Source organism: Chinchilla lanigera, unplaced genomic scaffold, assembly GCF_000276665.1.
Source record: "Chinchilla lanigera isolate Chin_1 unplaced genomic scaffold, ChiLan1.0 scaffold00064, whole genome shotgun sequence".
NCBI lineage: Eukaryota > Metazoa > Chordata > Mammalia > Rodentia > Chinchillidae > Chinchilla > Chinchilla lanigera.
In genome coordinates this window covers 220,643-292,731 of record NW_004955465.1, presented here as the reverse complement: position 1 = coordinate 292,731, position 72,089 = coordinate 220,643, and the positions used below count along the sequence as shown (strand labels likewise).

Below are 72,089 nucleotides of genomic sequence, written 5' to 3'. Positions count from 1 at the left end.
CAATTAAAAAGTCCTAATACATTGTCCAGACATGAGCCATTTTCAGACCCAGAATGTGTTGATTTCAGAGGTAGCTAGTTCCCAGGAGGAGGGACCCTGCAACACAAGGAAAACATGTACTTCAATGAGGCCTGTGGTCCTTCCCCTCAGAGATGTGTGGCTTTCCTTGGGTGACGGTATGTTAGGGGAAGACTAATATTTGAACTTGTTCTAAACTGACAGAGAATTACTGTTTATATTTATGGGGCACAGGATATCTGCACTTTGGGAGGCTAACTGGGCACAGGATCTGAGTTGACATTTCTGTCCAGAAACCTGAGTCTCATTAGAGTGAAGGTAAGTAGAGTCAGGTAATATACAGAGAGGTAATAAACAGAGTCCTGGCCAAAGTTCAACTTAAAATAAGTCCTTAGGGTCCAAGGACACACCCAATAGTTATTTCCCCAGTTCTCAAATGTATATTGGTATTGGAATATTCTGCAATTGAGATGATCTCACTTTAGATCTGTTGTCAGGAGTAAGATCCAGCATACTGTGGAAGCTTCTGTAACTGTCCTCCCTATACACCCAGTCAAGACAATGAAACCAAAAATAATAACCACTACCACATTTGGGAAGCAGGGGTGACAGATTAGTGTCCCTGTAAAGAGCTAAACATGCAGCGGTGGTGACCCCCAACATAGCTCTATGTAATTCATCTATCGGACTCCGGAAGAATTATTTGGAATGTCCAGCTAAAGTACCAAATGCAAAGACAGAACAGTGTCTTCCAAGATGCAACATATGCCATGATCAGTATGGTGGATTAACTAATGGTCAACTTGTAACACCCAGCTGAACTGAATCAGTGTGGTTTTGGATATGGAAGGCCCACCTGAGGACTGTTGCTAACAGCGTAAAAAGAGAACTGGAGGGGAAGATGGTGTGTGTTAATTCTGCTGGAGAAGCTTGTCACGCTGGCTTTACTGATACGAACTCAGTTGCTCTCATTTTTGGAGGAGCTTGGGTCCTAGCTGTTGCTGAGGATGGCTGTGGTTCTTTTCAGGGAAGCTCTGGTCCTTACCTTGAGCATGGCTTTCTGGCTCCAGTGCAGATCCCTCAGCCTGCCAGCACAGATCCTGCATCCCACTGGCACAGACTTTCTAGCTTCCACCACTGACTACTGGGCCTTCTCAGTGCAGGTCCTTGATATAGACTCGCATGTGATGTTGTAGGTTCTAGGCCTCCAGTGAGACTCCAGGAGAACTTTGCTGTGGGATCCAGGCCGTCAGCTGGATTCTTTGGGTCTCTAATGTATGGACAGCACTCTTTTGCATTTGATTCTTTGGGTGAATATTACAAAATAATCCTATAAATTATGTGTCCCATATTGTAAGCCCTGACTACAGCAATCAGATGCCTCCACATGATGCTCAAAGAAACTGTACCCAACAGCATAAACACACAGATCTGGGAACCAAGGGACGTAACCAGGAGTGGCTCATTTACTATCCCTCCCAATGAACCACTGGGAATCTATGTTCTTCCATCCACAGAATTCTGGGCTTTGCAGGATTAACAGGCCTGGTCCTTAAAGGATTTCTTGGGCCACAGATAGGGCTGCTGCCTAGATACTTTGTACTCCTGCGTTCAGCAACCAGCAGGCAAGGAAAAGTCACCAACTTGATAGTGGTCCTTGAACCCGTTCAGCAAAAGGAGGTGGATCAGCCATTATACAGCGGTGGTGGGGAGGAACACGTGTAGATCTAAGTATGCCTTGGATACCTCCGTCCTTCCTCGCTGTATTGCTTAGTAACAATTGTGGATGAAAAAGTGCAGCAACTCTGGCTTGAGGTAAGTGTGATTACCAGGGGACACTTGGCCCAGACTTGAGAAATTTGGTCAACCGACATCCTCTAGCTTTTCAACTCCATCAGTTACGCTAGCTTTGAGCTGAGGTCATAGTCTTCTCTAGGTAGCATCAGCCAATGATTAAAAGGTTGGTCCTGGGCCTCCTTGTTGAGCTAGCAGAAACTTTGTCAGTACTATATCACATCTCTCCCCCCTGCGCAAGCCTGCTCCCCTCCACAGGCATCATTTCCTAGCAAGTCTTTTGCCCTCCTAATTCCATCTCCACCTCTGCTTCCCAGGACTCAGTCAACACACTGTTGAAACCAGGTGATGCACATGAAGGTTGATTGGACCAATTTTACCAGTTAGGGGTACTTTTGAGCATTTTCATGTTTAAAATTTTTAGAGAAGAAAGACAATTGAAAAGGTGAAGAAGAGCATCTTAAATGTTAAGTATAGATGAGAAGAAATAAAAATATTCAGATAAATCATGCTATAATTTATCACTTCTAATGCTGTGAAAGTCAGAAGCTACAACACCAAAAAATAAATAAGAATAAGTGAGCAGTATTTTTTTTTTTTTTTTTTTTACTGGTAAGCAATAGAGCAGGAGAATAAAAGAAAAAAAAATGTTGTAATCTTAGATGTGTTATTTTATGCCCATCAGCAGAGCATGGGTAACAAAGTGAAGTGGAGATAATTTGAAAGAAATTCTTACAAGATAGAGCAATAAATATGACCTACTCTCACCAAGCTTGGGGAAGAAGAGACACAGAATTGAAATATGTTGATGGAAGCATGCTCTCTATTCTAGAAAAATAAGCCTGTTAGGGTAAGAGATTGGATAGAACGCTCTGTCAGGAAGACAGACATCTCTGAAAAACCAGGGACCTGCAGATGGATGCAGGCTGAAGAGCGATTAGACAAGGAGACAGGAATAGAAGGGATATTGTGGCAGAGCAGGCCAGTATTTCTCAAACCTAGCTAATAAATCAGAATTGCTTAGGAAATCTTTCAAATGCAATTTCTTGAGCCCCTACTAGATTATAAATTCTGGACACTGGATCCTAAAATATATATGTTTACAATTCCCCAGTTGAATCTCTAGTATACAGTACAGGCCAGTGGGCCAGATGAATAAAAAGGGTGGCAGATAACTAGCAAACACATTTTTTTCTTAAATGCCTGTGGGCATGATTTTATAATGCTGGGCAATTTCAACTCTCCAAACATTCACTAGAAGCCACATTTGGCCAAAAGCAGAGGAGCAGAAAACTTTCCTTGTTAAGTTTCTAGTAAGATGGAGCATTTGAATGGAAAAACTACTGTCCTTGCTTAATTGTGACCAACTAGATTAAAGCAATGTTTAACAAAGAGGATGAGAGAGGCTTAGAGAAAAGGTCACTGGGTTCACACAGTTTGAACCAACAGAGGCAAAGACAGCATAATTCAGAGATAAAATCTGAAGGTAAAGAAAACCGTAATTCCAAGGGATGAGGAAGAAAGGGTCATTGTATTCTGCATGTTTCAGAAATCTCTCAGACATTCAAATCTCACCAAGCAGTTACAGGTGAGATCAATGATAAAGAAAAAGAAAATCTAAAACAAATACCAAAACCCAGCAAACAAACACAGAAACAAATAAAACTAATGTGTTCCTCCATTACAGTTCCAACTTTGTTTGTCCACAATGGACCTTTGAAAAAATCATGCAAAGCCTTTCCTCACTCCTCGAAGTTTGTATTCAATTTGTGCAGCAAAGGAAATCAACATAAGCAAGTTTTAAAATCTCCCCAGAAGGCTCTAATATTTCACTGCAAATTACTGTTCTAGAAATTTAGCTTTCAAGGACAGACTGAGAATGACTTAAACCAAAACAATTATTTAAGAAAGTGACCTCAAATTTTATCAAAATGACCTAAAGTAAGCAAAGAACAAAAACCACAAAAACAAAATCAAAATACCCTCCCACTCTGTTTGCCACAAGTTTGGAAGATCAGACAGAATAGGTTCACTGTCAAGAAGCCAAGAAAACTCAGAAAGCTTGAAATGAATCACTCTCTTTCCTATTTCCTAAAATGGGTAGAAAATGGATTCTGCAAACTATGGATGATTGAGCTTGATATGGTGCTTGGAAAAGGTTCCAAAAGGTATCACTAGAACAATGTTATAATAGGTACCCAGAAGACAAAGAGATGATTACAGGACCCAGCATGCGTTCATGAGAACAAGTCTTCTTAGTCCAGCCCACTTCCAGTCCTCAGTGGGGGGCTAGCAGAAAAAGACAGTCTACTCACATCTCCATTCAGAATTCTGGAATTCAGCAACATGATTGGCAATGTGTCTAATGCACTGTTGCAGTGACCATGGAGAACCTTTCGATATCTTAGTAGGTTTCTGTGTAGACATCATATCCAAAGAATACCCGTTAAGAAATTCATGTTAAACCTAGTGAGGGATTCCTAGGTCTTAGTGATCTGCCAGAGATATAGTTCACAGCCCTGTATGTGCCTGAGTGTTTTTTATCAGTGATTTAGGTGGATGCACGCAGGGCTGTTCCTCATTTTCACAGCAGACATAGGTGAGGTGATAGTTGATATTATATGAAAGAATCATACTCTAAAAAGATTTTTCATGGGCTGGCATTTTGCATTCATTTTTTGGGCCCATATTAAAAGTGTAACCTGGAATACATCTTTAGGGAGAGCTACCAGCAGGGTGAGGGAACATACCAGCAAGCTATATGAAAAACATTTGTAAAAAATGGCCTGCTCATTAAGGGAAGACAAAGAAGGAAAAGATGCCTGTCTTCAATAACTGGAAGTCTCTTTGTGGAAAAGGAACTGAACTTATGTGTCCCAAATGGATTAAGTAAAGACTTGTACACTTCGGGGAAGTGAAAATTCTACCTGTGCAAAACCAACTATTAACAATGTGATGCTGAAAACTACAACCTCTTGTTCTTCCTCACTGAGTCCCCCACTGCTGGATACATTCTGGCAGGGGCTGGTCACTCACCACAAGAACGCTGTGTAGGAAAATCAAGCACCTAATAAAATTGGATGACCTTGAAGGACATTCAGACCCTGGTATGTAATAACTCTAAGAACTTGTGTATCCATGAGGAAGGCAGGAGATGGAGGTATAAATAGGGTGGAAGGCAGCAGGAGCTTTAATATCACCTTGATGAGTGATCAGTCACCTATTGATGAGTATTCTTCGCCATTCAAGAATCCAAAATGGGACAATCCATTGCCCACCAGGTGATTTTGGAGTAGAAACTCCCTATTTCCTAATTCTGGAAATTCTTTTCCTAATTCTGGTGTGGCCCACACTAAAGACATCCTGAATCCCAAGGGACCTCTAAGCAGGGAGCGGGGGGGTAGGGGGTGAGGGGCTCTCCCAAAAGGGTCTGCATTAGTCTCCCAGGTTTGGGCCTGAGCAGGGCTAAGGAGTGGTGACTTCTTTAGCTGCTCTCTCCCTTATAACATACAACGCACTCTCAGCCTCCCAGGGAGCCCCTGTGGATTCCTCTTTTTTCACAACATCTGTGTCTTGAGGTCTTCTTCAGGTTGCTCCCCAGTGCCTTTGAACCCTTCCTCCCCACAAACCCCTGCACCTTTAGAGTACCAGATGCCAGGCTCTTCTGAAGATTCTGCTGCCTCAGGTTTTGGCTGGTGGAAATAGAATCTTCCACTGAGACTTCAAGTAGCTGACAGCTCCATGGTGGGAAAAAGTATGGAAAGAAGTAAAAGTGGGTGCTCTTCAAGGGGCATAAGGCAAGGGACAAAGAGCTGGTTTTATCTACAGTTTATTTCTTTCTACTGACTAGGCTCTGGCTATTTTCCTGGAAAGTCTCTGAAGAAAACATACTTTGCCCTGCAAAAATAAAATTCTCTCCCAAAGACCACAAGTTTGAATCTAGGAGTGCATACTTCTCTTACTGACATACCTCAGGCCCCTTGCAGATCTTACGAGGCAGAGCACAGAGATAACTCAACCTACACGCTCCACCCTACACTGCTCCACACCTACCAGCTTGAGAAAATGTAAGAAATTTACTAGCTGTGTTTGGTCATCTAAGGCCTTCCAGGATAATGGCCCTTGCTGTTTCTGATATCCCTGGAGGATCCGGGGGTCCTGACAGAGTTCTTTGCTATTTTCACTAGGATTCAGCTATATGTTTTTCTTAAATGATAGTATTCTCCAGGTATCTTGGTAATAAAACAGGGTTTACTTTGAGGGAAGTTAAATCTCAATTGTCCACAATTTTTTCCCAGATGAAGAATCACCAGGCTACCTGCTACTTGTTAGAGTAATCCCAGAACACAACATAGTAGGGTAAGGACAGGAGTCCATGAAGCTGGCCATTAAATCCTCTGTATCTGTAGACTGGAAAACACTGTGAAATCTAGAAAGGAAATGATGTTGAAGTCACTGGCCAAATAAAGCTTGGGAATTACTAGTAGATTTAATTTATCCAGATTATCCCCAGGGCCCCCACTGTCACATAAAATAGATCTTGCTACACATTTCTTAATATTGAACTTAATGCTTTGTGAAAATTGTTAATCACACATTCACCTGCCCAGTGTTTGTATCAGATGGTTAGACCATTTGAGTTCCATTGGTTGATTCTGAGCCTCAAGAAGAGAGAAGTTATATTTAAGGAATCTTCAAATTGAGACATTACTTTAAACCAAGGTATTTTTAAGGCAAGAAAATAAGCACCAGCTTCTGCATACTAATTGTAGCTTCCATTTACACAGAAAAGAAGAAAGAGTAATAATTACAGATGATGGTCATGGTGGTGACGACAAACACTCATTTGACACTTCCTGTGTGCCTGGCACTGTACTAAGTGCTTCACATATAATAATTTAACCCTCATAACAGCCCAGGGAAGTAGGTACTTTATTCCTATTTTACAGATGAGGACACTGAGGCAGAGAGTGGATACATAGCTTGTCTGAATTTACACAGCTGATAAGTGGCAGACTTGGAGCTGAAGCTCAGGTGGCCTCCCTGCAACACTATTCTTTTGATCCCCACAGGGAGCATTTCTGAGTTTCCTGGAGGTCCGTCCCCAAGCTCTGGAAGGAAAGATGCAGGCTTCACACTAAGGAAGAACTTGACTGTAAGGCAGCTGCATTTGTTTATGACTTTGTTCATTCAGCTCATTTCTTACGTGGACATCTCTGCAGGCTCTAAAAGATGGGCTCTGCAGAGGTCCAAGAGGGACAGATTTCTTAGACTATTGCTCTTTTTTTTTTTGGCAGTCTTGCATTATTTCTTCTTGTAAATCCCTACCAAATCTTTCCACCAAAGAACAGAGGACCATGTTGTCAAGAAAGAGGGCCATGGAATGAAGACGGAGGAGCATTGGACACATCACCTCCTTGGCATCTGCTCCAGGTCTGAAGTCCACTCCCAAGGCACATCCTGGGAGTGTGCCGAGACCTGTCCACAGGGGCTCTGGTTGATCTTGCACATCCTTTCCCAAGTCCAGTTCAGGAAATGGCAAGAGGAGGAGTGTTTACACCATGAAGTCAGCAAATGCTACAACGCAAGATGTACGTGTGTGTGTGATCTTTCAAGTGCCAGCTTGCCAGCCTGTCACTGCACACGCCATGGGCTGCCTCCCTGAGAGACACAGTGACAAGCCTCGTGCCATTCTGCTTCCTCCATAACTGCATTTAGGATAATGCAGAGTACACACTTGTCTTCCCTTATGATTCCCTCCAGAGCCATTATCATCTGTCAAGCAGAACTTTCCTTACGAACATTTTCCCTCCACAGAGGCACTAAGCCACTGAAGTCGACTGACTCATGACTTCCCTCTTCACAGGCCCAGACCCAGCATTTCTTCACATCTGCTGACTCCCTCCCCCAAATTCCCAGCCTGCACTTTTGCTTCTTTCTCCCTCTTAGCTCTGTTGAATCCTTTACTCCTGGCATCAGTTAGTTAGATTAGAGTTAGATTTGCCTTTGAATCCTAGGTTTAGCACTGTGGAATTCCCTTTAAGCTTCAGTTTTATCATCTGTAACATGGGGAATATGGTAGACTCGTGGAATCAATTTGAGAATTCAACTTTTAAAAGTATATAAAGCATAGAGTAGACATCTGGCACAAAAGAAGAGGGTGCTGTGATTCACACTCTGTAAGCAAATGGCTCTGTCATGACACTTTAGCATTTGCCTGATGCCCGCTCCCAGGCAGAGGTAATATAACTATGCATATGTACTAGCCATTGCTCTGTCCCCTTGATGTTGTTCATATAGGTCCCTTATTCTGGTAAGCCTTTCTCTACTTAGTGAAGTCCTACAGGGCCTTGAAAACCCTACTCAGTGGCCATCTTCTATGAAAAATGTTTGCTAAATCTGCCAATTGCAACTGGTTTCTTGCCTCTTTTGGAGGCCACTGGGCTCCTCAAGTGATGGCACTACATTTTCCTTGCCACTATTGTCACTTTGTCTAAAAGATTCACAGAACTCTATGTTCTTGGGCTGCCATATAGAAAAGTATTGTTATGAAAATAAGCGCACTCTGGGCATGTTATGCATTTTTTCACTTTGATGCATTTGCAAATACTCTTCAGCACCAATTAATCCCACAGCATCATGGGATCACAGTGCAGGAAGTTTCCACAGGTCACAGATTGATGTGCGCATTTCTGGATGAAGATTTGAAGACCCAGAGAGCTAATATCACACAGTTGGATGAAGAACCAGGGTGTTGTAACCATCTGCCTCATGTTCTGTCCATCCTAGCAGGCTCCTAGAGAAACAGGACAAAGCCTAGCAGAAAGAGGACAATGGCCTCAAAGGTAGTAGAGAACTTTCCAAAGAAGGATGGGAGGTAGCTAAGAGGTCAGGTCAGCCAGAGGCAGCGTAAGGACATGGGTCTGAGAGAATCAGGCAAAGGGCTCCAAAAGTGTTTCTAGAAGCAAAGTCTTACAGAGAAATGATCTACTTGCTCCATCCTTTTGTCCAGATTGGCAATGTCTCAATCTCTAGCCTTTGCCAAGCCACAAAGAGCCACGTGCAGGAAGGCATTGGCTGGGAGCCCATCTTGCTCTATGATTCAAGATGCAAGCTTTTTACATTTCCTAATGGCTGCCCAGCTTCCTGTCCTTGGAAGATGTCCTGAAGTCTAAAATAACCAACACCAACTCCTCTCTTCTCATCGCCCTTGATCCCTTTATTATGCTGTACTTTCTTCATCTCCATGTGCTTCTCACTACTTGAAATTATATTCATTCATTCATTTCCTTATTTATTACATTCCCTCACATGAGAGGAGAAAATTGAGAGTCAGGGTCTTTGCCTTCTCCTAGAATGTGCTAGTTGTTTAGTAAGTATTGACTGAGTGAATGAATAAAAAAAGCAATAACATTTTATATTATTTTTCATATTTTAATAGATATGTGTTTTTTGCCCCCTACTTCTTGTGACCATACATTCTGCTCTTCTTTTTTGTTTTTCTTTTTCTTTTCTCTTTTTTTTTCTTAAGTTTGATGCTAATGCACTAATTGTGATGCTTCCTGCTTTTCTACTGTAAGCATAAACTAAGTGTAGGTTTAACTATATTCCCAGGTTTTGACTTATAGTAAGTTAAATACCATTCAGTTCCAGTTATTGTAAGTCTCTCATTTGGATGTGTTTTTGTCTTATAGTTTACCTGGAAGCATTGTGCATATGTATGCACGCCTGTCTAACTTCCAAATGAATGGGGGTTTTCCTATGTTTTATTTAATATACTATTTCTAATTTTATTTGTGGATTCAGACCCTGTAAGGTTAAGTCTAATCTTTTGAATGCGGCATTTATGGCTTAGCTTCTAAGTAATCTCCTAGAGCAGAGTGCCATTTTCTAGATAGGCTCAGTTGACCAAGCTGCTAATTGTGCTGCTCAAATTTTCTGTTTCCCTTTCTCTGTACGGTTATTTTTTCTTTTTCCATTTCATTCTTAGCTTCTGCTTGGTTTCAAATTAAATCCTTTGGTCCACATGACTGCTCTTTCTTTTAAAACTACAGGGTTATATATATATATATCTGATTTGGCCCCTCCTATCTTACGTGCTATTGTTTTGTTTTGTTTTGTTTTGTTTTGTTTTGTTTTTTCCTGGTACCGGGAGCCGAACTCACGACCTTGCGCTTGCCAGGCAGGCGCTGTGCCGCTGAGCTAAATCTCCAGCCCCTACGTGCTATTGTTTTGCAATAGCAATCTTCATTTCCTCTAGACATTGTTTTTATTATTTTAAGCAGTTTTTATTTAGACTTACCTGTATCTTTGTTCACCATTCCTATCTTATCTCAGACATTTCATTTGGAATAATTTTCCTTCTGCCTAAAGGAAACTTCCGGGCGTCTCTGTGTAACATTCTTTCTGTGGTAAACATTCTAAGCTGAGCTGAGCTGTCTTTAGTATCTTTATTTTTTCTCATTCTTAAAAGGTAGCTTTGCAGGATAAAGTACTATAAATTAACAAGTTTTCTCTGAGCACATCAAAGCCATTGTTCCTCTGTCTGGTGATTCTACATTTGTTGATAAGAAGCACACATCACTCAAATCTTTGTTTCTTGACAGGTGATCTGTCTTCTCACTGCCTACTTTGTACAAACCTTTTTTTCTTTGGTACTCTGCAGTTTGCCTATGATAACTCAAGATGTATGATTGCTTTTATTTATCTTACTTGGGGTTGCGGTAGCTGCTATGGCTTGGATGTAGTCTGAGTGTGTGCCCTGAGAGTTCATGAGTTAGGGACGTGGTCTCCACTACGGTGGTATTGACAGGTGGTGGAATATTTAAAGGTGGAGCCTAGTGAGAGGTCCTTAGATCACTGTAAGGGCACAGTGGGGGCCACTGAGGGGACTACGGAACTCTAATCTCTCTCTGGCTGTCTGTTGCAAGGTGTAGCCTCTTCCTCCCATATGCACTCTTGCATACATCATCTGCCATGAGGTCCTCACCGGAGCTAAGCTGATGCTGATGCTATGCCCTTGAACCTTCACAACTGTGAGCTAAATAAACCCCTTCCCTTGGTAGCCTGCCTCAGATATTCTTTTATAATAACCAAAAGTGGACAAATATGTGGGCTTCCTATAATAAATGTTAGTTAGAGTCCTGGATTATTATTATTGGTCCAGCCATTATTTCTTTGGATAGCGCCATCTCAGTTATCCTCTCCTGGAACACAAATTAAGCAGCAATGACGTCAAATATGGGAACAACCAGCCACATGTGGGTATTTATCACTGGAGAAAATTCCACTGGGCAGGACTGGCAGAACCTCATTCTCTTCATAGCGTCTCTCATACTTTTCCAACTCTCTCTCACAGAACACAGACTAAATAATTTGTTTAGATCAAACTTCTGGCTTGTCATTTCTTAAATCCATATAATCACTTATTTTTAAAAAATTTCAATTATATATATGTATATGCTTTAGTCATTATACTTGAGATGTGAGCATATATACATATCAAATATACCTCACGGTGATATTAACCCAGGATTTTCCTTAAATTAGTTTCTGTGTGTGTGTGTGTGTGTGTGTGTGAGTGTGTGTGTCTGTCTGCCTGCCTATCTGTGAAGGTTGTTTTACCTCACATAGGGGTATGATTTCCAACTGAAAACTCACCGAAGGGCTGGTTTATGTTCCCAAGTTCTCATGGGAAAGCCTCCTTTTTCTCCACCCAACCCCTAGGGTTGTGACAGACGTGTTCTGTAGCTGTCAGCTTTTCTGTGTGGTAGCATTTATTTCTCATTCATCGAAAAGCGATTGTAGTTCCCCGAGGTCCCAGCTTAATGCATGAGCAGTGAGATGGGTGAGAGATGTTTTTCCAAGGTGTTAGGTTCCTCACCTTGCAGGAACACTAGGTGGCATAGCCTGTCGCACATCCCAGCAAAGCCATCGAAACTCAGGCTCAGTGACTCACATCTTGAAGCCCTAGGGAGAAACCCAACCTTGATATTCTCGATGTCTCTTCTTTTTTTTTTTTTTTTTAAATTCTATAATTTCTAGGAAAACATAAAACAGGACATTCTACAAAATACCTGACCAGTACCCTTCAAAACTATAGAGGTCATAAAGGACAAGGAATACCGGAGAACTGTCACATGTCATGCCAGAGTGTCTGTGTTAGGACAACCCAGTGCACCATGGAGCCCTGCCTAGGTTTTGGAAAAAGACACTAGTGGAGAAGTTAGAGAGCTCTTTAGAGTTTAGCTAATAGTGATATACCAATGTTACTATGGTAGTTTTGACATCTAATTGTAAGAGGCCATCTTAATGTCAGGTGATGACTTTATGGGAAATTGAAGCTGGAATTCTCTTTCTGTATTGCCTTTACAACTTTTCTGGAAATCTAAACTTATTCCAAAATAAAAAGTTTTTTGAAAAATAAAACTGATGATTTCTTACTTTTGTTCCAGTTCACTAGCTCATTAAAAAAGATCTTTCTTCCTTCCTTTGTTTTTTAAATCAATATTTTCATTGTTACTGCATCCAACATACCTACCATGTAACCAAAAAAAAAAAAAAAAACCCTTATTTAGGAGAGAATAAGTAAGAATCATAACCAAACAAAGCTGTTTTAATAAGTGAAATGTTATGGAATCAGAGTAAGAACCAGGACCAAAGTGAAAAGGTTGCTTGAAAAACACAAAAGATAGCAGTTATAGAAGAACAGCATCAGTTTACATCCATCCCTCAACAAGGTAATGGAAGCTACTCAGCCCAGCCCTCTACATGACCATAAAGTTAACAAAAGGCAAGAAACTCAATGCTTGCTTCACTTAGATTTTACTATGTCCTTCCACACGGGTTGATATGTTGAAGTCCTAAGTCTCAGTACGTCAGAATGTGACCTTATTCAAAGAGAGGTTTCTTACAGAAGTAACCAAGTTAAAATGAGGTCAAGGGTGGATTCTAATCCAGAGTGACCGGTGTCCGTAGCAGAAGGAAAAGTTTGGATACAGTCACACACACAGGGAGAACTTCTGTGAAGGCAGAGGTTGATGTGTCTACAAGCCACAAGCACCAATGATTGCCAGAAAACCACCAGGAGCTGTAACAGTGGCTTGGAAAAGGTTCTCCTCCCAGCCCTCAGAAGAAGCAATGACTTCTATCACCTTGATTTCAGACTTCCAGCCTCCTGAACGGTGAGACTGTTACCTTCTACCATTTAACCCACCCAACTTGTAGAACTTTGTCATGGTAGCTCCTGCAGACTAACACAAAGTTTCTCCCTAGAATTCTACATGTCTGAGAAAAAGCCTACTTGTGCGCCATGTGGCGGAAGTTCGGATCTCAGGTACTTTTACTGTCTGAAGTAACCTGGAGGGGACAAGAGGAATCCTATGACCTGAGTTCATTTCCATCCCATGCAGTATTCCCAGAATAGGTCAGTGTTCTCTGCTATTAATATTGCAGTTTCCCAGAGCGGTCCTAGAACACAATCAATTACTCTCCTTCAAAATGCTCTCTACCTGAAAAAGCAGTATTCTTACTGACATTGCACTATTAAAATGTTCTAAAGCACAGCTAAGAGCACCCTGGCTATTCAGATCCGGAAATTGGTCAGCCAATAAGGATATAAAGGCACCAACAGATGCTACTGACTTTGACAAGGTCATGCAGCAATTTGTGCCAGAAACGGGAATAGAAACCAGCACCCTAGTGTAGAACATAGTGAAAGGCCAGGGTGACCTCCAGAAATTGACCTTGTCATTGTCTGAGACATGCAACAGTGGGTACAGCCTTTAGAACAAGGATGTTCCTACTGTAACTCAATATATTGAAAGTGTCATTTTAATATATAATCAATGTTAAAAGTTATTCATGAGACAGCTTTCTTCTTGAAGTCTTCAAAATTTTGGTACTTTATATTTATATCACATTTGATTCAAACTAGCCACATTTCAAAAACCAAATAACCACATAATGGATAATGTTGATTTCCAGTAGTCAAAGAATTTCAAATGATCACTCACAAGTTTAATCTTGGGAAGGAGTAAGATTTTAGAGGACAGACATATTCTTAAACATATTTTATACTCCTAATTAAGCTCATAAAAGAAAATTTTAATCAATTCTTTTTTCCCTATTAATTTCTTATTAAACTTAATTCCCTGCTCTTATATACATGTTCGTTTGCTTGAAAAGACTATCTCACCCCTCTTTTTTCTCTATTTGCCTCACAAGCATCTATTTTCTTTCATCCCATTTAAAAGGCAGTTCTTCAGTGAACCAGAGCTAGACAAGATGGCCTCCCTGAAACCCTACAGAAGACTTGTCCATTCTGCTGCTCTCTTACCTAACATGGTGGTCCTCCTCAAAACATTGCTGTCTGCCCTACAAATGGACTATTTTATAAAGAGGGAATGTTCCTCATGTCTGCTGTGTGTCAGCTTTCTGTTACTATAAAAAATACCCAATACAATCAATTTTTAGGAGGAAAGGTTCATTTTGGCTCATGGTTTCAGAGGTTTTAGTACATGGTCAGTGGTCCTGTACTTTTGAGCCTGTGGCAAGGCAGAGCATCATTTTGGAAGTGTTTGGTAAAAGAAGCTGCTCACCTCATGGCATCCAGGAAGCAAAGAGAAAGAAGATGGGGCTGAGGTTTCAAAATGCCCCTCAAGGACACTTCCTGAATGACCTAACATCCTTTCACTAGACCCCCATTCACTAAAAATTCTACCACTTTCCAATAGAACCATACACTGGAGACCAAATCTTTCATACATGATATTTTGGGGGACTGTCATCCAATTCATAATACCTATATATTTAATACTTAAGCACAGAGACATGCATGACATTACAGTTCAGTTTCCCCAGACAGAATGACCTGGGAAAGAAAGAAAATGAGGAAGAGTAGCCAAAGGAGTCAAGACAAGAGCCACAACATCCTTTATAACCTATAACATTGGAAGTAACGCATGTATTTCCATTTTACTGATCACAAGAACCACTTCTGATCCCATGTAGGAGGGCTCTGCACAAGGTAAGAGCACCAGAAGGTGGAAATCAATAGGGGCTCAATGGACTGAGCAATGGAACACATGACCTCGACAGCATAGTTCACAAATTTAGTCCTCTGTGGTACCTAAGCCTTTGACATTGCCCTTTCCATTCTCTGAACACACGTCATGCTGTCACACTGATATTGCAACTCATATCTTTACCATCAAATCATTTATTCCCAGCTTCACTAAGGCCTCACATGAGTTGAGACCCAAAGTCTGGAAGGTCATCAACTTCTACCAATAATGCAGAAGTGAGTATTGGTATGGATAAATGCAACTCAATTTGCTGTGATGAATGGATTCATCCCTACAAACCTATAACATCTAAGCGTTCTGTAACTGAAAGCACTTAAATACATAACTGTTGTATAGAAACTTAAACATTTGGTTCACAAATTGAAAAAATATTGAAAAGTTATCTGAACATACTTGACAAGATTTAGGTAATAGCAGTATTCATACCATAAGTTTATGGTATGTTGTTCATTTTAAATTTTAATTTTGCATGGATCTAAAAGTCATGGTAAGAAAACATTCTGTGAATCTCCAGCAAGATGAAAGTAAAGGGGTTTTGTCACCCTACTGGTAAATTAAGAGGGAGTAAACAGCATGAAATTCACACAGGAACTCAGTTACAGTGAAACCATCACTGAGATTATTAAATACACTAATGCTGAGGTCTCTTGCCTCTCTTAGGTCTATCTTGCAGGGTGTTCTAGTATGCCTACTGCTACTTATACTCTTCATTCAGTCTTCAAAAAAAAAGTTTGACCATTGATTGGAACATTTATAGATGTATGTAAAACATACATGTAAAAAAAAATTAAGCCTGAAATTAAAATAATAAATAGAAACTCTATTTTTTCTTGCCATTCCAACTTGTGAAGCTCGCTTTGGAGACCATTGCCTTAAACAACATTATCACCTATCTACTCAGATGCATTTACTAGTGGAACATCGCTGGCTAGGGAAATCAGGACAAAGTTGGAGAGTAGGACGCTCCTTGCATTTATTAGCACTTCAGTCCACCCAGGAATTGAGGAACTCCATGAAGGAAAAAGTGGATTGAGCTCTAATCCTCTTTTGATTCTGATACAGAAGAATATCTGATGAATGGGAGTGGTCTCAGAAAGCCTAGATCGAGATCCCCAACCCTCAGGCTACAGCCCAGCGCTGGTCTAAGGCCTCTTAAGAACTAGGTCTCACAGAAGAAGGTAAGAGGCCAATGAACAAGCAAAGCTTTATCAGTATTTATAGCCATTCCCCATTGCTTGCATTACCACCTGAGTTCTGTCTCCTGTTAGACCAGAGGTGTCATTATTCTCATAGGAGTGTGAAAGCTACTGAAGATGGAAGAATCTAAGTTGTGTGTTTCTTATGAGAATCTAATGCCTGATGATCTGATGTGGAGCTTGGGCAGTGATGCTAGTGCTGGGGAGCAGCTGCAAATACAGGTTAGCATTAGCAGACAAGTTTGATGCCACAGAGACCGTGTAAATCAGTTGCTTGCAGACTCATATCAAAACTCTGTCAATGAGTAAAAGGTAACAATTAAGCTACATTTGATAACAGGCTTGAAGTTAGAATCAGACACTTACTTTAGTCCATGTATGGCCTATTTATTTCATTTGCACTGCTTTCACCTGCACTGCTTTCCAGCACTGTGAATTTGTTTCAAGTCACTTTTTGATAATCTCACAAGCTAACCATAGCCAAAATGAGTAAAAATCAAATTTCACTAGATACCATCTTTGAAAAGAGGGAAAGACTCAATGACAATACAACAGAAGACTATAAGACTGTCAGCAACAACAACAACAAAAAAAAAACCTGTATTTAGAAGAATCCTACTTAAAGTATGGGTTCATTGCAACAGGGGATTCATATTCTCCAGTCCCTCTCTGTATAATATGTGGCACTAGGTATGCAATGAAGACATAAACATATCACAACTGTTTCAACACCCTATGCACCCTGCATTAAAATACAACCCTTTGGAACATGAACATGAAACAGAAGCAATTACTGAAGGCCACCACTTCATCAAAAGTGTTTGCACTGAGAGCATCATTCTCAGTGGCTAACCACACTGCTAAAGCTAAGAAGCTCTTTGCTATTGGTTAAGAGTTGACCCTCCCCACTGCTAAGTATATTTGTCATGCACTTTTAGGAGAGGCTGCACTTCAAAGGTGGCACATGTTCCTTTTTTGGCTAACACAGTAACTACATGAATTGATGAAATAGCAGAGTGTATCGAGGCACAATTATTAGACAGGATTAATGATTCAATATATTATAAAATTCAGGTTGATGAGTCTATCAATTTTGATAACAATCAAACAACGGTTGTTTTGTGTGATGTATTTTTCAGGAGGATGAGCATGGGGCTGTATTATGTGAACCTCTGTTGGCAACCACAGCACAGCTGCAAAAATATTCAAGTCTTTGAATGATTCTGTGTCAGGAAAACTGAATTGGTCATTGGTCAGTGTATGCACCAACAGAATGGCTGCCATGGCTGGATGGTTTTCTGGTTTCACTACTCCAGTCAAGGAAGTTGCTTCCTGAATATGAGTCTGCACACTGTGTCATGCATAGCAAAACACTGGCTAGCCAAAAGAATGTCATCCAGACTTATGAATGTGATAAAATTATCAACCCATTCAAGTACATGCCCTTAACTCATGTCTGTTCACGCAGTTCTGTGAGCTGGACAGAGAGCACAAGTATCTTCTGTCATACAGAGAAGTGAGGTGGTAGATCACTGTCCAGAGTTTTTGAATTATAAGAGCTGCTCCAGAGATTTCTTTAGAGAAACAGTCACCACTGGCAGAACATGTCAGTATATTCAGGACTTTAAATCTCTGTACATTCTGGATTAAAGCCCAGGTAAAAGGTGCTGAGATTGCCACATAAGCACTGAGTAGCCTACTTCTATTTTCAACAGTCTATCCTGTGAAGTAGGATTTTCTGCAGTGGCAGCAACCAAAATGGAATTACAAACTAGACTGGACATAAGCAGCATATCTCAGGGGTCACTGTCTCTCCTCATCCTCGGATGGGACTGTCTAGTTCCAAGAAAACAAGACCAGGGTTTCCACTGACTCTTCACTGTGGTGAGTTGTGTAATTATTTCATTATATGTCACAATGTAATTATAATGAAATGAAGTCCACAGTGACTACAGTGCTTGGTTACACACACACACACACACACACACACACACACACACACACACCAGTCTGTGCAATTGTCTTCTACCAGTCCCTGGTACTGAAAAGGTTGGGGACCACTAGCTGAGATGTTTGCAGGTCTATAGCAATGAATCCATTCCTCACGATGAACTGAGATGCATTTATCCACATCAAAGGATAACCAGGAGAGGCTGGTGAGAAAGAAAGCAGAGATGCTCTTGAGAGAACTTTCTGTAAAAGTTGGAAGTGCTATAGGAGGGTAAATGCTGAGGAAGTGTTGTAAGTGCAAGTTGATAAAACCAAATTATGTAGAGTCTTGGAAGTTTTACTATGAACCTCCTGCTAATAGAGTCTATGCCTTTCCATGGATATGTTACTTGGATGGATTAACAAAGATCTGCTAGGGGTGAATGGAGGTTACTGCTCCATAGGAGCACATTCCTGCAGGACTATTAGTGCTTCAAGTGGGAAGTCAAAGTTCTGTTATGCCAGGATACAAAGAAAGTCATAACACAGTAAAACCTGAGAACATTCACTGCCAAACCTCCAGCACCACAGCTTGCCTCTCACCTCTCAGGGGTGACTGAGGTCAGGGCAAGAATAGATGCCCCATGTTCTGTGTTTCTAGGAGATCAGCCTGTTTCTGTGGACGATGGTACCTCCAACAACTCCAGCATTGGGAAGAACATTCTCACTACAGAGTAACACCCTGGTGAAAATTTCTGACTGGAGGCTATTGTGTGGTCCGGGCTTAGCTAGCATTGAAGTCAAAAGCAACCAGGGGTGATTTCTAGACTCATGGAAACATCCTTAGAGAGCCTCAGAAGGCAAAATGTGGAGAAAGAATCCTGGAAGCAGTTCATCATGTTGCAGCCAGCCAAGATATTTTCATAACTATGGTCTCATTTGTGTGAACAGACAAGTGAGATGAGGCTATTCCTGTTACACATCCTTGACTATCCTGCTAAAGTTGCTAGAGGAAGTTTGAGGATGGTGCCATGAAAACAGCAAGAATATCAGGCCATCTTGCCAGATATTCTACACTTGGTAAAATAAATTATATAGCAGCAGTCATTGCAATAGCTTCCATTTTAGAGTATCACAGATACATCTGTAGGAAAAAGAATCCCATGCCTTTGGCAGAAGAGTTGCATCAAGTGTGAAAACCAAATAATCATCTGCCAACTCTGAGGTGTCAGTGCACCTCTTCTCTTTGCCTACAGAAACTTCCATGAAACATAGGTGAGAAACAAAACGTGGCAGAAACACAAAGGTAGAAAGAGACTTAGAGAAGGTACAAAAGCACACAGTTGATATTAACAAGAACTGAGAACTGCCATGAGGTAAATTACAGCTGAGGAGTAGATCAGGGTAAGCTGAAACTTAAAACTGCAGTAGAGGAAGCCACAAAAACAAGCTTTATTCCCCTGAAGGATCCTAAAGAAACCAGGTGTTCAAGTTACAAGTCTTCTCAAAAGGCAAGGCAAACAGAAATGATTGAAATAATTTGAACGTAGCACTTAGACCCCAGTTTCTGTCTCCACTTAATGCCATCAATCGTATGCCACTATCTAAGAACACAGGATGTCGAAGACAGACCCTAGACTCTAAACACCACAGGGCAGAATAGAGTCTGCCTGCAAAAAGGAAATGTAGGTGAATGTCTGCATTCTGGACATGAAACCCCAACTTTCCCCCACCTTGACTGATAGAAGATTAGCAGCCAAGGCAGAGAATTTGAGATGAGCTGTCCAGCATGGTAGCTACTAACCATAAATACTATTTAAACCTAAAATAGTAAATTTAAATAAAATTAAGAATTTACATTCTCATTCTCAGTAGCCACAGTTTAAATGCTTAGTAGCCATAGGTGACTAAGAGCCACTGTACTGGTCAGTGCTGACCTTGAGCTTTTCCATCACCACACAAGGTTCTATTGAACAGCACTGGGTTGAAGAATTCCTCTTTGAGGAAACCAATCACACTAAGAGATAAGATCTAAAGAGACTGACTTTCGTGAAATCATCCATAGTGAAACCCAACATTATGAAGAAAACCCTGATCATGCAAACAGAGCTATTGATCAGGTTATTGGTGGCACATTGTTAAACATAAAAAGGCAAATTTAAATTATCAAACATTTAATGAAAATCTCCAATAAGACAGACAAAGGGGTATAATATAAAGTGTGTCACATGCATGAAAGAAAATATGAGAATATAAAAATATGATAAACAAATTTAAAAATGAGTTAAACAATACTGTCTTTTGGAAAGTCAAACAGAAAAGAATTGAAAATAGGAAAGAAAATGTCCATCCTACCCAAACTGATCTATAGATTCAACACAATCTTCATCAAAATGCCAACGACCTTCTTCACAGAACTAGGAAAAAACTCTTAAAATTCGTAGAGAAGTGCAAAAGACCCTGAATAGCCATTTGTTATAGTAATAATACCCCAAAAACCATAACATAGTTAAGTATTGTTATTCAACCAAAAATTGTGAAAAATGTATGGTGGTTTTAAAACATCACTAGTTCACTGACCCCTATTCCCTCAAAAGGGCCAAATTATTTTCCCATTGGGATTCACTTCCAATGAATAAAAGGTAGGAGAAGGAACAGGGTGTGGCTTTGGAGGTGAAGTCACGGTATGAACTCTGCCTTCCACACTCATGCTTCACTCCTTCATGGGAAGCCACTGTTATGTCCTTAGGATACCCGGGCAACCCCTAGAATGCTCCAAGCAGGGAAAAACAGAAGCCTCTGGCCCATAACCAAGACTGAGATCACTCATGCGTGACCTCGGAGTCAGTTTCATTCAACTGCAGTCAAATCCTCAAATTACTACAACTCCATGAGACTCTGAGCCAGAACCATCAGCTAAAACAACTGTGACACAGTAAATATTTATCTTATGGCACTAACTTCTGCAGTAATTTGTTATGCAGCAACAGATCTGATACATAATTATCTGAGAAGGATGAGAAGGGGGTAAGTTATGTTTGTATGCAGTGGGTTTATGTTGAGTGGAAAGCGAGAAGCTGGCCCACATCTATAATCTCAGCAGGCTAGAGGCTGAGGCAGGAGGACTGCAAGTTTGAGTCAGGCTGGACAACTTAGTGACTCAGACAGAACACATCTCAGTGTAATTTTAAAAGGGCCTGGGGCTCTCTCCCAGATGGAACACTCCTTGTGAAAACCCTGAGTGTTCAGAGAGAGAGAAAGAGAGACAGAGAGACAGAGAGAGAGACAGAGATAGAGAGAGAAGGAAGAGGAAGAGGAGGAGAAGGAGGAGGAGGATAAGAAGAAAGGGAAAAAGAAGAAGGAGGAGGAGGAAGAGGAGAAGCAAGAGGAGGAAGAGAAGGTAGGAGAAAAATAAAAAAGAAAATGACCAGCTAAGTAACTTCCACAGAAGAAAGTCAATACATAGTGTAGAAAATTGAAAATCAGAAAATAGAGGGACAAATATACTACTTGATAAATCATAGAAGAAATATTTGAAAGAGTTGAGATGAGATACCTTGAGGGGTGAGGCACTGAGAGTGCAGGGTTGGGTGTCTCATTAATAACACCAAGACTTTTAAACTCTACTATTACATACATTTTATATAATAATTTTTATTTTAAAGATAATTTTTTAAAGACAATAAAAACAATAGAGAATTTCAAAACAAGATGATAGAAAATTAACAAAGGTTATTATATGGCATGTTATTATGGTCAAAGTAGTTGCTCAGATTACCAGGTATAGGCATGCATAACAAACCAACTTTCATGGATTGCCCTCCCATAGTCCATTATCAGAAACTATATTGCCCAGAGACAAGCAAGGTCCCAACTTGGTTCAGCAGGAATAGCAGTGGAAGGCAGTATCCTGAGATGAAGGACAATGGCTCCTGGATGGATCTACTGTGGGAGGAGAATCTGACAGCCAATCAGAGCTGGGAAATCCAACTAAAATACATAGTGACATAGTGAGGTCCAGGAGACCCACAGCAGCATGAAGACCAATCTGGAGTTGAAGCCGGAGATAAGGTCTTCACATTGAAAAGAAGACTGGCCAAGAAGAGGACCAGGATGTGTTGGACCAAGCTAAAGAGTCCCTCCAAAGTGCTGGAGAAGATGGGGATCCCAATCAGGCAGAGCAGGACTAGCTTAATACGGATAATTTTAGGAGAAGAGCACTGGAAAAATATTGCTTTTACATATACTGCTTGAAATTTAGTATAATTAATAACACATCAACACAGTGGCTCTTTGTAGTATTGACTTCAATTATATCATCTGTACAAGAGATGCTATCAATATATTTGCTGTTCTGATCAGATCACTACAAGAAAGTCACATTCATATTACTGTAAAAAAACACTCTAAAAATAGTTAAAATTATTATTTGATTCACTATAGTCTTGGCCTATTGTTTTAATATGGGCATGTATTTAAGTCACTGAAATTATAGTCACAGTGTTGGCAGTTAACTGCCCAGAAGTTCTGTCTTCTGAATCGAGGCCAGGTTCCCATAAAGTGAATCACCAACACCATAAGATTTTAGAGTCGTTTATGTGTGATCCTCCATGATTGCCAAAATGCTGAATGATGATTATCCTCATCTGCTCTAAATCTCATATCTTTCCAGAGCAGCTTCTCCCAGGAGAAGCTCATGGTGGTCTGCGGGGAGTCCATGCTGTGAAAGGATTGTGTAGCTGGAAAAAGAGAGTAACAATACAGAGGTTTTGAGGACTTATCGCTTCTGATGGGTGGCCTCATCTTTCATAACTGCCTGAGGAAGTGCAGACAAGAGAACGGCAAGAGGCCACCCAGACTGAAGGAAAAGTCAATCCTGAGGTTGCTATTACTTACTTGCTTTGCATAGGTCTTGGCTTCCACTTGAATACTTTCAGTCTCTGGTCATACTTTAATCATTTCTCCTCTCTCTTGTGTCAACCGCCTTTCCCAAGTATGAGGGTTGGTCTCTTAGCCTTTTTCACGGGTCTGGCTGCTGCTTCCCTAAATCTTCTGACCCTCTTTCCTTCTTTCCTCCCTCTTCCCAGCTGTCTCTTCCTTCTTTTCTAGCATCAAATCAACAAAGACCATTAAAGTATGTAAGCAGGGTAGGAACATTTACACGTCCTCTTCCTGTACATGCACAGTTCTTCCAGGTGTTCTGTGACTAAAGGAATTCCTTAGTTCACTACTCCACTCAGCATAGTCTGGCAAGCTGTTTCCTACCATTTACCCCAAATAGACTGGTACAACCCATTCCCCTGTTTTTGTATCTGCTAATATCTACTAGAAGTTTAAATAAGAATTCTAGCTCCATAAACACCCTTTCCTCTAAATGATGGGGATAGGACTAGACCTCACTCACAGAGGTGTTTTTCCAGAGACAAGTAGATCTTCATCTGACCTTGAAGAAATAGTGAAACCCAGATAGGTGAAGGGCAAAACAGAGTGTGTTCCAGCCAAAAGACTCGGCTCGGGACACAGAAAAAGTGGGGGTAGGGTAGGTCAACAGACTCCACCAGGGCTGGGGATAGAGCTCAGCAGCACAAGCACCTGCCTGGCAAGTGCAAGGTCCTGCGTTTCACTCCAGGTACAAAAAAAAAAAAAAAAAAGCCGGACTCCTCTGGCATCTCATGGCTTTTGTGATCCTCAAACACACTGGCTGCAGAAGTTGTGTGTATGCCTTGCACACTGGCTTGGAGATTTCTTCTTGGCAGAATCCAATGCATCTTACACCAAAAAAAGTGAACCCTTACACAGAAGAATAATGAATATCTTTGTTCTTTCGGTCCCATCATTCACAAAGGGCTCACTGAGCACCCATGGGAGATGACAGAGGCGGGGCAGTTCAAAGTAACAATCACGATTCAAATCCTGTTCTGCCACAGATTCTCCCTTACTACATAAGGCTCAGTTTCCTGAGAGACCTTCATGATTCTACCACACAGCCAAGCAGACCCAAAGCAAAAACACACCCAGTTATTTGCAGTTCTTCAGACAAACCACTCTCTGAGCCACTTTGGCTTTCCAAATGCTGTAGTGGGCTGGGATTTGAATCTAGAATTTGCATGCTTTTTCCCCTTTTGACAGTGCAAAGGGCATCACAAATGATCAATACATATATAACAACATCTCAGCAACTGCCCTTGAGTACATGTCTCCTATACACCCAGAACTCAAACCTGCACCAGAAAATTACAGGTCAGTTTTCCAAAGGTCCGGTAATGATCTCAACATCCCAAGGTGAGACTGATAACTGTGTACAGAAGCTCCTGCTTTCTGTCTATCTCTCGTGCACACACACACTCACACACTCACTCACTCACTGACCAGTTTTCACATGCAAATGTCCATCTGCACGTGAGTTTCTTTGGTAAATGCCAACAACATCATAGGTACAATCCAGGTGCCCAAATTTGATAAGTTGGCATAGACGGGGCACTCCAGCTCTGAGTCCATTATGGACTGGGATTGTTATTGTAATTGCTCCTAATGGATATGTCTGTGGTTCAATAACAGTGGTGGGTGATTCAGTCCCACTCCTTCATCTCTCTGTCCTCCTTTTCCTGCTCACCCTTTTTATAAGAAAAGCCAGTCACAGCCATGGCTTGCTTCGCCACTCTCTCCAGCTCCCCCACTCTGCCTTTTAGGATGAAAAGCCCAGATGTGGGTGACCCATCTGTAGTGTGTATCACATCTTTAGCATCTTCTTTGTTTAGATCTGGGAGAAAGGGACTCATTAGAGAGAGGAAGTCTACAATGAAATTAGGAAACATTTGATCAGGCCATTGTCCCGACACAATGTGAGCAATGAGGGAAACACTGGAGTTGGCTGCAAACCTTAAGTACGCGTTTCAGCCCCCGTGATTTGCTCATCGCTGGCTTCCCCAGTGCTGAGCAGAAAGGGGTTAGGTAGAGGCCGGGTAGACACTCGGTGGAGACTAAGCTACTAGAAGCTGGAGCACTGTCAGGGAAATTTCTGTCTTCCCTGTGGCTTTCCACTGCAGTGGCTGCCTGGGCTTGTAAAGTCCATGGCAGGTAGGGCACCCTGACCTTTGCCCCCCACCACCACCACCACCGTCCCTTCCGGTTGCTGTAGCAGAAGCAACTACAAGGACCCAGTGGGGCGAACTAACCCTCCCAAAGCCTCTCTCCCTGGGCTGCAGGCCTTTCTCTCAGCTTCTTACCATTTGAAGCACAGAGGTTTGCTGGGGGAACCTATGCCAAAGGCTCAAAGCACAAAAACCATCCTCAGGTTCCAGTTTTATTTCTGGTGTCTCCACTCTTTTATTAAGTAAAGCAGGTCAGAAATATAAAGCGCCAAAACAGAAGTATAATGATGCATTTCAACCTCTGGAAAGCCATTTGGCTATAAAGATGTCCAGTGGTATCTCCAAACACTTAATCTAAACTGCATCAAAATCAGCTCCATACTCTACAAGCAGAAAATAAGCACAAAGCAGTGAAGTCTAGAGCCCTGGTTACAGGGGAATAAAAAGAAAAGACTGGATTTCACAGAATAGAATGGGATGCTAGCCCTGGCTCGGTCACTGGCTTTGGGCCATTATAACACTTGATCTCACTTATGAGAGAATTCAGAGTGGTTGTCTTACCACTTAGAATGTTGTTATGAAAGTACAATGTGAAGACAGTTATTAAAGCAATCTGGACAATTAAAGTATCATATAAAAATAAGTGTTAGCTTTATTGCTATCAGGCCCCACAGCAAATTCTTTGCCATTTGTGGCACTAGGATTCATTCCCCATCTGGTGCTAGATCCATTGCTCCTTCATCAGCATAAGTGGCATAAGAGATTTGCCGTTCTCAAAGGACGTAGAAAATCCCTTTCTTGGACCATGCTACAGGGCACAACATTTAGAATGGAGCACATGAACTTAAATAAATGCAGTTGACTAACTCGATCCATGCCAGTGGGAACAGATACAAGCTCAGCTTCTGGCACACACTAGGCACTCCATATGCACTCACTGAATGAATGAATGAATGAATGATTGAATGAAAAATACCTAAAGAAAAATCCTAATAAAAAAAGCCAACCTTCTTGAATAAATGCTTAGGATCAGTGAAGAACTTTTGTGTCCCTATCTCTGGGGTTTGTTTATTTTACCTACCATATAAACTGAATCAGAATTCCTTTATCCAGAAATTAGTTATCCAACAGCTTTCTCTATAGAAAGCTTTGGTGAACTACTGAACGGAAACAATAAAAATCATGATCCTATTTTATCTCATTTAATTTGCAATGCCAACAGGTTTTTCTCCCCACCAACTATCAAATAAAAGAAGAGACAGGGTAACATAAAGAATCATAAAGAAAGTAAGGAAAATGGCAACAATATGGCAGCCAACAAGGTGGTGGGGAAATTGGAAACAAGCTTATAAGAATTATGTTCGAATGAGAAGGGAAACAAGGGAAGGGGTAGGAAAGAAGAGACAAGAAAAAAAGAACAGAAAGGAAAATGGAAACAAAGCTTTTGTAAATAAGGAAGGGAAGAGGGGTTGAATAGAGGGGAGGGAAGCAGGGAAAAAAACCAAAATATATCATGTACAGGTACAAATTCTATATGATGAATGTTATCACTATGTATGTCTAAAATGTACCAATAAAAAAAGACAAAATATAAAACTCACTACCAATAAAAAAAAAAAAAAAAAGAATTATGAATCTGGAGTAAAAAATCCCATAAATCTCAATAAACCTTGGGGACATTATTGTATTTGATTTCTCTGGAAGTGTTGTAATACACAAATCTATTTCTTTCAATATTGCATTAGTCAAGACACCATTGAAAGTAACCTTTTCTTAATAATTCACCATACTTTGTTAAAAATGCAAAAAAATGTGTGTGATATATTTTAGTGGGACTATGTGTTTAACACGAGAATGCATGGCAGGTAATTATATAAACTTCTTCATTTTTATTTTCCATTATTCCTTTAAACCTGTTTTGTGGTTGCATTCATCAGCTTTCCATTACTGTAAAAATACCTGAGGTAAATTAGCTTACTAAGAGAAAAGGTTGGTTTTAGCGGTTTTGGTCCATAACCAAGTGACCCCACTGCTCAGGACCTGTGGTGAGTCAGCACATCATGGTGAGTGCCCTGGCAAAGCAAACGGTTTACCTCATAGCTAGGAAGCAAAGAGAGAAAGAGAGCAAGGGTACACCCACAGTGACCTAAAACATTTCAGTAGGCCCTACCTCTTAAAGTTTCTACCACATCCCAGCTGTGGTGCTCTGGGCAACAAGACTTGTAACACATAAGCCTTCAGAGGACATGGTGGATGCAAGCCATGCAGCTGAGAGAAATGATGTCCTTGGTGAAAATTCAGGACCTCGCCAAGGGTTTTCCCCATGCTATTAGGCAAAGCCTTACAGTCATGAGTCACACACCAGTTCCTTGTCCCTCTGGCTGCAAAGGACAATGATCAACTCTGAATGGCCTCACTGAGCCCCTTTCTGCTTTCATACCACTCAAGTGCCTTACTCTAAAATTCTCCTCACAAGATATTTCCTGACTTAACCTCAGCCTGAGGAAAGGGATTTTGGAACAGGGTCATGAAAGTTTGTGCAACAAATTTCCAGATACATTCTTGGAAAATGTGCATCTTCATATATCTTATTGCTTCAGCCCAAATATCCAGTTTAACACATGACTACATTGGAGACATTCCACCCAGGATAATATAAATTGGGGAGCAGAGTTAGATTTTTTAATGGGATAACCACTCAGCATACACAGTTACTCATTCACTGAAGGTTTTGGGATATCTTTCTTAAAAACTATATTTGGAAACATCTGGATTTCTGATGAGATGTTTCCAATTTAAATCCAGATGTTTGAGATCCTGAATGTAGCCAGAAGTTGGAAAAATAAATTATAGTTCAGTGAAAGAGTCTTGTTTTTGCTATCACTATTTAGATGTAATCTGGCTGAGCATCAAATTGTATCACAATTCTGGATCTAATTCGAGATGTAGACACTGAACTTCTCCATACCTGGAGGAAGTTATTTATGCCAATAAACTCATTTTCTCCATAACCAATAAAAAGATTTATGGACTGCATTTTCAAAATCCAATAATGGAAGTAGCTCCTGCTATTTTGAAAAAACTCGTATTTTGTTTGAAATATAAACAATAGAATATACAATGTATACCTAAAGGTTTGTTTCAGGTTCTTTTATTACAACATATCCAAAGCTTCTTCGGTATGCCGCTTTCAGAAAATGAAGTCTAATTCTCTCCTCTCGAAGGCTAGGCCGTACTTAATCACATGCTTCTAGCAAACAGATGTAAAAGCGACTGTATTTAGTCTCAAAGACTGGGACAGAAACACCACTGAAGCTTCTTCTCTGCTATCTTAGTTTGTTCCATTTAGGAAAAACCAGCTGCTGTGTGGTGAGGATACTCAAGCAGACCTAAGAAAAGGCCAACATGGTGACATACTGAGGCCTCCCCCGTAGCCAGCAAGGCGGTAAGTATCTTGCTGACCACCATGTGGTAGTGAGCCTCTTAGGAGCAGACCCTCCAGTCCTATTCAGGCATTTAGATGATGGAAGCCACCAGCGAGAGCATGATGGAAAACCTCTTAAGTGACTCCACACTGGACACACAGCGAAGCCACTTCCGGGTACCTGGTTGAGAGCAGAGAAGCCGTGAGTTAACAAATGCTGTTGTTTTAACTCACTGTTTTTGAGCCATTTATTATACAATAAATAATGGATATGGAATTGATCTGATTTTCTATCCTTTTATGAGAATCAATACTACTTATGAAATCAGTGACTTTGGAACACTCACAAATCTCACTTTTTGAATGGAAAGAGTATCATCTCTACATTTTTATCACTGAGGTTCTATATAAATAAATCTTGAATCCTTCCAAGTTAGCTCATTGATGCCGTTGTGTATACCTCACAAATGCACATGCCAAGTTAAATTATTTTTAAATGAGAGGTGTGGGCACAGATTTTTACTACACTACACTGTGCTATGTACATGACTGTCACTAATAAACTGAGCAGTGCATCCAAAGTTACTTGTGGATACTTCTTCGATTAGTTTCTTTTCATAAGGGCATCAGTTTACTTTTTATTAGTTAGGAACTTATGGTTAAAAAGGAAAGCAGATGCATGTTTATTATGCAGATAAAACTTATCTTTTGTGAGAATGAGATAAAAGAAATTGCACTTAGGACCCTAAATAATGCTTGTGCAGCGTAGATCTTGATGACTCCATACCTCTGCAGGGAGTTTACAATTACGCGTACTTAGCTCATTTAATCCTCCCAACAGGCTAGTACAGCAGGCATTATTTTTCCCATTTTGAATATGCAATGATGCCAAAGCTGCTAATGTGAGAGTCATCCAGGACCTACCTGCTCTCACAGACTTCCCACAATAACTCTCCAGGTATGAGCCTCAATTCCCCTTTTCTTCTCTTCTAAAGATGTGAATTGTTTCTGGAAAGTAATGCAAATTGAAGAGCTGAGGGTAGCAAGGTGGAGACAAAGAAAGTCCCACCCAGTTACAGTTAGGAAGATGCTCCGTGCAGAGGGACTCAGGGGACACTGAGGGGTACAAGGGGAGGGGGATTTTAATGGGCTGTACAGGCGATGCACTTGCTGCTCTTTCACTTTTCTTTTGAGAGAGGTGAGAAATTAATAGAATCTGTTTTAATTATTTTTGCCTGTTGAACTGTGCTTTTTCAACACATCACTTTAAAACTCCTGGGTTTTGAGATGGTGCATTTAAGAATGTTCAGGTTCAGATAGCATAAATGACCTTCCTAGGAATCCGCATCTTCTAATTAAATCAAGGGCTTTCCCCACATTGTCACTCGTCCCCCTCGCTCATTCATGTACACAGCGGATGGCGCTGGTCACACAATGGACGCCAGGTACCACCATGGGACTTGAGAAAGGACTTGGCTTGAAGGTGCAAAAACTGTCATTTTGATACACAGCAAAAGAGTTAGAGACCTGAATTTAGTCTCCTTTGGGTCAAACTGTTCCTGTGTTTGGAATAAACAACCTGGGTGGACTCTTTAATTACCCGAATGCAAAGCAAACACCCACCCATTATTCAGAGCTAAAGCTGTGAAATGACAGTGTAATGCCATGTTTTAGAATCAGAACAAAAGCCTTCTGTAATTGTAAATTTTTACCTATGGTTGAGCCAAAGTTTTTGTTGATTATTTTTTTTTCTCTGTTGTTGTTTGTTTTGTTTTCTTCAAGACTGAGTGGCAGGAATACGCCTTTTCCCTACATGGGTGGAGGAAGCCTGTGCCAGAAAACCTATTTTTCCCTCTCATTCTCTCTCTCTCTCTCTCTCTCTTAAGAAGAGAAGAACACGCGCCATGATCCTAACACTAGGATAAAAAGAAGGAGAGCTGTGCCCAGGCTCTTTGTAGTTCTGGCAATGCAGGGCTGTGGGTGTCCTGCACACAGTGTTATTTGAGACCAAATAAAAGACACTTTGGGAAATCCACTGATGTTAGGATGCTGTGCTCTGATGTGTTAACCACGCTGGGGCCATTGCTACTGCCTCAGAATATGAAATGAGAACTTGGACTTTACTTTGGGCAAGACTAAAGAGGAAGTGCAGAGCCATTCTTTACTCAGTATCCCACATTGCTCTTGAAAATTCCCTCTCCCCTCTCTCCTCTCCCCTCTCCTCTCTCCCTTTCTCTCTTAGGTGCTAAGTTACCACCTTTTTGGTTTTCCTCTTACTTCACTAGATGCTCATGCCATATTCCAGCAGGGTGGTAGCAGCACTATCCCAAAGATAGTGGTGATCCTGGGCTCTTGGGAGACAAGAGCAGGGACTTAGTGCAAACTCTCATGAAAGGAAGACACAGCCAGTGGCACGGGTTCAACCTCAACTGAGCACGCTGGCCGTGAGTGTCTTAGTTACTTTTCTCTCATTGCTGAGACAAAATACCCGATGCCCAAAATTAAGTGAGGAAAAGTTTATCTTGGCTCATAGTTTGTAGAGATTTCAGTCTATACTCAGCTGGCTCCAAGGCAGAGTGGCATGTGGCACAGGACAACAGCTTGTGGTGGCAGAAAATAGCAAAGACAGCAAGAGCAAAAGGGAGGAGCAGCAAAGAGCAAGGCTCTTTCCTTCCCTTATATTGTATGCAGGCTACCCGCCCTAGGGCGAGTATAGCACTCACACCCATAATCCCAGCACTGGACCATGAATCAATCATAAACTCTAGAAGCCTGCCCCATGACTACATAAGGCTTTGGGGAGACATTTAGACACAAACCATAACAGTGAGACACAGGCCTAGGGACAACAGGAGTGGATCAAGGCTGTTAACAATGGTATGGGGCATCACATCTACCCATGGTAATGTACAGTATTAATGGAAATGTGACCTCATCACTGGTGACAAGCACTTAAAACAAGCATATCAGTGTCTGCACCAGTGAATAAGATAGAGTTCTGCCCACAAGGGCCATTCAGCCTAATAAGAGAGACAGATATAAATAAATACAACCAAGTTTGATAAGTGCTCTCACAAGAGTAAATGCCAGGAAGACGGATGGCACAAAGCTCATCAGTAACTAATTCTCACTAGGAGATAGCATCAAGCAGGAAGGGCTATCACCACACTATCTGCACTATCCTTCTGTGGCTGGACTTATGGCCCCTTAGGGTCTTTTCCAAGAAATTTTCCAAACGATCAAATTTTTAGATTTCAGTTTTTTCAGAACAAGTAACACAGAGAAAAATGAAATTGGCCATCCTCACTACACAGTGCCCTTGCTTTAAAAGTGCCACCAAAAATGAGTTTGCAATTTACAAAAGAAAATAAAATCTCATATGTTATATTCTTTTTATGCACATTACTTAGTGCCGTGCCGATATTATTAGTGTTGGCATCTTTTTAGGGCAATGTTTTGCATTACAGTGAAAATGGAAAAGGGAATGTCTTGGTTTGGGGTTTTGCAAAGGAGAACAATATAATACAGGACACATATTTTATAAGATTATTTATAATAGTGACCCAAAGAATCATATACAAGAGAGTGCAGGAAATCTGTCCACACACTAAAGACCAAAGAATCCAGCTGAGGGCCTGGATTCCACGATAATGTCCTGCATGTGCTTAGCTGAAGACCTGGAGCCCATAACAATGTCTCATGCAGGCCTGTTTCACAAATCTGCGCTGGGAAGGCCCAAAGGTCAGTGGTGGAATCTAGGAGGTTTGTGCCAGCAGGATGAAGGATTTGTGCCAGCAGGCTGAAGGATTTACACTGGAGCCAGGAAGTGATGCTCAAAATAAGAACCAAAGATTCCCCGAAAAGTACCACAGCCATCCTCAGCAACAGTGAGGTCTCAAGATCCTCTGATGATCAGGACAGTTGAGTTCCCATGAGGAAAGCCAATGCAGCGAGCTCCTGCAGGAGACAGAGCAGTGTACCATCTTCTGCTCTGGTTGCTCAAAGTGAGGACCAGAGTTCCCCCAAAGTGAACAGAAGCTATTCTCAGTGTCAACAAGGCCTGAGCTCCTCGGGGGATGAAAACAGCTGAGTTCATCAGGAAAGCCGGCATGATGAGCTCCTCCAAAAGAACCAACAGCTCCTTACAGCTTCTACCAGCTCCCGACAGCCTTCCTCCTTCTTCTCCCGTTCTGTCTCTTCTGCTGCTGGCAACAATCCTCAGGTGGACTGCCCACATCCAGCACCATGCTGGTTAAGTTCAGCTGGGTGTTACAATTTGACCAGCAGTTGTCAATCCACCACAGGGAACCAGAGGGGAAATGTCTCTATCATTGTATTATCAATTCGTCATCTGGGGGAAGCAGAAAGGTAGGCACAAATCAATAGAATTCTTCCAAAGGCAGCAGGCAGCAGCAGGCTTTCCTTATGTTCTTCCTTTCTGTGGTCCAAATGACTTACTTGATGCCTACGTCTATTTTTCTCTTTCTGGAAAATTTAGAAAACTTCTGAATATCTACGGCTCTTCTCCCTCTGGGTATCAAAAGAGTCTCAAAGGCATAAAGCATGGGAAGGTACTTTCCTAATATCATTGGAAGGCAGCTTCAGAACCCATCTGCCCCATTCCAAAGCCCTCCTAACAAAGTAACCCTTCCAGTACACAGGTGGGTGCATCATCTCAGGATGGCAACCATTTGCTAATGATAAGGAGCACAATTAGATTACTTTTCTTGAGGCAAGAATCAATAGACTGGTGTATGTGGGGCCGATTAGACATTGCTAATTAGAGCTTTCAGACATTAATCAAATACCACGTATGGGGCTAATCAACTGAAAGCAATGTGGGAAGCAGAAAAATCTATAGTGTCCCAAGTCAACCCTTGAATTTTCCAACCTGGTTCACCTTGAAAGCAATCCCTGCAGCAGGTCTGCATTAAGTGGGCTGGGAGACTGTTGTTTCACATGCTCTCCAGCTTTCTGGAATGTGAGACCGACATGATGTCATCGAACTCCTTCTTAAACAAACACAGGCTCCATCCTGCAGCCTTGACACACTTTTCATTGACACACAGTGTTGCATGCGGGCCAGTCCCAGAGAGCCAGACAAATGCTCCTAGGCATGGACAATAAATAAAACTAAATGCTCACTAACTAATATATTATTCATGAAATTGCCCATCCTACTACATATCTGCATTCATACAATTATTCCTGTGTGTTTAAATAATGAATGTCAGGTTTGTGTTTGCTAACACTGATAGCTGATTAATCCATAGTCAAATCAAACAGTGCTTTATTGAAACATTTCAAAATATTGTGCCGCATCAGTGTGTCTACCTCAATTTAGGGATAATTTCTATAATGTGACTTCTGAGGGATGTGATACTACTGGATAATATGGGCTCCAATAAAGATTTACTGATAATGCTGGGCAAATCCAGATGTGATTTAAGATTGGTGGAATATATTAAAAATATTCCCAAGCACCTATGTCCTTTACTGTTCATACTTTAATGCTTCTGAATGTTGCCCAGTAAAAAGCTATTTATTACCCAACAAGCTCTTTCAATCTCCCATAATCTCCTTTAAAAAGATATTTTGTTAAAACCCAGCAACATGTGTGCTCATGCTATCATTATAATTTTTTTTCTTCAAAAATAGAAAGTCAGCTTTAAATGAATTCCAATCCCAAAAGATTCCTATGAGAGTTAAGATTCACAACCTATAGGGATTGATCAGTTTTTAGACTCTTAGCGTCATCAGCTTTAGACAAGCAGGGAGAAAGAAATGAAATTCTTAGGATTTAGCTATCAAGCACACAGACCAGTGCTGGAGAAAACAAGAGTACTGTACAATGTAGCAAAAATTAGCACAGGACCCCATTTGGATTTGAATCTGACATCCCCAACATATTAGTGGTGTGGCCTGGCTAAATAGTTAATGCCTCTGAAGCTCTGAAATACGAATAGTAATATTCAAGGTCATCGTGTGACTTGAGCTCCTACATGCGAGCACTTAGGACAATGTCTCCCTGAAGTTAGACAGCCAACAGATGACTGGCTGACTTCCCTTGGTCTCTTCCTATAATTCTGGTTTTATAAGCCATGCCATTCTGAAAAGCAGGAAATGCATCTTAGGCATTTTTATGCTCTTGCTGCTTGGCATAGATGACTCAAAAAGTCATTATTGACAAAAAAGCCACCAAAAGGGTATTTTGGGGACACACAAAAGTTTTTTTACCCTCCTTCCTAAAAGCCAACATTGTATTGATTCCCCAAAGCAGTAGTTTCCAGAAATCAGGGGAAATGGTCCAGAAGATGCAAAGCAAATCTTTCCTGTAATTTCTAGCTTTGAGAATATAGTTATCAGGGGAACAAAGTATCTCCTTCACTTCCCTGGCCTCTTCCTCTTATAATTTTGGGCATCTTCATGCATAGAAAATGTAAGGCAGGGCAGAGAAAACAAATATGAGCGATTTCAAAATATTTACTTCATGAACTATACAGCTCTGGGTAGACTGTTGGTGAAAATTAAAAATCCTAGCATATGAGAATAGATGTTGGAGAAAGGGAACAGCTTAAGCAAAGGATAATTTTACTACCTTATATGCGTCTCATATCAAGTGGGAAGCATTGTGGTCAGATATCTCCAGTGTGGGTGAGGGATACACTCTGTGCTTTTGCTTCACGCAGGTATGAAGAGTACGGTAAAATGCTATGTCCTTATGGTGCACCTTAGCTATCAAGTGAAAGGCAGCGTACTCACCAAAGGGACTGGCATCAGAAGGATCTGGCCTTAGAACAGGAGCAAGGAATGCAATTAAGATCATATCTTTATAATTAAAACTCATTATTTCCAGCGGGGCGTGGGGGTGCACATCTGTAATCACGGGCAGCCTGAGGCAGAAGGATCGTGAGTTCAAGCCCAGCCTGGGTGACTTAGCGAGACCCTGACTCAAAATAAAAATTACTTAATAAATTAATTAAAAGGGCTGAGGATGTAGCTCAGTGCAAAGATCCTGGGCTCAATCCTTAGTACCACCAAAAAAATTCTCTTTTCATTTCTTAAAATAAGCAATTTCAACGCAATTATATTTCTCATATGTCATGGTGGTGATACTTAAAATTTTAAAAACTTTTACCAAAGTTGAAAACTTGTCATAGTCCCCATCAATTATTCATTGTCTTATTATTCAGCATCTTCCCGTATCCAACCAAACCCCACCACGGCTCTTTTTTGGCAGGCAGCCTGGGGAGCATGACGGCCCTCTCCTACCTCTGTTGGTCTCGGTTGAAATGTCTGTCACTTTTTTCACAACAATTCTTAATTTAATTAATCATAACTCTTTATTTACTACCTAAGACTATCACAATGGAATAATGGCACCATCTCTGTGTGATTGGGAATTAAATATCTGTCATTTGGAACCGAATTCTCCCTTTCAAAAATATCGGGAGTCCCCAGAGAAGCCAAGTCCTCTCCTGGGGACTCGGGAGCAGTAGAAATTCAACCACGTCACATCCAAGAGCATCTGGCAGTTGTGGCTTTGCTACAGCGGTTGTTCATTCTTTATTCAAATGGATATGGGCTCCGTGAGCCACTCTGTGTTCTGGAAGAAAACAGCTGCTGACATGCAAGGAGAAAGCACTGAATGTTTCCTTAAAAATCTGAGCCTGTGAATTGCATTCCGAAACCTCTTTTCCTAGCCTACCCCTGACTCTCTTCATTAGACTCCATCATCCCAAGTCAATTCATATACACAACCCAAGCCTCCAGTAATGAGGCACTGCCGAGACAAACGCTCTACAGCTGCGTGAAGTCTCCAGTTATTGAATTAGGTTGGCATAACTTTAAATATTAAACAATCTTCCCAGCCCCTGGTTATTGTCACTCACTACTGGAGACATATGTCATATTATCTGCCCAACATTGTTTCTCCTTGTCTGACAACAACACCCCTTTTTCCTCTGGGTAATTATCTTCTGCCAATTCAAGTAGTGCTGGGTACCTAGGGAGAAAATGGCTCCCAAGAAAGGCCATAGGAGACTTTCCCGGGATTTTACATGTGGACACTGAGGGGAAGGCAGTCTCTGTTTTTGAGCATCATTCTCTAGTTTCATGAAGCCTGGGGCACTCTTTCCAGACTCCTCAGCCCACCCAACAGGGTTAACCAAAAGGTAAACCAAGAAGGAGACCCAGTGATGTCATTTAAAAAATTCCTGGATCCAACCATACCTGAGGTCAGCTCAACCTCTGGACTTTGAAATTGCACTGGCCAATACTAGACCTTCTGCAATGAAAAGAGCCCTTCTGATATATGCACATATTTAAATCCACAGATCCCTCCTTTAGATTCTGATACAGCTTGGATGTACAGTGTTATCCAATGGCTCATGTGTTAACAGCTTGGTGCACCAATGTTCTGAAGCAGGACTTTTGGGGAGTGATTGGACCATGAAGGCTCTGAGCTCATCAATGGATTAACTAGCTGATAGGATCATAACTTGATAGGCCATTGGGACATGATGGAAACTGAAGGAGATTGAGACTCCTTGGAGTAAGATCACTGGGGGCATGACCCGGAAGAATATATCTTGTCCATGGCTTTGTCTCTCTTTCTCTGTCTGTGCTTCCTGGCTGCCATGAAGAAAGAAGCTTCCCTCCTCACACCTTCTTGTCCACTGTGATGCTTTGCTTCACCTCCAGCTCAGAGCAATGGAGCCAGCCCCATGGACTGAAGCCTCTGAAACATAAGCCAAAATAAATCTTTCCTCTTTTAAATTGTTTTTTTTTTTTTTTTTTGGGGCATCTTGTCATAGTAACAGAAATCTGACTAATACAAATTCCTTTGTTTTTCAGTCTTTTCCTCCCTTTCTCCAAGGCTAGATTGAAAATTCTTTTCCTATACACCTATATCCCCATAGAACATAGATCATTTCATCCTTTGGTTATAAACTCACCCAAATTTCATCTCATGATGAGAGTGTTTGCCTTATCAAATTATCTGTTATCCTCAGGGATTGATCTTCTTAGAAAGTTCTGGTGAAAATTCCTTCTCATTACAACACTGGGTGCTTGTTTTACTTCCCTGATCTAATGATCTGTACTCTAATTATAATGGACTTTCCCTTTCATTCCTCACTCTGCTGTTCATATCTTCTTTCTTCTTCAGTGTCCTTTCCTTTAAGGTTTTCTACAAAAGAGGTTATAAACAAGGTCCAGAGACTATTTATTAACAGGCTTTAGGATGTCTCAAAGCCTCTTGAAATTATATGCATGTTTTATATGAATATTCATATTTACAGGCATTAGTTATCAATTGCTATGTAACAAATTACCCCATAATTTAGCATCTGAAAACAGCAAACATTTATTATTTCCCAGTTACTATTTGTCAGAAATCCAGGTGTGGCTCAACTGGGTTCCTCTGCTTCTCATGATGCAGCAGCTTAGGTATCAGTGAGTCAAAAAATTTTTCAACATCTAAAGGCTCTGGAGAAGGGAAATCCTTTCTAAGCTCACGCACAAGGTGGTTAACATGAATCAGTTTCTCATAGTTTGTTAGCCAAGAATCTGCCCACTGTTTTCCACATGGATCTCACACAGGTCAGTGCTTGAAATAAAGGGCAAATGAAAGTGACATCACCTCTTTTATGTAATCTCATCTCAGCAGATCTCTAATCTCGTTCACTGTACTCTGTTGACTAATCCCTACCCATACGCAGAGGGAGGGGGCTGCGTGGATGTGGGAGTGGTGGGATGCAGAGTCCCTGCGGGCCATCTCAGAGACTGTCCACCACAGGCATCTGGAAAGAAAGAGGAGCCATATTTTTTATCATATTTTCAAATTTCTGAATCACCATTTGTTCTCTTTGTCTCTGTCTCAAACATTAACTTTACCAATAGTCTTTTACAATTTCACAAAACAAGGCAGTAGAAATTTCTCTAGAGCAGGCTGGAGTTAACCTGTGCAGTGGAATAGTCACCTATTGCTAAAATTTTTGCAAGGTGAAATCAGTGTCATTGGTTTATCTCTATAGTGCACACATACACACACACACACATGCAGGTGTGCTTTAGCCCATAGGGTTAGTCCAAGGTCACCTGATGAGAAATGCAGTGTTTTGATATCACAGGACAAGTGGTTGTCTTACATGCTACTAGTTCTTCTACCTTTTGGTCATAGGACCCTTTTATGATCTGCAAAATTATTGAGGACCTTAAAAACTTTTTTAGGTAGGTTGTGCAGGTTAGAGACAAAAATTGAGAAAGTCTAAAAATATTTTAGCCTCTTTAAAATACACATATCATGTGCAAACATAAGTACTTTTAGGAAAAATAAAAATATTTTGTTTTTCTAAAACAAGAGAAATGAAGTATGACAATGTTTTATATTTTTAGAAATCTCTGTCATCGCTGGCTTAACAGAAGACAGCTGGACCCTCCGATCCGCTTCTGTGCTAAAACTTTATAATGTGCTTTTTTGGTTGAAGTATGTGAAGAAAATCTGGCTTTATACAGTCACATAGATATGTCACTGTAAAAAGAAATATTTTAATAGCCTTTTCTGGAAATTTTCAATACTTTTTTGACACTGGGTCAAAATTTGGCCATGTAGTTTCTTAAAGGTTACAGAATGTGGACTCTAAAACCATTCTAATGACTTTTCTCCATTCTCTTAAAGCCAATTGGTCTATATCGCACTATAAATCTTTTATCAATATATGATTTTTAACATTATGCGTTTGGTCATCAGGGGAAAAAATCAGCTCACTGAAACTTACAGATCTTCCTAGTGTTGACACATTCTGTTATAAAATTCTAAAAAAAAAATCACATTTGCAAATATTACAACTAACCTCATGATGACTCTTTAGGTATTGAGAAGCATGCAAGGTCATGGCAGAAAAGCCAAGGTTTTCAAAATTCTGGTCTGGGAATATAGTTCAGGACACAAGCGCCTGCCTGGCCAGTGCAAGGTGCTGAGTTCGATTCCTGGTACCAAAAAAACAAACAACAAGAACAATGAAATTCTAATTTTCACTTGGGAACATAAATTTTATCAGTGGCTCTAAGAACTCTCAGTTATTTTTCTTAAAGTAATAAGCCTACTATATTCATTTCTGAAAAAATATCTACCAAACATCCAAATTTCAATGGCCACAGGGATAGCTCAGTAGAGCAAGGTTTAATCCCCAGGACTTAAAAAAGAAAAAAAGCTAAATAACTGTAATTCTTCAATTGTTTTTTTTTTTTTTTCCACATAAAAACAGCATTCCATGAAAAGACCTGGCGAGTTCAAAATGTGTCTTCTCAAGTCAACCGTTCCGCTTGGCACACAGAAGAATATTGTATTTATATTTTGCATCTGATCACATAGACAGAGATGCAAAGGTTTGAGACTTCACACACTTAATAATGCCTATTGCTTTGTTATTTTTAGATGGCACTGGCTTTTCTTTTGCTTGTGAGTGTGGTAAAATAGTCAACAATCTAACACCACTGCTTGGAATCATCTAAGACACCAGCCTTGATTTTACATCATCAATCATGATGAAAATGAAATTTACAATCATGAAATTTACAATCATCTTTACCCAGCCTTGATTTTACATCAACAGCATGAGTGTCAACATATCTTTTAAAAAGCAAATAATATTTTATTCTTATGAAAGTAGTTTCAACTTCATGAACACACTGAAAGTGACTTCTGGAGGACCCTTAGGAATCCATGGTCTATAGCTTGAAAACCATTATTATAGACTGTTATCTGTGTTTCCAATTCTAGTATCTGTTTACACTAAGGGAATAGAGTTAGACATATTATGTAACCACTTGTGCTTTTCAAGGTCTGATAGGAAAGTAGAGTCGTCTAATAAAATGTTTTGATTTAGCGAGTATAAACCATCATTTCCCAAATGTCACTTATTCAGTTTTCCAGAGAACAACCGCTTTCTAAACTTAAATATTTAAGGAGACATTTTATCAATTGGAAGATATCTTGCCACATAACGATACCCTTAAATGTACAACTATTTAAATTTTAAAATAATCAAGAGAACTGTCTAAAATCACCTCAGGTTCTGCCATTGATGACTCACTTTTGGAAAGTCTGCAATAATCCCTCTCTATTTGTGTGTGTTCGTTCCTTTCTCAAACTCCATGACATGCAAATTTACTTCCTTGTATCTTTTAGATTCTTATATCTACAGGTTGCAAGTCACTCCTGATGAGGATAATTAGAAAAAAAGAAACTGAAGATTGGGAAAAAGAAAAGGGAAGTAAAGCAGATGGTAGTGAGGGAATAAAGGTTTGGGTATGAAGCTCTGGGAGAAATAAAAGAAGAGGAGGAGGAATCCGGAGCCCCAAAGGGCCCTTGAGGCTCTGATGAGACAGGGAGATGAGGTGGATGTAAAGTGGCTAGTAAAATGTTCCTGAGTATGGGGAGTGTTGGGCTCAGGATTGAAAACAAAACAAAAAAAATGTCTACCCCTCTGTGTTAAGTGAGGCTTACCACAGAATTTTTCCAGTTGAAATCTTTTTGCATCTGTGAGACCAAAGCAGGATTCAGGACACCATCAAGCATTTGGATGAAAGGCAAGTCTGAACACAAACGCGCACACATACACACACACGCACACACACACACAACCTCTTGGTGTGCATACTTTCTGCAATAAATCAAAACAAATTTGAAAGCATTTGAAAGCATCTTATGATGATGGGAAAGGAGATCTTGTAAAGTCTGCATTGAAGAAAGCTTAAATGGGAATTAATAATATAATGCCCATTATAACCAATTCAAGATGGGAAAATGTCTTTTATAGTTTCATTTTATTTTTGTTATCTTTATACTTCATGCTAGCAAATGTTTTTGAAGTTTCTGTGAGGCTTTCTATTGGCCCACATCTTAACTTGTTCTTCAGAGTTACTTTTGCATAAGGCAAATACCTCAAAGGTATTTTGAAGGTCAGTGGACCCCATGAAGGGTCACAGAGGAGAAAGGAGCTGAGATTCTCATCTGTCCTTCCACAAAAACTTCTTTGCTATGACCTATTTTGCATGTTAGTGCTCTCCTTTGGATTTCACCTAAGAAAGGATTTGGGTGCTACAAAAGAAAAAAAAAAAAAAGAAAGAAAGTCACAATCACAAGGTTTAAATTCCTCCTAAAGTTGAAAAATTTTTTCCAACTTGCAAAAAAAACTGACATATACAGCATGCCAAAATTGTATGAAAAATATAGAAATATAGACAAGCACACAATAAAGAGGAAAATCAAATGGCCAATGAGCGTGTGAAAATGTCTTCTACTCCCATTAATCATCAGGAAAATGCAAATCAAAACCACTGCAAGACTCCATGGTGTACCCACTAGAATGGCTGCATTTAAAACATACTACCAAGTTGTTGGACAGAAAAGGCAATAATGGGAACTTTCGCTGAATACTGGTGAGTGTGTGAGTTGGTATAACCAACTAGAAAACTGAGGGTATCTACTCACACTAAAAACATGCAAACTCAGTAAACCAGCATGTATATTCCTGGGTATATACTCAATGTATAATGATCCAAAGACTCTAGAAGCACTATTCTCTTTTTGTTGTTGTTGTTTTTTGTCTTTTGTCTTTTTGAGACAGGGTCTCGCTCTGCAGTCCAGGCTGGCCTTGAGCTCACTTTGTAGCCCAGGCTGGTCTTGAACTCTCAACGATCCTCCTGCCTCCCGAGTGCTGGGATTATAGGTGTGAGCCACCATGCCAGACTAGAAGTACTATTCTCAAAAGACAAAAACTGGAAACAAAATAAATGCTATCAACAATGAAATAGACAATAAATAACTGCATATTCCTGTGTGAAAAATTATACAGCAAAGCAAAGGAATGAACTACAGTGAAATCTCTTACTGTAGAATAAAAGTAGCAAAACACAAAGGAAAACTATGGTTCCATTAATATATAATGTTCAAAAATGTAAGCAAAACTAATTTATAGCACTCTGGAAGGTTGAGGCAGGAGGATCACAAGTTTGACCTCAGCTTAGGCAACTTAGCAAGACCATGTCTCAAAATAAAACTTTAAAAAGGGATAGGGATTTAGCTCAGTGTGAAAGCCCTAGGTTCAATCCCTAGTACCACAGAGGGGAAGGAAAGGAGGGTGGAGAGGAAAGGAAAAGGAAGGAGGAGGAAGAGGAGGAGGAGGTGGTGGAGGAGGAGGAGGAGAAAAAAATTATGAGAGCTATCTTTGTAGTGGAAGTACATGGAGATTCTCCAAAGGAGACTTTTAGAATACTATACTGGGAAAGTTTGGTTTCTTGATCTGAGCATAGTCCCCTAAAGATGGCTCATTTTGAAAATTCATCAACATGCATAGACATGATCTGTGTTAGTTTTCTGTTACTGTAACAAAATGCCTGAGATAATAACTTAAGAAGAGGAAGGATTTGTCTTGGCTCACACTTTTGGAGATTTCAGTCCATGGTTGCTTGGCACATTGCCTTTGGTCCTATAGCAAGACAACACATCATGGTCAGAGCATGTGGCTGAGGAAGATAGCACCTCATGGTGAGAAGTAAAAGAGCTAGGGCAGAAGAGTACAGAGGCCTAGAGTTCCCTTCTAAGCCACACCCCCAGTGACCTAAGACATCCCCTAGTCCCACCTCCTGATTGTTCCACCATCCCAATAGCCCCAAGCCAGGAAGTCAGCCTTTAACACACGGACCTTTGGGAGACAGTTAAGATCCAAAGTACAGCATGATTTGGGCACTTTTTTCTATTTGCTGTTATTTCATGAAGAAATGCATTTCTGGAAAAGAATACTATTAATTTAAATTTTCTTCCATTATGTGGAATTTTAGGATCCTCATTATATTTCTATTTAGCACTCTTTCTTTCTTTAATTTTCTAGAGTCTAGATTAAAAATTTATTAACTGGTTTCCAAAAAGTGCCATGTTAATGAGTTGCTGTTGTAAAAGCAAAAGAATGTACTCTTTTTTTCCCGAGTATTCCTGCTCTGAAAAAATGAATTAATAAATTCAATACATGTGCTTTAAATATCTACGTCGAATGGCCTCTGTGCTCGGCTCTGGAAATGTCCAGGCACGGTTCGGGTCTAGGGGAGTTCACTACCTGACAAGGGAAGTCTCAGCTGAGAGCAGTTGGTTAGAGAGTATGTGAAACGCCGTGCAGAGCCAATGTCATGACAGGGCATCACACAGCAGCACGGCTGTTACTTCTCATGTCTCTGGGACCACATTTCTCTCATCAATTTCTGAAGGACATTTGGACTCAGTGTCACAGAGAATTATAGCTCACGTTTGTCTTGTGTTTTTCATTGTTAATTTGTCATCCTGAAATCAAGGGTAGAGAGCTGGCCTGATTCCCTACATTACACTGGATTTAAGAATTAGGCCCTTTAAAATACCTACTGAGAGGAGGAAGGGAAAGTAGAGTAGTGCACCTGGAAAGTGGGACTTTGCATTCTGAGATGCAAAAGAAGGAGAAAGCATCTTTGCTCAAAGCAAGCAGACATCAGTCCACAGGCATTGGGAGAGGGCGGCTTCCTTGAGGGCAGGTCTGTAAGTGCTCAGACCATGTAGAACAAATGAAGACTCTAGAACTACTTACCTGGCGGAATTCAAACAAGAAAAAAAAAGGCCCTAATTTAACATTCCTGTGATGGAAACAGGATGTCTGAGGATAGGAAAGGATTGCTCCAAAAAGGCACCTACACCTGTGGAACTTCCTTGACGGCTCATTTTGCTATAATTAATGTTGAGGCACAACAAGCAATACCCCAAACTGTGATGCTTTGACATACTGAGCACTTTCAGTGAAAGGAAACTGGAAGACTTCGAAGCTGTCTTAGAGTCAGTGCCTCTCCAGCCTTCCCTGTTCCCCTTGCTGACCCCAAGCACAGAGAGGGACTTTTCTCTAAAATTTCCTTATCTACCTAGATTTGCCAAAAGGAACCCAATTGCCATTGAGCCTACTCCTGAGATTCCATTAGACAGGAAAGATTAAACTCAGATTGCAGGAAGGAAGGCTGAGGAATGTCACCACATTTAGACTGTCACCAGCCACTGTCTATTCCTCATGCACTCAACTTCCTGAGAGAATCATTTACAAACTATTGGGGTTTGGGGGCTCACTCGATTCCACAGAAAATCACTTTACTTCCCTGCAAAATTGCCTCTATTTCCCATCTCCCTTCCCATATGAAGAGCTTCTAAATCTCATCAGGTTATTAGATAATTACCTGCCTTTAATTCCCCTGTGCACATTCATAAATATGTATATTTTTTCCTACTGCTCTGTCCACTGTCAGTTCACACCCATGAATTTTCATAGGGCAGAGGAAAAATCCACCACACACACACACACACACACACACACGTCTGACAGTGAGTGTCAACCCTTTTCTTTTTTGGTGGTACTGGAGACTGAACACTAAAAAAACAAAAGGGCAAGCAGCCAGTGGGCTGTGGGTTGGATGAGCCTTTGGACCATCCCTCTAGTGTGCAGATTTAAGTGAGATAGCACATGATGCACCTGATAAGATGCAAGCATGGAATTTGCGCAGTGCCAGGATTCCCAGTAGCCAAATACTAAGAGTTAAAACTCCAGGACAGATAAAAATGGATCAGGGAGGAAGGAGAGGGAGAGAGACATTGCTTGCCAAGCCGGGGTACATCAAGATGCTGAAAAATAAAGGAAGGGAAAGGAAACCAATGGTGGAGAGAGAATGAAACCGATGCTGCCTTCGTTTCTTAAATTACCCTCCCCCCATTAGTCTAATTACAGTTCTCCACCTGGGAACCTCAGCGGAACATTCTATAACCAGCAGAAATGAGTGTAGTGATTATTATTAGTTATTACATGTTGATATTCCAATATCTAAATTATGCAACCAAACCCCTTATCTGCTGCATTCTAAAGGAATGCTCTTCAGGATGCCACCCCTTGTTGTCACAGCTTACCAACAAATTACCTAGCACCCAGCTTTAGCGATTTACCATGATGCTCAGGGCGATTAACTAAAAGACAAAACCCTAGGCATCTGATTTTTTCTTGCTTCTATAATAGGTGTCAAGGAAATGTTAAGTCTCTCCAAAGCTGTGGTCCTGCCCTTGCATTGATCCTCTTTCACAAGCAGTTTGGACGCCGGTCCCCTGGTGAGCATTCACATACTACTTTGCACTGGCTCCTGAGCTGCACATTTAGCTGAGCTACACAGTTCCGGAGCCTGCAGCCTCGAGACCTCTTTCCTTTGCATGAGTCCATGCTTCCACCAGCCTCTTATGGCAGGATCTTTATTCATAATTTATGCTTCTCCTTTGGTTTCCTTTCCAAGTCTCTCTGGGCTGGTGCTTAAACAACATCTCTACCCGCATCAAGCACATATTGGTCCTTCCTCCATTAATAATTAATAGTACTGATGATAATCATGTGCAAATGTTAAGGAGTATTTATCTTCTATCCTTCATCTAAGGGTCACTCCTGTCATTGCTGCAAATGGTACTACTGAGGCACTGCCAAACTCAGACAACCCTAAGCACCACTGCCCTGGATTTTATGTTAAGGTTAAGAAGAAAATCTCAGGAAGCCCATCACGGAAGTGTGATGCTTTTGTCATCAAAAGCTAAACATGCTCCCTTTGTTACCTACCCCAACCCTCAGCTCTTGTCCTCGGTTGAGGCTGAGGCTACCCTCAGGTCACAGGAGTGGACAAGATCATCTAAATTAACCCACCAAGCCTAGATCGTTGCTGCTCAAAGTACAGTCTTTGCATCAGCAGAACTGGTGAAAGACAGCACTGGTGCTGTCCTAGGGCTTGTTAGAAATGCAGAATCTCAATTCCCACCTGAGATATCCTGAGTCAGTGTCTGCCTTGTTTGTGGTGGTGCTGGGTAAAGAATCCAGGGCCTCAAGCATGCTAAGCAAATTCTGTACCACTGACCTATACCCCCATCCCTATCGTGTAACTTTTAACAAAAATACCAGGTGACTCACACGCACATTAAAGTCTGAGGGTACTGACAATGTGTCCTCAAGTAACTATTTGACAAATCCAGCTGATGAGGACCAAGAGGATCTAATTGGCCGCCTTCATGTTACATAGAAGTCAGGAAAGTAGACTCTGACAGAGAGTAGATTTGACCTTGGAAGTCTGTATTTCCCAGTTGCTGGCAGCCCTCTTGAAAGCAGAAAGGGAGAGCTTGCATGGAAATCAAGTCCAGAGAGGGGAAGAGAGCAAGACCAACTAGGCCCTCAGTTACACCACAGAACCTCTGTGTTCAACTGTGCCAAAAGCCATATCTGCTTTTGAGGCTGTTCAGATGCTTGAGATGTATAGCTACCACCCCCCCCTTTTAACTAAGGAAATATGAATATGCTTCTCTGTCACTTGCATCCAAAAGAATCCTAAATGATCAGCAGCCAACTCCTAGAAGAAAATGTTTAATGCCTAGCCACCAGGGCAGGTGGTTTCTGACATTCTAAAGCCCTGTCTAAGCTAATTTTTTTGAACCTGTTCTTTCAAAACATCTCCTAGCTTAGTCTTTTAAAATATGCACCACCTCAGTGGGGGAAGAAACCTACAGGTCAAAGGGTACCAAATTGCTTAAAGGTTTCCTTTCTATTTGTAATATCTTAGATGTGACCCTTGCTTTCCCCCTTTTCTCTTAAGAGATGAAAGACTTCTTGGAAATGCCAGGCACGCCGCTGTCATTTGGAAATGACAGCCCAGAGAAGGTTAATGCTCTCATCAAAAATGCCCATCTTCTAAGCTGGCTAAATGGGTCTTCCTGGTTCACCTGATGGTGCCTTCTTCTTCCAGGTCACTCAGCATCTCAGGGAACTGTGTTGGCAATTTAGCTGCCTTTGCTCAAGTGCTGAGAACATCTAGATTTCCCATGGGTTCCAGGTTTAAGCAAACCCAACCACAGAGATGCCAAGGAAAAGCCAAAAGCAGCGGATCAGCCTGTTGCCTTCCAAAGGAGTTTTCTGGGCCTGTTTTCTTCTTCCCGAGGAACAAAGAGGAACGGCCATGAAGGCAGCTACTATAGAGACTTCATTTCAAAATATGAAGTTTCCCAGCTGTTTGCTTCACTTCATAGACTTGCCCATCTTGCCAATGTGTCTCAGGGAGTAGCCCACATACCGCACATCTGGAACTGCCTGGGGTGTGCGCTGCACCTGTGGGTCTCTGGGCCTCATGACCCTTCCTCCTCACTGCCTGAGCCCCAAGTTCATTATTTCACTGGGACTGGAATAAATGTTGTTCATAAAAGTCCTTTCTAACTCAGAAGGTCTATGGTTCTGTCAAGAAAGAAGGATCACAGCCTCTGTGGGAGGCACATGTTAAAAGCATATGGTTGACAGGCTGAGAAAGAAGCTTGGGAGGATGGGAGGACAGGGAGCAATCTTGACTTTACTGCACAGATTGGGTGCTTTTGTTAGCTAAAAACTAGATAATGATGCCAGGAGGGAAACACAGGACCAGGAGATTGCATGGGACATTGGGCAGTGTAGGAATAGAGCAGAAGGTATAAGAGACTCTGAAGAGGAAAAGGGAAGCCTTGTGGCCACTGCCGGTCACCTCTTTACCTCCCCACAGCGCAGACACTCCCAGAGAAACCCAAGAATCCCCCTGCTCATGTTAACAGCATGGTAAAACTTCTTCAAACTCTGGTATCTAAAACCTATTGGCAGCTGTCCAAAATGAGCATGCGTGTGTGTGTGTGTGTGTGTGTTGGGGGGGTGTTTGTGTACTTTGGTAAAGGAGAGTTCTCTGATATTATCAGTTTTAAAATTAGTTTTGCTTCGGAGATAGGCTTGAACGATTTAATGTGTGACCTGGGCCAGCCTGGGTGCATCGGAGCACAGACACTGACTGGAGATGACCCTGTGTGTCCCAGTAGTAGCCCAGTGAGAACCAGAGAGATGGGTTCCCTCATTCTGTAGCAAATCCGACAAGAACGGCGTGTTAGTTTCCCATTCCTGCTGTAACAAATTACTGCAAAGTTAGTGACAAATAACAGAAATGTGTTCTGTAGTCATTCTGAGAGCTACAAATATGTAAGGGGTACTGTGGGCTAAAACCAATGTGTTGACAGGGCTGGATGCTTCAGAGGCTTCAGAGGCTCCAGAGGAAGAGCCATTTCTTACTCTTCCAGCTTCTAGCACTGTCAGCAGTGCTTGGCACATGTCCACATCACACCGGGCTCTGCTACTGTCACCACATGGGTGTCTCCTCTTCTGTGGTCAAATGTCAAAGGTCCCTGGGCCTCCCCCTTGTAAAGGCAGTATAGTTACTTTTAGGACCTGCTTAGATAATCCCAGGTAATCTCCCTCCTACGTTTGGGATACAATTTGAGTGTGTCTCCCAAAGGTTCATGTGTGGAAATTTAATCCCTATTTTGAGATATTAAATGGGTGGAAAATTTAATCCACCTATAGTGTTCCTCAGGATCTTTAGGAGGAGGTGATTAGGATCAGGAAAGGCCATCAAGATGGAGCCCTTAAGATTGAATACCAGGGCTTTATAGGAAGAAGAAAGACCACAACACCACACACACACACACACACACACACACACACACACACTCCCTCTTCCTTGCCATGTGATGCCCTGGGCCACCTCCAGATTCTGGCAGAAAGAAGACCATCGCAAGAAGAACCTCAAAACTATGAGCTAAATAAACCTCTTCATTAAAGTTTCCCAGCCTCAGGCATTTTGTTCTAGTAATAAAAATGGACTAATATGTTCCATGCTTCAGGGTCCTTCATATAAGCACAACCTTAAGATTCCCTTTTCCCATACAAGGTAACATTCACAGGTTCCTGAGGTTAAGGTATGGATATCTTTGGGTGCCACTATTCAATCTACCCCAGCAGACTCGGGAAATGTGATATAGGAAGAATAGGTTTGTTGGAAAGGAGGGAAACATAATGTAAGTGATTCCTGGAGAGCAGCTAGCAATATAAGAGTTTGGCCCAACGCCATCTCTATATGAACACATCCGGGCAACTGGCTATACTGACCTCATCTCATTGTACAGACATAGAATCTTTATAAGCTTCACAGCAACAGGTATGTGTTGCCAATATTTGCAGCTTAATTCCAAGGAGTAGAGTTAGGAAAGAATCTCCCGCTTCCACCCTGACAGTTCCCTCATACTGTCCACGTTAGACATTGGTTTATTATCATTGGACTTGGGTTAAAGAGGAAAAGAGGCTACTAGTCCACGTATCAGTGAGGCTCAAGGCCAAAGGAAAAGGCAGTAATTCAGAATTTCTCTCACTGTTGCTTGTCTTCTCAACCAAAGCCTAGTTCAACCTTAGTATCAGAAAGAGATAAAAAAAAAAAAAAAATCCACAAGTCCAGGGGATGCTGAGAGATGGATTGCTCTATGTGCACGAAAGAGATCACTGACGATGTCTGACACTGTGATCAGGGCAGGCCTTTCATGATGGGGTCTTATGTCTTTTTATGTATGTCCAAGAGAAGAATTCTTTATAAATCTATGACATTAGCCAGATGAAAAAATCACTGATTCTTTGAACTGAATTTCCACAAAGTAAAACAAAGTCCAGTCTAAACACTTTTTCTGAAGTTCTGACATCATTTTATGGCTCCATACCATGTGGAAAACTGCATTTGCTATTCAGACACTTCATTCCTTGTTACCTTACTGTCTGAAAAATCACAGGGTGAAGTGTATGATGAAACATTTGTGGGTACCCTGAGCCCTCACATTTTCTAGTTCACATCATTAATCCTACTTCCTCTGGCTCTGGAATACATTGGTTCCAAATACTTCACCCTAGAGGATCTTTCTGCTAAATATCACAGATGACTGCGAGCATTGCTATCCATTGTTACACTCCCTTCCCTCCTCTGAGAATTTTCTGCAAGTACTTTTTGTTCTCATCATATTCTCTCTTCCTCCTTGTGTCTCCCAGAAAACCCTGCTTTGTTTCAGTCCCCCTATCCTCTATTTCAGAGCCTTCTCCCTCAGCAAAAGCATCTTGGTCTAAGATACCTACTTATGGAATCAAGTAGCCTGACGGTTCCAGAATCCCACACAGTGGGATTTCAGAGTTGAGTTTTATATGTTTATTTTTATATCAGCAGTTTTGGACACTCAACTATTAAGGCAGAGTTAGGAAAAGAAAAGCCCAAAGGCAGCATAATCCCTTTGTGGGATCAACAACTAACAAATAGGTATTTGGGGTTGAAGAGGAGCGATGGATTTTCAGCAAGACCAGCTTCAGCTGGAGGCAGATAAACAATCCTGCAATTTAGACCACAAAGGAGGACAATGTGAGCGGAGCGAGTTGCAGAAATAAAATCCGCCCCTCAAAATTCCTTGACCCTAAGCATGAAATCTCTTTAGAATGGTCCCAGCAGTCCAAAAGGCAAACAGCATGAGTATTTTGTAAGTCTATAGCTGTGCTTTACCTGCCAGCAGAGCTGTTAGAATTTAATAGGTTCATACCAAATGCTCTACTGTTTTTGAAACACCTATTACACAAGGCGTGTTTTCAAAACTGACTTTCCCCCAACCAAGAGCAAAGGAAATCGACCCAGAAGAGAAACAGGAAATTAACTGCATGGGCTTGACTTCAGTGACATAGGCTAGAAAGTTCTGAACTGTTGCTGCTGTCATTTAATGGGACTCAATCGCCATGGGTCTGCTGGCCCTACACAAAGGAAAGCCTGTTTTGGCTTCTGTAGGGCACCATTAAGTGGAGACCAGGCCCATGAGGATCAGCTATAGAGACCCATGCCCTGGTCTCCTGACTTATAGTCACACCTGGCACCGGCAGGCCCCTGGTTCTCAGCTCTCTCAGAGCGTAGTCCAGCCCTCATGCTCACCGCGACCTTGTGGGTTGGGGTGGTTATTATAACTCCTACTTAAAGACTTGAGGGTGAACGCTCAGAGAACTTTAATCACTTGCCTGATCACTGCTAGTAAATAGCACTGTTGGTGTCTGAGCTCAGGCTCTCTGCCTGTATTCCCTAGTACATGCCTAAGGTACCTCCTTGATCAGTTTCTCTCTGATTCTTATAGGAATTTGCCAGGAAGTGCTGGAGAATTTGGTTTACTTACAATTTCTCCCTCCACTTTGCCTTTCCTATACCAGTTCTGCCCTTCAAAATGTGCTGTCTCTGAATCTGTATGTGTGTTTCTGTCTTTCTGTCTCTCCGTTCCCTGCATCAGAGATTCCATTCGATCTTCAGGTGAAGTATTTATGTAGAAATAAGCAGAATGGATGGAAGAAGCCCCCCACTGACTTCTTCTTTTGCTTCCTCACTGAGTTTCTCTGCATCCAATCTCTCAGCCCCCCACACCACAGACCCAACATGCTAGAACATGTGTCTAAGGCTGCATGACTAATTAATAGCAGAGGCAAGATTTGAACGCTCAATTTGGAGCCTCATCACCCATATGGTCTGGCACATCAGGCCGTTGCTCTGTCCCTCCAGCTGCAGGATAGGAGCCCACACACCTCCTGACCCCAAGCCCGTACGCCCACCTGATTGGCGTGAGTGCCTGTGTCCTCCTGGACAGATGCTGGGTGTCACAAGGTGTCAGCTCATTTGTCTGTCTCCCCAGGGAAATCCAGAGCACAGTGACAGCCTCTGCCCTGAGGCCCTGGCAGTTCAGAAGCACAGCTGTCCTATCTGCAGTGACAAAGCCTTCGGTTAATTTACAATGGGCATCAGGAGGCCAGGGATGCACATACTGGTCAGGGAGTCAGGGGCTCTGCTAGTCACACCTCACTGGCCCTGGCTGAACTGCCCTTCGACTGAGGAAAGAGGAAGCCTCCCTCCCCACCAGTGGAGAATGTTAAGGACACAGGTCCGCACCACAAACTACAGCACCGAATGTCTGCGAAAGAGTACCTGGTGGCCGCCCTTGTGGTGGCTCTCTGTAGCTCTAAAGGAGCCCTGGTCCAGCAGGCACAGGGCAGTGTGGCCAAGCCCTGAGGTCACAGAGACCTCCAAGAGTCACTTCTGACCTCATGCCCAAGGGAAGCCAATGAGATTAGCTGACATGATTGGTCATACAACTTGGAATTTACATCTTCTTACAAGGCCATACTATCTTTTGTACACAGCAAATTAATACTTTCAATAAGTCTTTTGCTTATCTAGTGAACAATGCAATTCTACATGGTTATCTTTTTGTGATTAAAGTGTGTATTCATCACTAGGGGTTGATAAATTATTTCTAGGAAGGACTGGTTAGCTAACACATTAGGCTTTGGGGCCACATACAGTTTGTAGGATATTTTTTGTTTTTTATTTTTTGCATTTTTTAAACAGATCTTCTAAAATGTAGACTCATTCCTAGCTCACAGGTTGTACAAAAGCAGACTGCAGGCCAGACTTGAGCCACAAGCCATAGATTGTGTTTTGTGATGCTATTGTATTATATCTTCATGTTTTTTCTTCACTAACAGCCTCAAACACTATTTAACTGGCTGGGGGTTGGGTCCACCCTGGCCAGACCTCATGGACAAGGCCCCTGGTGTGTTCCTCACATTCTGGTCAATGTTTTATATTCCATGGGAAAATGAAGAAATCAGCAGGAGGAGGTAGGAAGCAATGGAATGCACATTAAAATCTGAGTTTAATTATTGTCTTTGGATGAATCTTTGGGAATCATCGATCCTCCTAGCGAGGGTAACCTCTCCAAGCAATGGGCATCAGGACGCTGGCATAGATGCTGGGCAGTAACCAGACTTTGTGTTCCCGTGGTCTGGCACACGCTGCCCAGAATCTCCGAGCTTTCAGGCTGGCTCCTGCACTGTGGCTTTGCACTTTACTATTTCCTTTGGCAATAGCAGGAAACTGTTGAGGGGCAGATGAGTCATCCCAGGTCAGCAAAATACTTTAGAGTGTGAGAAATGAAGTTGCCTCTGTGACTTCCATAGACCCACGGTGTTCTGTTCATTGTGCAGTGGGCAGTGTGACCCTAGGTGACAATGACTGCTCTCTGCACTGACCTGTCTCCTGTCAGCAGAGCCAGGGCCCAGGGACCCAGCTCACCGCTGGTGCAGCAGGGTATCTAAGGGGCCTTGTTCAGCCTAGGCCTCCTGCATCGTCCCAGGTGGCAGCAGATCAGGATCGCCCTCCCTTGGGATGCAGCTGACTTCAGCAGAGCTCTGACCTGGGCGCCTCAGTCCCTGCTGTATCACTCACTCATCAACACAGTAATTACCTCGGGAAACTCCTAAATCCCTCTGAATCACAATGGCCACAGCAAGGGCTTTGAACTAAATGATCTCCAAGATCCTTCTACCTGGGACTTCCCAAATCCCAGGGAGGTCGCCCTCCCTGTCTGCAGCTGCCCTTAATTCCAGCTTCCTGAGACAATAAAGGGCAGAAAATTTGAACTTGCCTGCTCCCCTTGCTCTCCAGCCCCGTAAATGATCGACATCCTTTCTCATGTTTCTTCCCAATTTCATAAAAAGGAAGTGAAGCGTCTTTCACTCCATGGCTAAGTGCCCCCATCTGCTCCTGTTCCCTCCCGTCCCACCTCTCGGGGATCACATTCCCTCAGTCATTTCCTCCCGCCTGCTGCTCTCCACTCTCTGTCTCTGTCGCCTTTATGACTCTGGAAAAGCACCCAGGTAGCCTGCTCTGAAGCCACCACCATGGCTCCCTTCTTCTTCCCTGCCTCCTCCCCGCCCCTCAGCAGATGCCAAGACTCTGTCCCCTGCACCCGCAGCTCCTGACACCAGGGCTTTGCCCTGGCTGGCGAACAGAGCCTTCAGTGAATAGTCCCTGTCCAGCCCCCTGATCACCCGGCTCCCCAAGCCCAGGCTGGGAACACTGTGTCTGTCATTTCTGTGCACTTGGAACTTGCCGCAGTGCTCTCTGCACGCTGCACAGACCCACTCACTTATAGCAGATTATGGCATCCTCCCTTTCCCAAAGGAACACCCCACCTCTCCTTGGAGAGCAGCCCCCGCCAGCAGGTTCTGGTTTGTCCCCTTAAGTCAGTGGGCTCCTGGGTTTTCACAGGTTGGGAATCTTACTTCCAACCTGCGAGGTAGAGCACCCTAGAAAAGGGAGTTAAATGCCTCCTTTCATTTTCTAGCCAGTTCCCTCTTTCTTCTTCTTCATTAAAATAATAATAAGGGAAGAGGGCTTGACAAGCTGGGATTTTAAATCTCCCTAGTGGTCAAACAAATTGCATTTTTGCTACAAAGATCAGGAAGGCAGGGGAGGGGCAGATGGTAAATTGGCTGCAGGGAGACCCTTCCGGTGATGTCTTTCTACAGCCCCCAGCTGGCAAAGCCTCTGCGGCCCAGGGGAAGCCCCTCCGGTGGGCAGATCCAATCGCAAATGGAGAAACAAGGGCAGCCAGCAGGAGCCGCACCGGCAGGGAAATTATTTCCTAATAAAACTACAAAGGAAGGACGATAACTGGGCACTGCTGACAAGTATTGTTGTCTTGTATCAAAATCTCTTTATAAACCTGTTTGAAGAAAAGAGCTTGGCTCCTCTTTGAAGTCCCAGTTCAAAGCCGTTGACTTGCGGGGTGGGGGAAGGCAGGGGAAGAAAAGTCAGGAGGACTTGGCAAACGCTCTGTGCAAATAAATGCCTTGGTCCTCTGAGGACACTTTTTTGGTGAGATTTCCTGTTGAGCTCCTTATTATTAATAACAGCTTGACCCCCACATCTGTATGAGGCACTCCTTACAGACTATCTCATTTAACACCACGTTGCTGGAGGGTGGAGAGTCTATACTCACGGGCATTTCACCTAAGGGAGGAAAACAAGGAGGAAGCCGGAGACCAGCCCAGGCCAAGCTACATTCCCCACCAAGGACCCCTATTTACCAGGGGTCTGATGAGCAGTTTTCTAAGCCAGCTGCCACTCCACTTAGCTACCCCCACGTATCGCCCTTAATCTGTGTTCGCTGCCTTCGCCCCAGTTCTTCTCTCTGAAAACAGGTTCCTCTATTCTCTAAATGAGTGCTTCTCAAAGTGGGGTCCCTGAGCCAGCAGCAGCAGCATAGCCCGGAAAGTTACTAGAAATGCACATTCTTGGGCTCCAGTGAGGCAGGGAATGAGGGTGGGACAAGCTGGCTAGGCAAGTAGGCATGAGCTGTCAATCACAGAACCCCATGACACATGCGCAAACAGTTTCCAAGCCCTGCACTTGGGACCGATCAGAAAGTGTTATGTTCAATTCTTCTGGCATGATACAAGCAGGTTTTTCATAGAACAGTCTAGATCTGCCATCAGACTGAGGGAAGAGAGATACAAAAGACCCCTGCCATTAACCACATGCCCACTGTCAACTTCTTTCAGTGGTCACTTTCACCCTGAAGAATGTACTTCTTAAATGTAAAACCTTGCCACCTTTGTTCCCATGTCTGTTCAATTCTTTGTTCAGAACTTGGAGAGGATGCCTAGGAAGAGTCTATGGGACCCCAGAATCCAGATCTGCTAACACCAGCCCAGACTACAGAGTCCTGCAATATGAGTTATCACAAGTCCCCCAGGGGATTCTGATGTGTAAGAATCACTGCTCCAAGCCCACGCTTAGCTGAAGGTGGCCTGAATTTATGTAAGTGTTGTTTTCCTAGGATCCTGAAGAAGCCAGTTGCTTCTACAGAAATGGGAGTGTCACCCAAAGCAGCACCATTTCAACAATGACTTCAGCAGAGGATTAAAGAGATTAATAAATACCACTGGGGAAATAAGGATAAAATGACAGAGTTTTCTTTGGGGAGAAGTGCACATGCTGATTCACCCACCCCTTTTTGGAGTGTCTTCTTGAGAACATAAAAGGGTAATAAAAAGCCTAACCTTGTGATTTAACAATGCGTGATCATGGCACTTCTGACCCTGGGAGATACTGAGGCTCATCCTTGGGAATGAGTTCTGGGATGTCTCTCAGGGTGCACTTAAGACACATGCAAGGTGAGTCCTCTTGTCTCTCAAGAAGATAGAAGAAGGTTCACGGTCTGTTCTCTCCTGGGGGTAGAAACTGGTATAAGTTGTGCAAACCCGATACTTGATAATCACTTTTGTGCTTTCTTACATGTGTTCAACTCTGATAACACTCACCCAATATTAAAATTCCCTTCTCTCTCTCCCTGATGTTGACAGGAAGGTGAATTTGCTGGCAAGCTTACTGTGTTTTCCCGATATAGGAGCAAGGGTTAGTACACACCCCGTGTGGCTCTAGGAGGAAAATTCGGCTAAAAGCAACTGTCCTCAACCATCTTCCTTTCAGGAGTAACAGCACCCCTAAAGACCTCACACCGGTGCAGAGACCCGGAGTTCTCCTACTTCCAACTTGTACAGCTATTCCCTTATCACCCCATTTGCCGTACCTTTCCTTCTTCACCCTTACTGAGCCTGACACATAACATACATAAATGGGAGCTGTTAGTTGTTTATTGTTTATCTCTCATATTTGGAATGTGGTTTGTTCATGGCTACTTCCCCCAGTACTTGGGCCAGCATGGTGTAGGTGCCATCTCTTCCCAGGATCCCTGCCATCCCTATCCTCACTGTCCACACCCTTCCTACTCTTGAAGAACAGATGCACACCACCATATTTACCATCCTTTCTGAGACAAAACAGCTGGAAAACTCCCAAGCCGCTCAGTGTAGTGTTTGTCAGACCTGTGATACTACCTATCACAAAGTGCTACTATCTATCACAAAGTCACCCAATCACCACTTATTGCCCACAGAACTTTTCAACCCATAAAAATATCATCTCACAGAGTTTCTTATGAAGCCCCTATGAAGCAGGCAGAGTCACAGCTCCCGGGCCAGTGCAGAGATGCAGCAGGGAGAAGGTAGGGCATTGAGGTGGGCATCTGTTGTCCCCAGCTAGTGTCCCCTTTGGCAGAGAATTCTTGAATTGCTGCTTTACTTCGTGCCATGCAAATGAGACACTGATGAGGTCATTGCATTCTGTTGGATTATTATCTCTGACATTTTATTCATAATAATTATAGAGCCTTTCCACCTTCAAAGTGCTTTGCAAACAATAATTAATTAATTAACACTCATAACACCCTGGTGAGGTAGCTGAGTATTACTAATTTATCTCTACAGTATATTATTATCTACCATTTCCTCCTTCCCCACAAAAATGGCTTCTGGGTTGAGTTTCTCTGCATTGTTTCTGGTCCTTTGTGGTCTTTCCAGTGCCCTCCTGCCTCACAAGCCTGACAGCCCTTCAGACATCTCTTTAGATGTCAGGCCAAGTTGGCTACAAAACCCATCCGCTTGTGTCATACAGGGGTAAGCCTGTGAGTTGGTTTCTCGGCAGTGCCAGAACCCGCTCCCCACCTCATACCCTTTATTATCAAATCCTACCCTTCACTGTCCACCACTCTACCTTTCTGCTGCTCTGTTTTTCCCACCTCCCACTATGTCTTTTTTTTTTTTCCGTTCTAAAGCATTCTTTAAACCCCTTTTTTCATCTTGACCTTGGCTTTGTGTTTCTTCCCCACCTTTACAAATTCTGTCTCTCTGCTTCTATCACCATTCATTCTCCTAGTTGTTTGGATTTTAATGATATAAATTAGACTTCTCAGAGGAGTGCTTAAAGGAAGGGTAGCACTCAACTCCTCTTCCTTCCTCCCCACTTTATTTTTCATCTCCTTCCTTGCTTGGTGTGGACTTCCCAGTGCTCCCTAATTCTGTCACCTGTAGCCCTGTCTCTGTTCCTTGTCTTGTCCCGTACCAGACTCAGCATCCCCTGTGTGTGAGGCTCATTGCCCAGGGCAGGGGTGGGGATGATGGGGTGACAGAGACAGGCCGTGACACAATTGTCAACCCCAAAGAGGATACCAGAGTCCCTGCAATAGAAGGATGGGAGAAACCCCGTGGGAACTCAGAGGCCCTGGTTAATTGTCATTCTGCTCAGGACAGGACTTTAAATACGAATGGGGTGTGAGGCAGAAAGGAAGAAAAGGAGTCTGAGGTGTAGAGAATGGCAGGGACCAGGAGCACAGGCTGGGCTTCGGTAACATGGGTCACCCAGTCTCCGACTTCACCTCGACCATCCAAAGGCAGGCGCGGCATTGCCACCCACCGGAAGGGGAGGAGAGGGGACGTGTGCTGAGAGTATCAGAAGTCAGTAGTCTTGCCAGCGATATCACGGGGAGAGCAGAGATGATGCACAGACCACAGCAGGTGGCCATTCTCCCCAGAAACTTCCCTTCAGCTCTTGGAGCCCCTTGGGAACCAACCCCATGTTATTCTTTCCCTCCATTCCATAGCTTCCAAGACCTGCACTCTTAGCCCTGAAAGTTCCCCATGCCCACCCACCTCTCCTCTCCCCTGGCATCTGCTCACTGTGTCACATCAGCTGTCTTTGGGATACAGGGGTCACAAACAGAAGAGGCTCCAGGCTCCAGATCTTAGTAGACTGGAGAGTAGTTACAAATAACAGCAATGTGTTCCTATCACAAAGAATTCCTTCCCTGACTTTTGTTTGTGTAACACAATCTCATGCGTTGTAGTTTAGCTAAAGTACTTTCTTTCTCTCTCTGTCTCTCAGACTGGGTGGCCTCCAAATAACAAAAATTTATTATTTCACTGTTCTGGACAATCACAGTTCCAAATCAAGGGGTGACCATGGTTGGCTCCTTTGAAAATCCAAGGGAGAGTCTGTTCCATGCCTCTCTCTTAGCTCTGGGTGACACTGGCAATTATGGCATTCCTTGGCTTGGACAGACATCACGCCAACCTCTACCGCCATCTTTGCCTGGAACTTTCCTTAGACCTCTGTGTCTTCACAGGCTATCTTCTTAAGAACACCAGTCCGAATGAATTCGATGCCCACCCTGTCCCAGGGTCTTATAGATGACCCCGTAGACTCACTGAAAGTTGAAGATGCTTTTAATACACCTAACTTATCCAATATCACAGCTTAGCCTAGTTTACCTAAAACATGATCAGGATCCTTGTATTAGCCAACATTTAAGCAGAATCTTCTAACACAAAGCTTGTTTTCTGATAAAACTTTGAATAGCTCATGTAACTTATTGAATACTGTACTGAAGGGGAAAAACAACTTTCCTGCCATTGTAAAACTGGAAAATAATTAAGTGAAAATATCATAAGTTGAGGGCCACCTGTGATTACATCTGCAACCACCTTGTTTCCAAATAAGGTCACACACTGCAGTACTTGGGACCGGGATTTCAACATATCTTCTGGAGAGCACTGTTCAACCTGAACAAGGGGCTGGGGATTTAGCTCAGCGGCACAGCACTTGCCTGGCAAGACCAAAGTCATGAGTTTGATTCCTGGTACCAGAAAAAAACCAAAAAAATAAAAAAAATTTTTTAAAAAGTCTACTTTATAAAAAAAAACCTATAATAAGGATCAGAACTAGATTTTTAAGCAAGTCAGGTGATTAGATCATCAGATGTGGATCAGTCAGAAAGGTAACTAAGGGACAGATGCGATGTCACAGAAATAGGAGGGAGGTGAGCAAGAGGGGTGGGGAAAGCTTTGTGCACAAACTCTCAATCCGTCTCCCACAGGTCAAATTCCAACACCCCCCTGCGTAACTTCCCTGTACCAGTACGAGTCAACATTTATTGTGTGCTTACTGTATCCCCGCTGCTGTGCCAAGCACCTCACGAGCAGCATCTCACTGAATCCCCATAATTACTCTCTGAAGGAGGGGGTACCTTAACAACTGTGCAGATGGCGCCAATGCGATGTGAGGCAACTCTGAGCATTCTTCAGCCGTTGACTCATTTACCCTCATAGCGATCCGATCAAGTGATCCTCGTACTGTCCCTGTTTTATAGACCTGCTAATGAAGGTTGTAACTTGTCAGAGTGGCGCTTCACATGAGGCAGACAGAAGACCATTCCATCTCTATAGACAGCAATAGATGCCCCAGTAAAGCTAAAATTGTCCATCAGTGGAATACAGGCTGATGGAATGTGTAGATGAGAAACAACACTTTGTCAGGAAATGGGGGCGTCCGGCAGGAGGAATGGTGAAGTCGGGGGGACAAATTTTTCTGCAGTCTCTTCTTCCCCTCCATCAGCACCATGAGATGTGAGCAGAGATGCTCAAAACAATACAAATGACCATGCCTGCAGGGAATGATGTACGACAGAGGCTGAGCTGCCCATGGGTTCTGGGAATAGGACACCCAGGGAGCAGGGGCTTCTGAGAAGGGCAGAAGCTGTCTATCCTGTGCAGTCACAGCCCCCTATCTTCACCACAGCAGCCAGGAAGATCTTGCTAAAATATCAACTGGATTATGTCACACACCCTCAGGAACACTCAATGGCTCCCATCATCCACCAGATAAAATCAGAACCAAGTCACTTCCTCCCACCCACAGGCTAAACTTCAGCCAACCCTATGATGTCTTGCTTCTTCCATTTCAAGCAGGGCCGGGAGTGTGTGTGTGTGTGTGTGTGTGTGTGTGTGTGTGTGTGTGTGTGTTCATCTTTCCCTGTGTCCTCCCCACCTCCCCAGTCCCATACTCTCTGCTTCTGTCATCACCCCCACCTCCTGAGCACCCCCCAAGCTGGCTTAAATCTGCTTCCATTTTTGCCCCAGACACTGTTGGGGCCAAGACTCCTATTTTTTAAATAGTGGTAAAATATACAGTAAAACAAACCACCTGAATCATTTTAAGTGTACAGTTCTGTAGCAGTGAGTATCTTTGCACTGCTGTGTAACCGCCTCCAAAACTCTTTCCATGTTGCCAGAAAAAACCTCTGTCCCTCTCCACTAACACTAACTCTCCATTGCTCTCCTCCCAGCCCCTCACAGCCACCATTCTACTTTCTCCCATCTTTAGGAACTGACCATCCTAGATGTGTCCAAACTCCTCCTCATTTTTAACAGTGTCACGGTTGTGTCATGAGTGTGGTACCAGCCAGCGTCACCCTACTGTGCAGAATACATTATTAACATTTTAAGCCTCCTAGGGTACCACTCTGAGTGCCCATCGTTGACAATCACCAAGGCTGTGTTGCTCAGTTCATGGAACCTCAGGCTGCTCCCTTGCAGTTAGCGATTCTGGGCTTTAAGCGCCTGTGATGTTTAGCCCTTAGTGCCTCAGCGTGGAACCACGAGTGCCAGCACCTCTTAGGTCTCCGTGTGACAGCTCTTGGTGTGATGGTTCTTAGTGTCACAGCCCCAGCAGCTTCTAGCCATCCTCATCAGCTGCAAAGTTGCTTCCTGTAGGACCCTTTGTGGCTTTCCAGAGCCCTACTGGCAACTTTGGGTGCCTCTGGGTGCCTCTGGGTGCCTTTGGGTGCCTCTGGGTGCTGCTTCTGCTGGCCTCAGACCTCTCCTCCTACCCTGTCCTTCTCAGGAGACCTGCCACCTCTGGTCTCATCCTCAGCCTGCTCCACTGGCTGCCTGGCTTTAGGCCTGGAGCCTCTGCTATCACTGCCACCAACAGCCTCAGAAACTCCAAGGTTAATAATCCCTAATGTTACCAAGCCCTTCCGGTGCAGCTGGCTCAGCCCAGCCTACACAGATAAAGATCACGGGTAAGAAATAGAATTAGGACCTATGCAGTAGAAGAGGGGAGAAGTGGTCTGGAGGGAGACCTGCTTCCTGGACCCCAGGGATGTAGGGGAACAGTGTGCTGTTTATTGAGGAGCTGGCTGTATAAGCTTAGTCTCCTGCATTTTGGGGACTTGTGGAATAGTGCCAAAGGGGTAGGGTCATTCACAAGCAATGACACAGCCATAGAGGCAGGTCTGTGTTGAAGCCTGTTAGAACAAGGGCCCATATTTCCTAGAGCTGTCCTGGGACATCTAGAACACTTCAGCTGTCAGGGCAAAAGCTCACAGACAGCTCCCAGGCTCGCACAAGGATGTACAGCAGGGCCATACACCACGGCTGCTGGGACTTTTGCAGGTTCTTCAGGAGGAACTATAGGGTAGGTCAGGGGCCACTGGGTTAAGGAATTTGGAGCACATCAGCCAGGAGCCCTGGTATCTCCCCAACCTTTCTGTTAGGCATGATTTTCTGGCTGCTCCTCAGAGGGGCAGCAGCAGCGCATAGCTTGGGGGAGGAGGGAAGAGCCACCAGTCAGATCAAGTCCCTTTTCAGTTGTCAGGGTAAAGGGAAGGAGCAGGCCTATTTCTTTCCATCTCACATCCCTCCACAGAAAATCCCAGCGTAATGCTCTCCAGGTCCACTTGCCCCAGGGGACTATACAGTGACCAAGCCTCCTCAGTAGCCAAAGCGCTAGGGGAGCCCCATCCACGCTCAGGCCATCTCCAGCCCTGCCTGGTCCCCAAGTGCCTGGGCACAGACCCTGCCCACAGACCCTGCTGACCTCCAAGGCCAGTGGCTGCTCTGACTCAGATTCATATCTGGGGAGTTTGGGGTGAGGCAGGACCCCTGGAGCCTCCCTGCCCTCAAAGGCCTCTTCTCTCCACCCCACCTCTGGAACCCCAGCACCCCTTTCTTCAAAGAGCTCAGAACTTTTACAAAAGCCTTTGACTTCATGCAGCTTCTGTTTTCTACCCTAAGAACACTCCAAGGAGAGGATAGGCAAAGAGCCTATGGACTTGTTGATCTGAGAGAACATAAAAATAGCGCAAAACACAAAACAATCCCCCACAATAGCATTCAACCACATTTATATGTGTTTGTATTTTGGTCCCAAACCAGACTGGAAATAGCTCTAGAACTGTGTGCTGTCTTCTCTTAGCATCTGGAACATCTCTATGTAGAGTAGCTTATCAATACACACAACATACACGAATGAATGGAAGGTGGATTAAAGTAACTCGGGATTTTTCAGCCATGCACCTCTCCCCCTCTATGTGCATGCAGAAGGGCTCATCTTGAGCTCTGCTGGGGATATGGAAATGTCATCCTACCACCTCTAATATTTATTACAGCCTTGGGTTCTCCCAATTAAAAAACAGATTCACAATTAAATATTTTAAAATATTAGGAAATATACTTTATTCCAAAATCGTGGCTTGTTGGGAAAAAGGGAAAAGAGTGAAACATACAGTCTCCTCATTCTACGAGGCAGCCGGAACTCACGGTTCCCACTGTGGGGCTTAGGGTAAATTCTCCCCAGCATGGTACAGGTTGAGAAACCCTTATCCAAAGTGCTTGGGACTGGAAGTGTTTTAGATTTGGGGATTCTTCAGATTTGAGAATACTTGGGCAGGCTTTCCTGGCTGAACAACCCCGATCTGAAAATTTGAAACCTGAAATTGGAAACTTTTTAGGAGTAGACTTTTTCAGATGTTGGAGCATGTCAGATTTCAGATTTCCAGATGAGGGGCACCCCACTTGGAGTATGCTGAGAAGAGGAGCAGAACCCGCATGGCCTTCCTTTGGGGCCACGCTCTGGGAAAAAGTAGTAAGAGCCAGAGGAGAGAGTGGATTCATAAGAAAAGGGTTTCACACCCAAACTGGGAGCAAAGTCAGAAGCACAAGGCCATCCAGCTACACCAAAGCCAAGCAAGTGCCGCTGCTTTTTTATGTTCAATCAGGGGACGGGCAGCCTCATCCTGGGAGCCTCTGCCGATTCTGATGAAAGGAACGCTCCATGATCCCAGCCCAGCCAGCAGGGCCGCAACCAGACGGTCCTCTCCGACCAGCCATCTGCAATGGCCAGCCCTATTAACTGACCTCTGATTCATCCTCTCCCATTCACTTCAAAGGACACCTCATGAGAGAAAGAGACAAAAGGCTGTCAAGGGGACTTGGGGGAAGGGAGGGAACTGGCTAAATAATTAGCCCTGCAACCTTCAAAGTGCTCTATAATCATTAATTAATCCGCCCAACTGGGGTCTGTGGGCAGATGGAGGCGCCTCGCCCTCCCCGACACACCCATTGCTAAACGGAGCCCGGGGAGCTGGTGTGCACAGGAGCTGCTGGGCCACCTGAGCAGGAAACCAAGACCACAATATGTTGGCCTTAAAATCCACCGTAAAAAAAAAATCTATGGCTAACCTGTGTGCAATGCTAAAAAGGGGGATGCGGGAGGCTTTTGAGGCTGAGCCACCCCGTGGCTGGGGAAAATAGGACCAGTGGAGGCAGAAGTGTGTTCTATTCAGAAGACAATTAAAGGGCTGATCAGTCCACATTTGTGAGGAAGCTGACCCCATGAGCAGATCTGACTATTGCCATGGGTCACCCCAAGGAAGGAAATGCCTCCTTAGACCATGAGGACTACCACTCAGATCCACCAACAGTTTAACAGCATCTACAACCTGGAGCAGATCCTGGAGGTTAGAAGACAGATGTCTAAGATAGAGCTCAGAGGGTCCAACCACAGGGCTTCCAGAACCCTGCACACCTTTGCCCTGGATCCCACCATGGGCCAACTTGGCTTCCAGGGAGATTTTAAAGTGTTCGGTCTCCACCTTTCTTTTTTTGTTGTTTGTTTGTTTGTTTTGTTTTGTTTGTTTTTGTTTTTTTCCCATACCGGGAATCAAACTCACAACCTTGCGCTTGCCAGGCAGGCGCTGTGCCACTGAGCTAAATCCCCAGCCCCTGTCTCCACCTTTCTAACCAGGTCTCCCCTCTGCCAATGGACAGTTCTCAGAATAGGACCAACTAAAGTAAGGGTGCAGCTAAGATCACTTCCCCCACAAGTGAGCTCACATTTCCCAGTTCTCTATTTCCATGAAGTTTCCAAAGGAAAATGCGTGGTAATATTGAGATATCATCAGAGAGACAACTGCTGATTTCACGAGATGAAGGTGGTGTTCATCCCAGCAAACTCATAGAAATGCCTGTCCTTAGAGCATGCAGACCTCTAGAATCAATATAGGGTCTTAAAGTCATTGGACTTAAGGAGAGTGAGTTGGGCTAGCCAAACTCACAAGAAACTGATATGTAACACTGGCGAACTGATATGTAACACTGGCTACATAACACTGATATGTAGCACTGTCATATCAGGCATTTGACAGGGTGCTCTTCTCCATTTTATGTGATTTTCCTTATTTCTCATCCTTGGCTGTACCTATGAGACTTTTCTCATTCCCATTTTTCAAAAGTAGAAACCAAGCATGCAACTTGTTCCAGGTCTCACGCACAATAAGTGGAAGGGCCAGCTTGACGCCACCCCCTCCATTGCCCTGACAAACAGATGCCAAGTACCAAACCAGGCAGAGACCGAGGGACCCTTTCGTGGGTCCCCTCCTCCAGGAGGGCTCCAAGGACACTCAGATTTTCGGAATGGTGCACCATGAGGATGGAATCAGAGCAGGGCTTCCACAGCCACTTTCTGCTGGTGCAGCCCCGAACAGCTGGCCCTCCCTGCCCAGCCAGCCCCAAGGAGTGCCGCCGTCCGGGGCTCAGGGGTCCTGTCCAGCCTCCCTTGGGACCTCCCTTTTTCCTTTGCCACCGCAGCCCTGCCACCTCCTTCTGGGAAATCTGCTGCCTGCAGAGTGACCTGCAGCCTTGTGTCTGGTTGTGTGGTGTCTCCCGTCTCTCCAAGGAGATTTCAAGCACCTGTTCTAATCTGTGCCCCAATTGAGGAAGAGAATGTACAAGCCCACTTCCTGTAATGGGCCTAGAATAGATGAACTCAGAGATGGGGACAAGAATAGAGATTCCCAAGGGGTGGGGGAGTTAGTGTGTAGCAGGGATGGAACCTCTACAAGAGATACTAAAAAGGTTCAGACAGAAATGTGCTCCTCTCCTACAATTCTGTGAGTGTATTTAATACCGTTGCACTGTACGCCTACCAATGTGTAAAATGATAAATTGCATGTTGTGTGTATACAGATGATACACATATACAAACATATTGTAACACATACGCATCAACATAAAAAGCAAAGAGAAAAATTCTGACTTATGCTACACATGGGGGAACCTGAAGGCATTACGTGAAGTGAAATAAGTCTCTCACAAAAAGACAATTGTAGGATTGCACTTAGATGTGGCCCATGGTATAGTAAGTTCACAGAGACAGAAAGGAGAAGGACAGTTGCTAGGGGCCCGGAGAAGAGGGGTGTGGGGAGTTCCTCGATGGGGGCAGGATTGCACTCTGGTCTGATGGACAAGCTCTAGAGATGGGTGGTGGTGACCGTGTTCTATGAATGTATTTGATGTCACCAAAACCTATGATTTTAAAGTGGCTAAAATGACAACTCTTATGCTCTTTATACTTTAGTATAATATTTTGGCCTTACAGGAGGGAGAGGGTTATTTTGCCCAGTACATCCCAAAACAAAGACCAGGACTCCCAGTGTGCATGGCAGTGCCTCCCCTCCACATGCCCACAGCTTTCAGGAAGGTGTGAGTTGATCCTGAGTTGATCCACCAGGCAGGACACAGACAGAGCAGGTGGGGGTTGCTGAAGTCCGGGGTCTCTTGAGGCTTGGCTGTCTTTGTCGTCTGTCCTCCCAGGACCACCACCTCTGCTCCTGGTCCAGCCCCCGAGTCAAGGAGCAGAATCAAGGTACTGCTCTTGGCTCTTTGGTGGCTCCAGAAATGCCCATTTGTTTCCATTACTAACATCCTTGCTTTCAGAAAACTCTACATTCCTCACTCTCAATTTACACACAAGCTATCTATGAATGCAATACTTCATGGCTCTTAATTTTAAAACAGGATTGACAACTTACATTGACAATTTCATTGACAGTTTTCCTAGGGCTCCAAGGACAATGGTCACTATGGCTTCTTCCAGCCCAGAAAACACAGCAGCCCCTTCTGGTCCCCCTCCCTGCAATCCTGGCCAGAACCAAACTTGCCACCTGCAGACCCTGAGCTTCCTTAGCTTTCTTCTTAGGACCAGCTCTTGAGGCGGGGCTCTTGCTTGTTCCTGCACTGGGCCATCTGCAAAGCCCTAATGATAAAGGTCCCAGCCCCTGAGGACCAGCTGCCCTCCCAGAGGTCAGCACAGAAAAGCACTGCCTGCAGCAGGTGTCTGAAGCAACCAGCAGTGCTGTCCACAGCACACAGACTTTTCTGTTGGTGCTGGGCCTGTTGAAAACCTCTGCAAGCTGACAGGAGTGAGGATTCGGCCTGGTCGCTGCAGTCAGGACCCTGCCCGGGTCCCAGCCACACCTGATCCCACTTCTGCCAAGGGCCAGCAGCTCCCCCTGCCTCCCCCTCAACTCCATCAGCTCTACCTCCCACAGCACCTACGCTTCAGAGAGGGCTGGTTTTATGACTGGAGCTCTCGGCTGGAAAGACACCTTTTAAAATTCATGACCTTTCCCATCAGGGTTCAGAAATGGATCAGGCTCTGAGATGAAAGCTTAGTTTACTCTTTCATGGGTTCTGCAGGCCCCCTCCCATCCTTCCTTTCTGCTTCTTCCTCCCACATTTTTTCCTTCCCCATTGTCCTCCAGGATTCCCCCACCCCCAATAAACCAAAGCCAAATGAAAATCTACCTGTCTGTAAACTGACTATGCACACAGCTGGCAGGGCGTGCAGGACTATCAAAGGTATCTGCTGTTGGCAGGTAAGGGAGGGCCATGGAGGTACAGCTGTACAGGGAGATACAGCCCTGTTCAGAGCTGAACAGGCTGAAGGCACCAGGAGCTGGCTTTTTCCTGCCTCTAGGCCTGGCTTCTGCTGGGTGCTGTCCACCTGAGGCTGGTGAATGGGACTCAACCAGGCAGACAGACGGGCTGGCAGCCCTGTACCGCTAGCCCTGCCAAGGAAAATTAAGGAGCAATGTGTTTGCTTCCTGCCACGAGTCTAAACAATAACAGAAATCCTCTCGTGGTGGAGTTCTGTCCTCAGCTGCCCTTTCCTGCAGCTCCTCCCCGCATGGGCTTTGCTGAGGGTGTGTGTGAGAGGCACAGGTGATATCCTGATTCATCTGGGGCACCGCTTGCACATGAATGTTTCACACAGGAGGCTTGGGGTCTCCTTTGAAGCCACAAAGAAAAGGAAATGGGAAAGAAGCAAAACCAGTGATGTCAAGATAATTTGTCAGAAACAACATGTCCCAGCCAGAGTGAGAAAGGGCTTGCCCATGTCTCAGGTCACACTAAGCAAGACTCAGTTCTAAACACTTGACCTCCATCAGCTCAGTGTGCTGTACCCCAGCCTCAGGTGACAGACCTCATTAGTCCCACGGGATGGTCAGCTCCCCAACAACTCGGAGAGGCTGGGGTGCTCAGGTTATTCACTGGGTCAGACACTAGTCATGATCTCACTGAGGAAGTGAATTTTAGATGAGATTAACATTTAAGTCAGAAGTCTTGGAGAAAAGCAGATTACTCTGCACCATGGGGTGGGTCTCCTAGGATCTAAAAGCTTTAAGGGACCAGTCTGAAGTCTGCCCTGGCCTTCACACCTCTGAGAAAAAGGGATTTCTGTTCCAGTCAGACTTCCAACCCACACTCTTCCCTGAGCCCTCAGCCTGCTGGTCTACCTTGCACATTTCAGACTTCCTAGGCTCCATTACCACTTGAACTAACTCTGCTAGAGAATTATATATGTGTTAGATATATCTAAAAGTTATATACATTTATCTATATTGAGAGGGAGAAAAAAAAAATTTTTAGGAGGTAATTAGGGCTAGATAAGGTCATGGGGGTGAGGTCCCAAGGATGGGCTGAGTGGCTTTGGAAGAGAGGCCAGGGCTCTGACTTATTCCACTTTGCCATGTATGTCACTCAGCTTTCTGCCACAATGGCAAAATATCCAAGGGAAGTAACTTACAAGGAGGAAGGATTGATTCTGGCTCCCGGTTTCAGAGGTTTCCATCCATGGTTGCCTGGTTCCTTCATGTGAGCCCGCGGCAGCACCATACATTATGGTCAGAATGTGGGCAGAGGAGGTCTGTTCCCCTCATGGTGGTTGCAAAAAGAAGAGGAAGGGGCCAGGGTCCTGGTATTCCCTTCACGGCCATGCTCCTAGTGACCTCACTTCCTGCCACCAGGCTGCGCCTCCTAAAGGTTCTACCTCTTCCCAACACCATCCAGGCTGGGCACCAAGCCCTGACACAGGCTTTTGGGAACACTTCCACGTCACAGCACCATGAGGTGTCTTCTGCCATGTCACGACACAGCAAGAAGGCCCTCACTAAATGCCAGCAACCTCTTATACTTCCCAGCCTCTTGAAACTGTAAGAAAAAAAGAAATACTGGCTGGGGATTTAGCTCAGCGACATAGTGCCTGCCTGGCAAGCGCAAGGTCGTGAGTTTGATTCCTGGTACCAAAAACAAAACAAAACAAAAAAAGAAATAATTTTTCTCTATAAGTGATTCCATCTGAGGTACTCTGTTATAGCAACTCAAAGTGAGCTAAAACAACTCCCACTTCACAGAAAAGCAAAGAGAGGCATGAAGCAGTTACCTGCCTAAGGTCTTAAGGATAGTGGGTGGCACAGGCAGGATTGGAAAGTATGTGGCCTGGCTCCACACATGGCTCACCTGCCTGGACATGCTGCAGCGTCTCTCAGCGACAGGAGTCACAGTCACCTCCTCATCAGTGAGGAGGGAGGAGGAGCAGAAAAGGCATTCGAGTAAAAGTTAGCTGTGCCTGCGGATGTTTGAGAACAATGATATTTGCTTTCTATCTAGGCCTCATGTTGATATCTGTGACTTTAAGCGTATGCTTTAAATCTCCCTGGGCCTCCCTCTTCCTGATCTGCAAAATGCCATAAAAACTTTGTGAGGCTATTGAGGGATTAAATGGAATAATTTCATGTGCAAATAGTATTTTCCGGGATGTTAGCGAAATCACATGGATTGTGTGATTAGACAACTGCTCCAAATTCTAATGGTTTCAGTCCCCACTCGCGTGACTTACTAGAAATAGTCTTCTATAAAGAACTTCCCCTCAAGTAAGTTCAAGTTCCTTAAAGCCCTTTACCTGTGTCCCTATCTTAGGACCAGACTGTCCCATGGTCCCTGTGATGGAGTCACTTCTGCTGGGTGAAGTAACGTCACCTGGGCAAAGCTGCCTGCAGCAGGCATGGGCTGTGTGCCGCTGAGTGCTCCCCTCACTAGGCTCTGCACATGCCAGTCCTCTGTCACCAGCGTCTGCTGACCAGAGCCCAGCCCTCCCTGCCTTCAATTCCTCCCCACTAGGCTGGCACATGTTCCTCCATGTGCCCAAAGCCTAATGGTGAGTGGGACTCCTGTGTTTCCTCCCTCAGATGCCTGCAGCTCCCAGAAACACAAGCCTGTCCCAAAGGTGTGCAGAAGCGTCCCAAGGAGTAGCTCTGGAACAGACACTGGCAGGCCGAAGGGACAAGGAACCTAGTTAAGAGCTAAGGATTTGCTATGTTTTGACTTTTCCTTGTTTCTTTTTTGTTGGTTTTGTTCTCACATTGTTTTTGTTATGGGCTGACGATGCTCCATGCAGCAGGAGCCATCTCCAAAACCCTTGACTTGTGTTATTTCATTCCATCCTTCCGACACCTCTGTCCTATCGTTATTGTTCCAGTGTCATGCATGAGAGAACTAAGGACTGACGAGAAGAAGCAGAGCTCATATCCTGGCAAGCCCTACTGCACACCCCATAAAGAGAACAATAAAAAGTAAACTAAAAAGAAGAGAAGCAACAGGCTACAGCCTCATAAATATTTTCAGAGCCAGGGTCCAAACCTAGGCTTCTCTGATCTCAGAATGCTCCTGCTTAGCCGTGATGACTCTGCCTTTACAAAGACACATCTATGTGTCTTCAGCAAATACTGCCTTTTTCTGCGAGGCAAGAGACGTTAGTTTTTTCTCAATTCTGTCTCATTGAAATCAAATGATTCTGAGGAAGCACTTAAACCCTCAGTTTCCTCATCTGCAGGGGAAGAGAAATGGAGTAGAAAATCTTAATGGCTTCTTAACACTCTAAAAAAACCGACAATGCTAAGAACTAGTGGCCAGAGACCCTAAGCTACTTAATACATCCAATGCTGGAATTCTACATGGAGAAAAATTCTTAGGAGCAGAAATAAAAATATTAAGCCTGAGCCATCAGACTTACATACTGCATTGCAAAAAGTTGTTGTGCTGTCCTTTTTCTTTAAATGGGAACATTTAGGTCTAGGACATACAGTCACAACATCGCTGAGATTGGAGCTATTATTGACTGGCCAAGCACATTTTCAATTCTGAGAATCTTCTCTGAAATTACTTGCTTGATAACATGAATACTAAATCTCTGCTTCATCCAAAAAGCAATATGAAAAGGTATTTGTCCTTTGTATTTTAAAATAAACACGGAGAATCTCTCCTTTTTAAATGGTGAAAATAATCATGGGAGTAGGTATAACCTCCTCAAAGTCTTTGAGAAGAAATGAAAGAGAATGAGGCAGAAATTTGATACACTATGCATCTCTTTATACTTGTGCTCTTCCTTTTGGCTTGATGCCACCTCCTTCCTGAACACAGAATTGGAATTCATGGCAAAGGTACCCCCAAAATAAATGGGAAGGAAATGTTGGGGATGACTGTCAGGCAGGTCAACCCAGTTCATTTCAGCATGCACACCGCTCCTGCTCAACTTCCTGTATCTCGACCTTGGCCACCCTTGGCATAATCCATGAGGGAATTCATCCTTTGATTGGGACTCCAGTGCCTATTCAGAATGGGCTCCGTGGTCCACTCCACTATAAATCTCT

The 72,089-nt window shown here is 43.2% G+C and overlaps 1 long non-coding RNA gene across 7 annotated transcripts; it reads right to left on the bottom strand.

Moving 5' to 3' along the window:
• Positions 1-28,295: 28,295 nt before the first annotated feature.
• Positions 28,296-52,533, bottom strand: LOC102008203. 7 transcript variants are annotated; one of them, XR_001236726.1, is made up of 7 exons: positions 52,442-52,533; positions 52,072-52,219; positions 39,394-39,529; positions 38,181-38,340; positions 37,495-37,727; positions 29,462-29,545; positions 28,296-28,718 (listed from the first exon to the last, which is right to left on the bottom strand). It is a non-coding gene; the product is annotated as an uncharacterized LOC102008203 (long non-coding RNA). The 7 variants fall into 7 exon arrangements; XR_263227.1 differs by lacking the exons at positions 28,296-28,718; positions 29,462-29,545 and adding an exon at positions 35,592-37,277; XR_001236728.1 differs by lacking the exons at positions 29,462-29,545; positions 37,495-37,727 and having other exon boundaries at positions 28,299-28,718.
• Positions 52,534-72,089: the final 19,556 nt, after the last annotated feature.